The sequence below is a fragment of the Aythya fuligula genome, chromosome 6, assembly GCF_009819795.1.
Source record: "Aythya fuligula isolate bAytFul2 chromosome 6, bAytFul2.pri, whole genome shotgun sequence".
Classification (NCBI taxonomy): Eukaryota; Metazoa; Chordata; class Aves; order Anseriformes; family Anatidae; genus Aythya; species Aythya fuligula.
This window is the reverse complement of record NC_045564.1, coordinates 17,654,442-17,726,530: the sequence shown is the minus strand read 5'-3', so window position 1 is coordinate 17,726,530 and position 72,089 is coordinate 17,654,442. Positions and strand designations below refer to the sequence as shown.

The 72,089-nt window shown below is 39.8% G+C and overlaps 1 protein-coding gene across 3 annotated transcripts; it reads right to left on the bottom strand.

Annotated features, from left to right (window-relative positions):
* Positions 1-27,195: 27,195 nt before the first annotated feature.
* SP3 (Sp3 transcription factor) lies at positions 27,196-62,738 on the bottom strand. Of its 3 annotated transcripts, none has more exons than XM_032190070.1 (8): positions 62,484-62,738; positions 62,009-62,133; positions 61,689-61,799; positions 50,507-50,618; positions 49,256-50,422; positions 37,987-38,179; positions 30,987-31,183; positions 27,196-28,969 (listed from the first exon to the last, which is right to left on the bottom strand). In XM_032190070.1, the coding sequence occupies exons 1-8, from the start codon at positions 62,488-62,490 to the stop codon at positions 28,653-28,655; spliced, it is 2,229 nt and encodes a 742-aa protein (XP_032045961.1). In that variant the 5' UTR covers positions 62,491-62,738; the 3' UTR covers positions 27,196-28,652. The 3 variants fall into 3 exon arrangements, with proteins under 3 accessions (XP_032045961.1, XP_032045963.1, XP_032045960.1); XM_032190072.1 differs by having other exon boundaries at positions 50,528-50,618; XM_032190069.1 differs by having other exon boundaries at positions 49,256-50,618.
* Positions 62,739-72,089: the final 9,351 nt, after the last annotated feature.

Genomic DNA, 72,089 nt, shown 5'->3' with positions numbered 1-72,089 from the left:
GGCAATTTCCAAACAGTAACTTATTGAGAAAAGAGCTTTTACCCACTTCTGTTTGGATGAGATTTTATAAGGGTCATAAGCACCATAGTTGTGTAAAAGCAAAAGGAATGTGGGTGGTAATGGTCCTATGTTTCTTCTGAAGCTTCCCACTATGTGTAAAATCTTAAGTATCAGAAGTGAATTGGACCTTGAAACTGCATCACATATCAGATAAAGTCCTATGTTTCATTGTTCTTAATTTTATGTGACTAGTGAGTTATTTTGCCGAACTTACATGCTGGATAAAATACAACTAGCTTCTCCTTGTGCTGGTAAAACTCACGACCTTCTGAAAGTATGCTGATCACTTTCCTCAGAATCACCCTTCTAACATGAAGAGAGTGCTTCCCATGGTCCTGTCAGCCATATTCTATCATCAACTTTCTTCCTCAACCTCAGAACACCGTCCATTTTCTATGTGATTTTTTTCCCCACCACAGTTCCCCCTTTGTTCCATCTCTTCTGTGTCACATGTAGTATGTTTGTATGCGTATACAAACTCCTTCTCCTACCTCTTGATTTTATGATACATCTGCTTTTGTGTTTGTTGTACTTCTTGGGATGTATTTCTACAGTGTTGATGGTAAACCTGTTCTGTCTCAGCAGGAGGCTGCTCCTTACAGCAATTATACCTGATGACTTCCTTTCCATTTTCCCTTCAGCTTCTCATGAAATTGTATTTTCTGAAACCCTGTGAATTCCCCCTTACATAACTCAATGTATTCAACCACCTCTTTTCCATCCAACTTGTTTTCCATCATCTTTTTCATTTTGCTAGATAGTTGGCTCATTTACTCATGTATTATCTACTCTACTACTTTATATTTTTGCCCACTATTTTGACTGTCATTTCTTCAAGATTTCCAGGGTTTATTTGAGATCAAGGTACACAACTCCCACTGATTTTAATAACTCCCACTGACATTTATGTGAGTTTTGTGGCTAAATCCCTGGCAACTCAGAAAACACAGGGCCTGGTGGCTATCATTTATACTTTGTACTTCCAACAGGAATTTAGAATCACTTTTTTTTTTTTTTTTTTAAAAAAAAGAATAACCCTTTTAAAGCTTTTTTCTGGTTTTGTGATCTGACATTACTCTGACTTTTAATAGCTGAGGGACAAAAGAAGACATTTTCTTGGAAGTTAGTCTTTGAGTTCTGCACATCCACGTTCAGAACAAATTAAGAAAGATTAGTCGCTTCCCCTTGAGTCATGGCCAAATTTTACCCTTGCTTTTTATCATTGCAGTCTATGGTGGTCTTCTCATTTCTATGGCAGATGAGCACATGTCTTGAATAATGAATGACTCTGCCATCAAAAATATGCAAATTTTGTTCTTCATTTCAATATTTGGACATATCAATTTCAATTTCCTAAATCATCTCTTCTAACTTGAGCTATTAATGATGCTAAGACAATTATCAAAGTCTACCAGACTGCCTATTGTTCATTCTGCAGAAACTCCTATTTTTTCTGGAATGTCAAACTATTTCTGTAATTTTCACATATCAGTTCCTTATTCTTCCACAGAGTTTGTGTATCTAAGTAGTATCCTTGGTGTGTACAGATAAAGGACAAGGAGACTTTGTCTGAGAAAGCAGTATTTTCTAATAGATCATCTGATATAACTAAGAACAACAGGTGAGCCTTTAGGTTTAATCCCTTTATCTGTAGGTTAATGCTGTATTATTTCCATCAAGACTACAATCTACTAGCAGACTTTGGCCACCTAAAAATGTGGTTTTCTTCCACTTTATTCCTGCATCTCCAAAAGCAGTTTCTCCAAACCTGAGCATTTTTGTACCTATGTTTCTTTCCAGAAATCAAACCATTTCTCACATAGCGGCAAGTGCTAGTGTGATTGCAGACAACAGCATTTTGCTGCCCAGCAGTTTACAACATATGAACATTCGAAATACCTAGCACAAGTGGGAACTTGATGTCTTTATTCAAGGCCGCACTGTGATTATCCTTTATATGATTTCAACAGAAAAAAATAATGAAAGGATTTTAAATCATAGTATAGGATGCTGTAGAGCAAAAGACCAAGGTGTTGGCAGAGCCCTGAGTCACCTATCCAGGATCAGTGATGAAACTGGCCATGAAGAAAGAATTCAGATTCCAGAAAGTTCCAGGCACTTGGATGCACAAATGATTTTGCATCTCCTGTATCAGAGAGGTGACCCACACAGTTTCTCTCATTGTGAGCAAACAGAATTATATCCACTATCTACCATTGCTTCTTAGACAAAAAAACTATGATATTGGAGTCAGGGTCCCTATATATAAAGCAACTTTCAACCACAATGACTGATATAATACATGTCTTTAAAATACTGCAATATTGTTGTATAAACAGATTTTCAGCTATTCACATTGATTTTCATTGAGAATGAGGGGATATATCTCATTTAGTCCATATTCTGCTGTTTTTCTTTTACCACTTCACAATGTTCCTTCACTCCAAGAAATTTACTCGATGTGAAAGAAAGCTTTACTGTAAAAGTTGAGAATATTATGCAGCAGCAAAAGACTTGGGCACTGAAGAAGGAATATTAGCCAAAATTATGCATTTCCCAACATTTTATGTTCAATTCCATGAAGGCTAAAAGTTGCATATACACCAAATATAACAACAAACAAACAAAAGCTATACAGGTAGAAAAAAAAAAGGGGGGGGGAAAAAGAGAAAAAAAAATGCAGGACTGTAGGTGTGGAAAGATGTTGGCTGCAGCATAATTTATTTTCATTCTGCAACCCTTATTCATGTTATGTTGAATGTTAGCATCCAATCCTGAAAATTGCTCCAGGGAGCTAAGTTTTTATTGGAGGTTTGCCTGGAGCAGTTTTCAGAATCAGGGCCTGACTCATCAGGTGGTCCTACCAATATGAATTACATTAGTTCAAAGCACAATTCTAATACAAATTAATCACAGCATGTACTCAAATATTTATCAAATGTTTCTTAACCTAGTAATTAGGTTAGCAACTCTCAGACTATCAAATTTTAAGATACAAAATAGATTAAATGTTTTACCTTAAAATCGGATTCCTATCCTTCCGACTTCTGAAATGCAGGATTTAATATTGTTCCTAAGTGGTGATCATTCACCTGCCAAGTGAATCGCACGTAGAGAGATTCCCACATTACAAATGTATGGAAAGTTCTACCTCAGAATTCAATTAGAAATATCAATACTTGCTATTCAGAGCAACAGCTCCAAATTAAAGCTCTTTAATTTCAGATTATAATTGAAAGCGTAACCAAATTATTGCATACTCGGTCACTTTTGGCACCACTGACACATACAAGAACTAATCCTGTACCTGTTGCTCACATTAACACTAATGCATGTAATCCCATTCAAATTAAGGATGTGTAAATAAAGATTACTCACGTAAGTAAAAATTACAAGATAGGGTAGATAAATCTCCTGAAATTGAATGATACAATCCAATTAGTTTCTTTCTCTTAGGTATGTGGTTACACACGCCTGGCTGAAACTAAAAGTACAACTGAAAGTGTAAGACCCTAAATAACAGATACTGCATAAGGTGCAGTCAGCAGCCCTGATACCAGTTGCTGAGTGTATGAAAAAAGCAGTTCATGTTTTCTAACATGCTTATAGTGTTTAAGAGGCTCCTGACTGAAGCATAGGGCTCAACGTGCTTAACTATTACTTAAGCAGACAGACCCTACTACCATGAGCAGTTCCTTTACAGAGAGTGAGATAGAAATAAACATTTGCAGGATCACACCTAGAATTCTCTTCTCTATTATTCTGCCTCAGTTTTATATCTTCACCGCACCACTATTCAGTCACAGCCCAGATGACTTAACAAGAAAAGGCATTATAACCAAGAAACTAGCATATCACCATTCTTCTTACAAAAGGCTGAATAAATATGCTATGAATATAAACTAGCTAGATTCTGACTACATTTTTCCAACATGACCAGTACCTTCAAACATTTATGTGCTTAAAATTTTCTCATGCACAATTCCACAACTGGTACTGGTTCATTCTAACTACACTCCTGACATACAGCCACAAATGGAACTAGCATGGCTGAGCTGGTGAAGAGGGCAATTCACTTGTGCAGACTGAGAGTTTCTTCCCAGTGAACTTCCCATGATTTCTAGACACCCTGAGCCATAAGTCATGCCTTCACCTGCCTCGATGGCAGCTGGACTCTTTGCCAGCCCTCCTTACAGTCCAGTTCCTTGAAGTACACTCAGTCCTTCAAATGGCAATGTAAAGGCAATTTGTAAGGTTAATTGAAAAGTTTTGTGAATTGACTTTGTAATCCATGTCATCACTCTCAAAAGGGTAAGTATTTTTATACAATTTGTTTAAAAAATAAGCAAGCCATATCTAGATTGAGCATGTGTCTTCTGTACAAGAGTAATAACCACATTTCACCAAAAATTGAATATGTCTATCGTGTAAATGAAGGACTCCCTAAGCACACATTAGCAAGAGAGACTGTAGCAATCTATCATTTCAATGATTCCTGAACAACAGGATCTGTAAGTAATTTTGATAGAACAGACTGTGACAGCTTCATAGGAATTATTACAAGTTGCACAGACAAAAATCTACAGAAATCAAAATAGGCTGCAGGCTGTTGTGTCAGTTCACATATGATCAAGCATTGAAACTAGCCTTGCTAAAAATTAGTGAAAAGATTCTCTGGAACAAACAGATAAAGTGATGGTACAGGGATGACTCAGGTGTCACATATAAGTTAACCACATTGAGAAAACCAGTCTTGTTGTTACAAAAAGTATAAATAAAAACAAAATATTTCTTTTCATCTTTCAGAAAAAGCTAAGCAAAGCACTGTACTTCTAATCTTATAACTACTATTAAGAACGGTATGCACATGCATATATAAGCAAGCTTGAGTGACTCCAGACAGACAATCTGTATAAGAACAGAAAAGTCTGGATCTTTTACCCATCACTTCTGTCATTTGTCCTTGTATGTCACGTTACACTGAGATAGTCAGAAGAAATTTGCCAAATGGGACAATATTAGAAAACTGCACCAGTCGCCTTCTTGCGGAACAATTCTAGTTTTTGGAAAATATTTCTCCGTTTTACAAAACTCTCAAACAAGACACTTACAATGAAATACTTCAAAGATTGTTAAGAGCAGACAGTAAAATATGGCCGTCTCCCCTTAACTTCTCTGCAAAAGAACTAAGAAATTGCTGTCTGTGAAAATGAATTACTAGAATTTATCTGCCAATCCCTACTTGTGAATAGTCAGAGATGAAATAAATTAGAAATAAATTAGAATTGTTCAGAAGATCTTGTCCACAGTAGTATAAACTTTCATGTCAATATTTCTTTTACTACTGACATTAGTGCATCCTATAATGCTTTATCCTAAGAACTTTCTTTTCCTCAACATCATGTAAGATGTAGTAAATATTTACATCCTCACACTTCACTCTCCTCCCCTGTATAATGATATTCTGCCACACCTGAACTGTCTTCATCTAAAATCTGATTCATTAGTGACTTTAAGACACACTGAGAGGCTTACTTAGCAGAATACCAGAAACAGCTTTTGCAAAGAGCATCCTAAGTGAAGCGTTGTTATAATCAAATTCAACTTTTCCAGAAGGTACAATTACTTTGATATGTATTTCTTCTTAAACATTAGAAAGAATGACGCTGAAAGTTTTTAATCAGCAAAAAGGCACTGTTATCCACATTTAAGTACAGCAGGGATATTTAACAATGAGTCTATTTTTAACATCTGGTATTTGTGGTCTGGAAACCATGTATAAGGATAGGATTAAACTGATTCTTATCAGACAACAGAAAACTGAGGGTTAAAATCTGCATCTCTGCTTTGTTCCTGCTCTCATGTGCCAAGGTGCAACAAAGAGACCTAGCTCCAGGTGATTCCATTTGCCATATGCACTGCATTTCCTGCACATGCTAGGAGTTGAGAACAGCATTTCCAGGTTTGCAGCTAGTCTGATTTTCTTGCTTTTTGTCAGTTTAAGCCTGCCCCCTCCTGTTGTTTAGACATTTTATTTAATTTGTGTCTTTCAATATTTTTATGCCAAGGACAATTAAAAACATACCTCCAAAAAAGCACAGGAGGAATGGAATCATTCGCTGAGAGACTTACAGCCAAATTCAGCCCTTTGGAGAATCTGCTCATGGAAGCGTGAAATTTTCACAGATGTCTGTGTAGTGCAAGGGTAGCATGACTGACTTGTTCTGCTGCCCTTGCTATTCAAAATATTTTGGTGTATGGCTCTGGTTGTGGGGGGAGCTTCTTTTTCACAGTGTTTCAAAACATAAATCAGCATAGACATTTTCAAAAGGGGGAAATACTAAAAACGCTGACCCCATATGCTGAGCTTTAGCATTTTGGAGTGGTCCCACTGACTGAAGTCCCTTCTTCATTCAGATGTGAAAGGCACAGCATCTGGTATGGGCTCAATTTTATGGCTTGATTTTAGGAGGTACAGCTGAGCTTTTTTGAGGCAACTCAGACTGATGAACCTGTACTGAGCTCAGCCATGGAGGAACGACAATGAACACAGGAAGCAGAGGTGCTGCGGGGTCATACAGCAGCCAAGCTCTACAGAGCTTCAACACTAGTGATGCTTTCAGGGAAAGGAAAAGAACAGGGAAACAAGACCAGACTAAATTTCCATTGGGGATGCGCTCTTGGACAACAGCTATTATTGTAGCTACCATGTGGTATATCTTCCAGTACAAAAACATCCTACATGCAAAGGGCAGTTCCTCAAAGAGTAGTCAGACTTGTCACGGATCAAGCATTATTTACCCAGGTCTGCAGAGGCGAAGACGTGGATCACTGTCAGTAACTGTATTCCAGAGCCAGGATTTCCTCCTGGAATTTGACATGATGATGGTCTGAGCATTGCCATTAAAAAAAAAAAAAAAAGATAAATCCAATCACAGAATCACAGAATTTCTAGGTTGGAAGAGACCTCAAGATCATCGAGTCCAACCTCTGACCTAACGCTAGCAGTCCCCACTAATGCTACAGGCTAATCAATTCTCAGATTAATTTGGAAACTAAGAGCCTAAAAAAGCAACCAGCACTGGTAAATATTTTGTATCTATCTGTTACTAGTCACATGAAGAACATTTTCCCCTCTCCAAATGTCATTACTCAAATCTCCCCAAAACATCCAAAACATTTTTAACAAATTCCATGCATAGGCCTGCTTTTAGGAATCAAGTTACACATCTACAAAAACATGAATCAGGGTCAACAGTGCTTATCCAAAAAATATTGCTTCTCAAAAAAAAAAACCCACAAAACCTAACGTCACAATCCAAGTCTATTTCATTTCCACATTTGGTCAGTAAGACAGTTTTCTGACCACATTTGTGTAATTAAATAATATTGAATCTCATAAATACAAGAGTTCTCATCTCACAGGAATTGACAGCAAAGTTGCTAGCTGAAGTTTGGAATTGATCACACTTCTATTTATATCTAACACACACAACATGTTAAGGCTTCTTCCCCCCTTCTGTGTCATCTCCCCTCCCTATAGAAAAAGATCTGGCAAAGTACATCTGTTTCACAGTAAAAATAAGATATTAATACTACCCAGAAATTGAGCAGCTTCCCAGCCTTTGGGCAAACTTTGGTGAAGTACACTCTGGTTTACACTTGCTAATTCTGCCAGCTTCCTCTTACACAATTTACATGAGAATATGTTCATTTCCATGTAAGTTATGTTGTGAGGTGTTTTCCAAACAGCTTTCCTGAGTAATAAACATCATCCAATTGTAAAGCTATACCCTGCACTACAAATTAGGTTTTGAGTGTCTGTTTAACAAAGAAAGTACAGTAACCAAATGTTATAATTGAACAAAATGGAACCTGGATACAATTCCAGCAGGTTACACAGCATGCTGATCACTGGGAAAAAGAAAGTCTTTCAAATAGTGTATTAGTAACCCACTAACTGGAACGCTGGAAAAAATAATGAACTGTATACTGCTTTTCATACTGAACACACTGATGCCCAAAAGAAGAGGAAGAACTTTCCTGTTACAGAATTTAACTCTGGTGCAGGAAATACACCTTCTGGAATTCCAGCTGGAAGGCAGAAAATAAGTGGTATTTTCTCTTTTTCCTGGGAGAGCTCTTTAAATTATCAAGGTAGGGACTCCGTAGGATGCCATTTAACATAGAAGTTGTATCAATCATACCTGCTTTTGGAGTGAAATTGTCCTCAGCTGCCTTGATTTCAGCCACTCATGGCTCTCCTTTTACCACTTCCCAACCATTCTTTCAGATTATCAGCACAGTTCAAAAGATGAACACAGGCTGCATGCACAACTCCTGCAATTGAGAACAGGCTAAGCAAATGCAACATGTTTATACTGCCAGGGCACCAGACAAGGGCCTTTGTGTAAATGAAACACAGGTCTTGATGGCCTAAGGAAGACGTAAACAGTGCAAATGCCTTTGAGTTACCCTCCATGTGTATCATCAAACTACTGACCGAACTCCCAACATCTTGTCCCACCACTCACAGGATCCAGAGTTAACTCTGCCGCTGGCTGCCCGAGAGGACAGTTGTTCCAAACTCCTTGGCAAGAATCTGGAAGTGACTAACATAGAAACAGATCCCAAGAAACAAAGGTTCACTCTTCTAGCTGAATGGATGAAAATCGCTTCTCGAAACTAGGACCACGGGTAACATAAAACATTAATTGCCCAAAGAAAGAAAGAAAGAGCAGTGTTCTCCCTTAAGCATGGGAGTGCATACAATAGCAAACAAAAAGCAAAATATTATGTGAGGATATTCTGGGATACAGAGAGTTAATTGTTCAACAAGAAATTCTATCACTGTTCAGAAATGATCTACGTAGTTGAGGCTATAATGTAATATGCTGCTTTTAAAGGAAGTTGTCAGTGTCTGATGGGTTTTTATTACAATTGCTCACTATAAAACGCACTATTTAATTACTGGCATGAAAGTGATTCTAGCATAAAGGAAGAAGGGGAAATGAGACCTCTCCACCTTTTTAACAGTTAATGCACTTGTGAACATAAAAATACAATGCTTTTTCATGTGTATTTTTAATGATGCATTGCATTTTCTTAGATCTGTGGGATATATTTTCTATGTTGATCCCCTTAGATATGATGCCATATCTAAAGCAATATACAATGACAATATATAATTGAAATAAATCTAAAATTGTTAAGATACTGGTCAAGAAGAGATTAGTGATTTTGTGTGCAACTTAACAGTCCATTAAATGACATGGCTAAGTGCTCAGCTTCTAAAATACATTATCTTTCCTAAGACATTTCAAGTTGAACTCCTAAGATAAGACATCTATTTCCTAAATGATGAATTAATACTTCTGCAATACTGTGTATAATCTGGAACTTGACATTTTTTAACCAGCCAACCAAATTTCAAAACACCCATTCTGCAACAGTACACAGATACTGTAAATTAATTGTCAAAATAAACAAACTAACACAGAACATTATGACAGAAAATAAATAATTTTAAGTGTCAGTTTTTCAACAAAGCAGAGCATAAGCCAGAGTTGCTGACAAACAGTGTTTTTTGGTTTGCATCTTAAAATCTACAAACTGTAAGCATACATGGCTATTCAGTGTTTATATCCATTATCAAAGAAACAACTGAACATAACGTGGGTTGTCTTTACCCTGACTGCAAACTCTTGTACCAGGACAACCATATCTATTGGGAAAGCAGTATTATTTGGAAAGAGGCCAGATCAGACAGATGGCAGAGAAAAAGGGATCAGTGAAATATTCAGTGTTGAAAAGTTTCAGTAGCAATGTAACATTTAAAGGACAAAGACAAAGAAACTGGTCATTATCTTGAGCTTATGATATTGCTAAAGACAAAGAAAGGTATGGCATAAAAAAAAAAAAAATGTTTCTAGATTAAAACCAATAAATATAATCACCTGTGTTTCTGAGAAAAAGATCTGAAATATTTACTAGAAAAATGGAAAAATTATCTTAACGTATAATCAAAAATAATTTACTGTGTTTTCCAAATGAATATACGGTGGATAAAAAAATCATTCCTACCTTCCCTAATTTTTAACAAAAGTTTTTGAAATTGGGGTAACGTGATTCTTACTATTTTTATGATCTCCATGTCCTTCCATAGCTTTCAACTTTTTAACTATGATAAAAACGCGAATGATAGACTCAGTTCAGGTGTATGATCAACAGGCTACGCACTTCAAGTCCCTGCTCTTTATTTCATGTAATGCTGCTCACAAAAACCTGAGATAAGCAGACACTATCTGTTTTTTCATGTACTGAGCTTATGGACGTACAGTGAAACCCTAAAGTAAAGATTTAACCAGATTTAATCAAACTATCAAAAAGTAATTCAAGCAGATCTGCTTTTCTTTCCAACACCACACCGAAAGTTGATGTGACTATCATCTAGCCACTTTGACTCCCCACCCACGTGATTCAAGGAGATTGATGAATTTGAGAACGAAGCTCCTTGACTCATACAACTGCATCCGTAGCATTCAGGGACATAGGAGGCAGTTAATAATGCAACAAGCATCTGCTGAGACATTGGGGGAAATCCAGCTGAACTATAGAGAAAGCAATTATCTTTTGCAGACCCTCAGAACTGTTGAGATCCTTGGTATCAGGACTCCTGGAAACATTTCTGTATTAAACCTAAGTCATGTACATAATCTTTGTACTGGATCCTATCCAGCACAAACACATGGGTAATATGGATCCCACTGTGCCAATCATCATGCTACACAATTATTTTCATTTGTGCTGCCACAAATAAATAATTGAAGATAAAAGTGGTACTTCTGGTATGAAATCTAGCTTTTGGTGTTAAGATTATTTCTTTGTCCGGTGACATAAAAGTGATCTGTATACCACTATGTGGATAAAACAATTTAAAAGTTTCTCAGAACTAACTCTGTCATCTTGGACAGCAAAATTACTGTTGGAAGGAGCCACCCGAACATTTGTTTTCGTTATAACCAAATGCACCATCCTCATCAAGATGATAATTTGACAGGGGTTTTTTGTTCAACTCATGACAATTTATCCATGTCAGTGTTTATTATCTTACTGTCATGAAAGCTCCCATGCAGGCTGCCAGTTCATTATCTATACACAAGTTTAAAGCAGTGCTTTGCTTTATCGAAAACGCCAAGCAACTTATCATTTTGTATTTGCCAAAATTATCTTGTAATAGGTCACTGCTGTGGTGGGTTTTTGCATTCTAAAAGAAAAAAAAGAAAACAAACAATCCGTGCTGAATCGTTTCCTAAAATATTAGATATCTAGTGGATAAATATGGTTCTGTTAGAGTACAGTGCCATTGTTTCAGCGGAATGTATCCCAGAAGAAAAAAAACTTGGCTAGTTATAATGAAGACAAGTATCAATTCTTAACTGTGTTTTCTACTAATTTGTTTTATAAATTCTCAGGTGGTGGTTCTTTTGTTCCCTTACAAGAAAAGAAAGCTGATTAAATGTGGTTTTATTATCAACAAAATAAGGAGGCTTATAAATGCTGAGTCTCAGTACAAATCTGAACATTTTACACACTATTGTGGGCAAGTAACAAAGACAGAACAAAATATAACAATAGGAATACAGCCATGTAAAGAAATACAGAAGGCCACATGCAGTAGGACCCTGCTCTTCAGTTATGAGGGAATTGGATTTCTGGCTGCAGTGCATTCCTTCAAATTAAAAGATCTGTCTTGAAAAAAAACTTTCAATCTCTGTTGTTTTCCTACCACCTAACTCTAAACATATCCACCATCATATAATGCTGATAGATGGTTTCTGAAGTTGTTTTCATCTTTTCTGCCCACAACTTTTCTGAGGCTCAACAGCCACTGAGTTTCTCAGTCTGCCTCAACAATGTGCCTGTGGCCTCCAGCTTGGCAGCTCTTCAAGGTCTACCAGGTATTTTGTTTCCTTGTGCTCCCTTATCCACATATGAAATCTCCAATATTAAGCCTATGCTACAACTTCCTCGAGCCTTTGTCCTCGGGTAGTCTCTCCCTGCTCTAAGCAGTATCTCTCTTACCTTCAAACACAAATTCTTCCAGTGCACATGTGCAAACCCAAGAACTTCTTCAGTTTCCCAAGACTTGATTCTTTCTGTATGTATACCCTCACCCACTCTCTGACAGCTCCCTCTGGATCACAGAATGATAGAATCATAGAATCATTAAGATTGGAAAAGACCTCCATGATCATCTGGTCCAACCATTACCCTGCTACCAATGTCACCCACTAAACCATGTCCCTAAGCGCCAGGTCCATTTCCTTAAACACTCCCAGGCACAGTGACTCCATCACTTCTCTGGGCAAAAAAAATAACTAAATCCCAAGGCAATAGCTGATTGTCAGTATGGCTGAAATAGAGCTGTTACTCTCCCCACCCTTTTCTCACTCCGAGTTCATCTTGCATTAGATCTCCTGTCATAACCACAGTGGATAATATTGCCATCCTGCCCATCACTCAAACAGAACTGGGACATCATCTGTTCAGGGCCCTGCTATCTTCAAATTCTTCCTTCAAACTCTCTTTTAGCAGTGTGCCAATTAAGTGCACAGAAAACTGCTGTGCTACCTGACCAACACTGTCACTGGGTCATTCTGCTTCCCTATCTCGATGTCCATCTGTCACCTCTCATCTCACAACTACACTGCAAGGTCTTGGGACCAGGGATGGCCTCATGTGTTTGTACAGCACCAACCACAGCAAAGCCCGCTGCACCACTAGGATTTCTGCAGAGCAGAGAACAGTACTGCAGACCACAGCAAAGCATCACTGTGGTAAGAGCAGCTGCCTCTCTCAGCACAGCTATCCTTACTGCATCAGGGAGAAAAACCCCATCAGACCTTTCTTCCCATGTGTGTCTGCTTGCAGCTCCTCTTAACAAAACACTGTCTGCTTGACTTGGAGGCAGGTGCTTCAAGGGATACATCACTGTCTCACACTCTGTAGTCTGTCAAACACTCAACCCGCTCTTTTCCCTCATCAGAGAAATAATAAGGTAAACCTTTAAAAGATCCAGCAAACAAAAACAGTGTCAAAACAAGCATGGGCCAGATCCAGAGCCTTTTATATTTAAAGGAAATGCTAAATTTACTTTAATGGGCCTTGACAAAGGTCCGCTGTTATAAAGAAAAACAGGCTTTTGCTGAAATTGGTCGAGTCATCACAGTAAGAGGCAGAGCACTCTTCCAGTCCCACCACTGAGTTATTCAGCCATTCCCAGCCACCTGCTGGCAGTTCACACTCCCTCTCAGGGCTGCCTTCCTGTAAACCTAACATATTCCAGCTGTTCTGTGGTCCCAGGCCTTAACCCTTGCCTCCCCTTACAGAGCTAAAGGACTTACTGTCTTCCTCTGCACCGTCCCTTTTCCCCACGCAACTTCGTGTCATGCTTTTCTTGCAGCTCTGTGAGGAGGCCTAAAAGAAAGTTGATCTGTTTAGATTGCAAAGAAAAACAAACAGACTGTAAAGAAACAAATTATCTGTTCTGAATCTGAGTATTTTGCAATGATTTCATATTTTAATCCTAATTCTAACATGAAAAATGTGTCTTTAGCACTGTCTTCTCTAATTTATATCTTAGAGAACAATTAGTCTTTAAGTCCTAAAACACCAATTTTATTTATACATATATATATACACATTTCCCTAGCCTTGTTTGATAGGAAAATTGCACCTTGGTATATTTACAATATGATATTGTAGCAGATGCAACCTTAGTACTGTTGCCATTTGTTACTGGTCATCATGAGAACAAAGTCAAGAAAAAACTCTACAGTTTTTCGTCATGAAAAGAAGAAAAAGCTTCTTTTGATTTTACTAACCCAAACAAAAAAGTATCATGAGAATTTCATATGCATCTTCTTGTCAACTGCTTCTGACCCCAGACACCGTGGTTTATGCAGACTCTGTGAGTACTTACCCTTCAGCTCCGTCCATTGTTCCCACCTATAAGAGGAAGGATAAATCAGTACTTGCTGCCATGAACTTCTCAAGAAGTTTACTTTACAGCTTTGCAATATACTTTTTCACATCCTCAGACACTGCTTGTGGCCAGCCATCATAACTGTTTGGGCTGGAAAGAACATCAGTAGCATCTATCAATAAGTCATATGCAGGGAAATAATTGAGGTTCTCAAACGTGAAACTGAGAGCTGGCAGGGGGAGAATGCGCTTCCAGAAGGAATCTCTCACAATAAGAGGTCTACAATGAGCACACAGAGACCAAGATAACATGATAGCACACATTTAACACCCGCCTCACATTGCAACTGTTCACATTTGACAAGTTTGTTTATATTCTCTCTGTTCTGTCTGTTTTATGACAGGACACATGCAGTACATATTACAAAGTCATTAGCTGATATACCTTATTGCAAGACTGTCAAATTCCTACACACAGAAATACTGAGGGCTGAAAGTAAGATACTTCTGAATAAGTATGAATGGTGGTCACCAAACATACTAACAAGGAGTATAAAGCACAACTGGGACTAGGTGTGAAATTCATTCACATTTTGAATGTTACTTGTATAAAGTGATATATATCTATATTCTTGATCTTTACAAATAGTTTTTAAGTTTTACTACTTCAAAGGGCATCAGGAGCTGACAGCATAGAAAGTAATTAGAGCACAGCATATCCACAGAAGGCATTTTGATAGATAGATATAGAAAAACAGGCATATCATGGATTACCCTTAATGCAGGAATTGTTTCAAAGATAATTCAAAATTCTGCAAATGAATTTAGAAAGAAGCAATGAAAAATATGGGGAATCCTATGCCAATCACAAAACAATCCAGCGGATGATAAATATTCTCTACAGAGCCCAAATCCACAGGCTTTTCCCTGCCCATAATGAAGCTAATCAATGAGATATAGGATCTGATTTGGATATTTATTTTAAGATCAAGTATAAATTTATCCTGGGTTCCTTTTACCTTCTGTAATTTGGGATATTTAGATCCCGCCTCTTAAGCTTTCTATATTGTGAGACCCTTTGAAACTTTTCCCTACGATATGAGCACATTGTGAAAGGAAGGCTTGTACTGCCTACCAACCCAGATGATAACTGACATTCAAGACAGCTAAGATGGCAGTTGCATGGGTTTTTGGTATATGCTTTATTTGGAAAAAAAAATAATAATTGTCTATATGGAAGTTTGAGAAGTATTGATTTTAACCCTGGGTTACAAATCTCTCCATTTCATTTTTCCATTTGACTCTTTAGAGAGATCTATAGAAACACTGAAATCATGCACTTCCTACTCAAACTTCATCTTCTTACGGAACTCGGTATGCTAGTAAAGTAGCCTTCAGTTGCCAGATTCTTAAAATGGCTACAAGAAGTTGAAAGTATGGGGACTCAGGGCAAGAGGCATGACCATATCTACTATCTATCTTCTCTTTATCATTTTGAGCAACTGGTGCCCTTAGTATAAGCCTGGCTTGTAGTGATGATTATGCCCTTCTAATATACTGTATAGCATGTACAGTATATTAGTCATGGTTGGATCAGATGACCTTGGAGGTCTTTCCAACCTCAGTGATTCTGTGATTTTATGATTATATGAACAATGAAGTTTAACAGAGATGTTTCAGCAAGTTCGTAAAAAGCGGTATTTCAACTTAAAGCAGAATCTGTTTGGTCCATAAAAACATAGTGATTGCTATTACAAGTTCTACGTAAAGTATCTAGAAGTACTCAAAAGACCTCCTCTCTGGGTTAACTGGCATTTTTCTGAAGATATTTTCTAGTTTGTTTTCCTACTCAGATGGCTTCAAATTGTGATTCGGGCAGCTGGAACCTGAGGGCATATTTGCTTCATTACATATGTTATTTTGTCATCTGGAGCTGATTTTTTGTTAATATACAGATGGACACAGAAAACCTTCAAAGACCTTATAAATAGATTTTGTTTTAAATGTAAATACCACACTGGTATCATTAACAGCTAAGCTAGCTTGTTTCTCTTAGCATTCTACGCCTTATATACCAATAATCTCAGGGGTTTATTTTGCCTGATATAAATTTTCATTAAGCCTGAGGAGGGCTCTTTCTGTCTTTCCTGACTGATTCAGGTTTAATTGGCCTCTAAGGATAGTAAGCTGCTTGAGGGTTCTTTTAGGATCTGTGTTCCTCTGCTGCTTTGCCAAATATTTTTTTATTATTATTATTTCATTTAACAATTTGTTTCCATGAGCTTCTTTTCCCCATTTTCCTCATCAGAGACAAAGCGGTTACATTTTTTTTTTCCTCATTATATTCTATAAGCATCCCCCCAACAGTGTTCTCTGAAGAACCACTATTTTGCAGGTATCTCCACCTTTTCTCACCTTTTCTTTCCAAGTCTGTTCTGGTATGTCCTAAAAAACATTTAGTCAAAAGATTTTGTCTCCACTCCGATCTAGCTGAACCTCCATAGAAGATGTGTGGGCCAACCATGCTATTTAACCTCTTTTCAGCAAGGACGAACTGAGTGTAAGTTAGTCAGAACATAATTGAATCTGACATAGAGACAGTATGGAAAAAAACTCTTATACAAGGAACTGAAAATCAGTTCCTTGTATAAGGAGCTGAGGTAAAATCAGGGAAGACTGGGATTCTTCTGTGATTTCCTCTAAAGCGAATAAAGACTTCTGCTATCATAGTGCAATTTCCTGATTTTTTTAAATTTTCTTCTGTGTAGGTACAGAAGCCTCCACTTCAGCAATATATTATTTCCATGAGCAGTACTAAATCTATTATTTGCCTGCCGTACTTACAATTGTGCTTCCAGTGTTTCAGGAATAGTGCCATTCTGCCACAGTAATTAGCAGATTTCTAGGCTGGTAGCTCACAGGTTGCCCTTTGTAGCTAGTACTCTTCTATTCCTCTATGCAACTTATTTTTTATGTTTTATTTTTGTTGTTTTTTTTTTTTTTTTAATAATAAAAAAAAATCAACCATAAAGTTTGTGGCCATCATAGATGATCAAAACATTCAGATCAATGGCTATTTCATATGGCTGAGTACTCCAAGAGCCAAGCTCTGTCTGAAATAGATTCTGAACTCTCACAGGTAATATTCAGGTTTTCAGTAGTGTAAACTACAAACTTGGAATCTACTCTTGTAGGCTTTCATGGTCTTATCATTATTCTGACGTTCAAGAGCTTTTAAAAATGGAAACCACACCTCTCACAGGATCTGGTGAGGTTCAGGATAATAATAGCAGAAACTATCTCAAGAGGAGTGTAGCAAAAGTCAACAAATTATTGCACAACATTTGTAATGTCTGAGTACTAAAATGTGCACATAAAAGATAAAAATGTATACTTTGTACTTTACGTAACAGGGACAGGAGACAAAGGAATGGACTCCAGAGATAAAAAGAAAGAGAAAAAATTGGGAGGGGACAGATAAATAAAATGTTAAAATGGACAGAAAAATGAATGACTGTCTTCTGACCCAAGTCTGGCAGATGTTCCCTATTAAAGAAGCTGTCTCAAATTAACACATTGAATTAAATTCTGTATCCACTGAACATCAAGGAGGCTGAAACTCCTTGAAAAAAATCACAATCTTTAGGATAAAACCAAACAACTGGATAAGTGTTTAAGACTGCCATTAGAATAGTTTCTGTAGTCTTTCTTGAAATGGAGAGAGAGAAGCATGGAAGTAAGAAGTTAAATGCAACTTTAATTATTTCATGCAAATATGAAAGCTTACCTGGCTGAGGAGAAGAGGGTATGTTCTCCCAGCTCACTTGCTTGCTTATAACCAGTCTTGGACCCTTTCACTACCTTTGTCTTCCTAAGAACCTATAAAATTTTCATGTTCCAAGAAGTGGGAATCTAAGATAACAAGCAGTAATATTTCATTGCCTTTATAAGTTTGCATATACAAAGGCTATAAATCAAAGGATACAAGATCTCTTTCACAAACTCACATTACTCAATGAGCATCAAATGCTGTACCTATATCTCAGACTGTTTTTGAAGTCTTGGGCTGACAGGACCACATTTTGCTTGTCTGCTACACACAATCTGCATGCACTGAATTGACAGATCACAAACTGTGCTGACAAACATAGAAACAAAACAACAACAACAAAAAAACACACTAGAAAACTTTTGGTCTCTGTGGTCTTTTCCAGTCTTTGCTGCTTCAACTGTTTGTTAGATTAAGCGCAGGTTAAAGTATGCTCAAAAGGAAATGTCATTTTAAATTGCAGGGATCACTAATACATACCTAACAGTGCACTTGAAAAACAAATCACATTATGCATGCACACACCAGTCTTTAAGCATTCAAGCTACAAACTGTTTACGTTTGAAGTGTCAAATGTGCGTGGGTTTTTTATAATTCCATGATTTTATTATTATTTTTAAAATTTATTGTAATATTTTACACCTATTTACATGCTCTGACTCTGAAATCTATGATTTTTGCAGTATCCGGTGCTGAATTTCAAAACTAGCCTGTTTCTAAACTATGGAAAAAGTCATGAATGCTAGGAGACAACTTACAGCCCTTGCTCAAAATTATAAAGGTGTTTCACTTACTCATTTTATAGTGTAACACTGAACTGAGCTTTACCGTGGAAATCCATTACTATTGTTATAAATGTAGATGTAAACCTTACTTGTATCAGTCCAGGACAAAAGGTCAGATGTACCACCAGCGTAACAAGCTCATAGAGTTTCTAAAACTACATGTATTTCACAGAGATGGAAGAAAACATCTGATGGGGAAAAAAAAAAAAAAAAAGAAAAAAAAAAAAAAAAAAAAAATGAAGAAAAAGCAGCTTCCTGGGGAACATGGAGTCCATTTCGTCATGATAGAAAAACACCCTCAATAACCTGAGCCTCAAACTCCCTTGAGGAGCCAATTTCCATCCACCCTTCGCCAATCCTCACGCTTCCTATATAGCAAAGGTCAAATGATCCACACCTGGCAGATTTCACTTAACAAGGGTGGAACCAAGAGACCTTGTGGAACAGGCTCATCCACCTGGCTTCAATGTTTTAAGGCCAATTGTTCCTTATCACTAATAGAAATAACCTGACAAGGGGCTTAGTGGTTAGAGTTGACCTAATTAATTAACTACAAAAGGTGCAGAAGGGTCATATTTCTGTTAGTCATCCTGTGAGGAAAATTAGTACAGAGCCTGTCAAAATAAATACAAATAAACAAAACAAAATTAACAGCAAAATTGCTATCACTGATTTTCATCTGTCTAGTTACAACAGATAACAAATATAGCAATCAGAATTACTTTTCTTGACATTAATGTTATTTAAATTTGCTTCTCTGAGATCTCTTCTTTATGCAGGGCTTCTCAAAATCTAGCCCCAAAGACCTCTGACTACACTATTTACTTTGGCTGTGTATAAACTATCATGTATAAATACCAGGATCCAGATCCTCACTCACTATTCAGGTCAAGGACTGGGTTGAAAGTTTTGGCTTTGATTTGGTTACATGCCTACATTGCTTTTTTCTGGCAGGTCATGGGAAGAAGATTGGCTGGCTTGGGGGAGCTTATGTAGGCGTGGCTTTTAGGCTGCAACCAAAGTGTCTCTCTAGATCTGGAAGTTTGAAGGTGGTTGCAGTCTCCAAGCTCAGATACAACCACATATTAGCCTGGTGCAACTGATTTTTGTTTTCCTTGCAGTAGCTGTTCCTTCACCTTCTCTTCAGATAGAAGGACATGCGTCTGTTTCACGCTCCTTCATTAGTAAACAAACCAGGAGAGATTAAAGCCTCTTTCTTCAAGTCACTAAGATACCTGCCTTTGGTTTTAGTGAGAATTCAAGCCCTAACAACAGAAGAGAAAAGCGTATCTTTCTACTTTGTCAGCTACTGGCAGACATAGGGAAAAAAAAAAAAAAAAAAGAAAAAAAAAAGTTGTTAAAAAGTAATGTTTTTAGGACATTTCACCAAATATGTAATATTTAGTAGTAACCAGACAACAAATGAAATGGAAAATGAAACAGTAGAAGGTACTTGCATGGCCTTACTTTACATGGCAATTGACAACAACCACAATCTGCAATGATTTATAAGTGCCTTACACCATTCACCATTGAGACAGAAAAATGGGATTCCCATATTATCTAAAGGGAGTGCAATCCCTCTCAAAATAGGAGAGTCTAGGGTACATTACTGAGTACTGAAACTCTTAAGACTAGGCAACACCAAACTCAACTGAGAAGGGAGAATGAGTCTCTGGGTCTTCATGTAGCAGATCTGTTCACAGAAAGAATCCCCCAGGATCCTTCAAGAAAGGAAACTCAGATTTTAGCCCTAAGCAACTATTTTTAGAGACAGTCTGAGAACTGGTTCTTTTTAACCCAGGGCCCATTTCAACATCTTCAAAGCTAAAGGAATGGTTGACTGCTCTGTTGAATTGTGTTCCACGCAGAAAAACTCATGTTCCTATTAACATAAAGAGCTTACTGTCTTGCTTCTGTCCTAAAGATAAGTTTGGATTCAAATGTACCCTGTCCAGGATGAACACCTACCTTTACTTTGTGGGGCTCATAATCTGCGTAAGAGATTTGTAACTTCAACCTTCATAATGTCTCGTCTAGATGAAGGGAGGAGGTTGCAGATGTATAAAATGGCAAGACAATTTCCAAAAATATATTGCATTGCCCCAAAAGTACTTTAATGTATTCCTGCCAGTGCAAAAACTCCTTTGCAAACCACAGCAGATTAGACATTAGGGAAAAAGCGTGGAATGCATTGTTTAACATTTGTCTTCATACTTCCAACTTTGTGAGCCAGTCAAGCTGAGATGACAGCTTGAGATCCCAACCGTGGCTTAGGATATGCTGTGCACCATAGAACTTCCTCCTCATAAGACACCTTGTTTAGGAATTACATACTCTGGGGCCACCTGACTTTTAAAGTTCTTTGAAAATGTTCCTAGTGTTTTGTGTTAAGTCACACTGCCTTAATCCAGAACTTTTTCTGCCACTGTTACTCTCCCAACAGAGTGGTTCCAAAGAGTGTTTATCAATATGGAGATCTGGGACAGATCTTACCTCCTTAACAAAGGCAAAACACATTTTTGCAATCAATAAATTATTTATAAACATGCATATTTAATTACAATTTGTTAAAAAAAAAAAAAAAAAAAAACTGTTTGTATAGCCTTACTTGTATAAACTTATGTAGATTGGCTAATGCAGATTTTAAAATCTACGCAGTGACAGGACAAGACACAAATAGCTCTTCTACCTCAGTTAACATTCACAGAGGTGAAGGCTCCTCACAGTAACATCAGGCCGCAGTTAACTCCTTGCTCCTTCTTTATGTGTTCAGCATTCAAGAGCAGTGTCCTGTCTGTTTTTCACGCTGCATCACTTATACACAGGCCAGAACAAAGTTTTGACCATTTCTACCCATACACTTTTTGTCTACCACAGATAAACAAGATTTTGTACAGGAAACATCTGCTGCTCTTGCTCAAAAAGGCAGGAGGAGCGACGAGGCTTCTAAGAAATTTGGAGAGTTGTGGAAGTTGTTAAATGATGCTGAAAACAAAGGTAGTGAGAGGCTGGGACGTGACAGTTCACCTCCTGAAGCCAGAGCTCATCTAGGAATCCTCTGTATTTATGTTTTGTATCACGCACAGAGTTAAAACTGTAAAATACACCAGATCTGCCAGTCTTCCCGCACTAGAAATATTTCTCACAGCTACCTACTCCTTGCTCTGAGAGACTTCAGAGGAAGCTAGAAAACACACCTGTTCTGAAGCTCAGATGAGTAAGTATCTAATTGGACATTTTAAAAATCTAATTAGCACAACTGAAAATTGTACTATTTTAATTGATTTGGGATCCCACTTGGGGTGAGATTATGCTTTTCTTTCTTTCTTTTTTAAAGGAAGTGTAAGAGAAGTAATGGCACAACTAAATATTTATATAATTTTAAAAGGTGTGTTATTTACAGAAAATACCTGAGTAGCTCCTCAGGAAGCATTTCAAGCTGTTTAATAATTATGCATTTAGGACACATATTTAGTAAAAACATCTATGAGTTTACACAGCAAAATCACTACTAAATCCTGTTATCTCAGAAAGCAGCTTTGGCATGAATCACCACAAAATTATGGGCTTTTTTTTCCCCCTTGGATTTCAGCTAATAACAGACATGTATGGCATTGGCCTGCGTGTGACAGTGTTCACATTTGTAGCACTCCTCACTATCAGGGCTGAAACATCACCTCAAAACAAAGCTGGACGCCGCGTGCTCCCATCCCAACCCACAGCCCACCCTAACCCCCACTGCCCTCAGGCCCTGCTGGGCCCGCTTGCTGTTTCTCATTTCTACATACCATTTCTACACAGAGCTTGTGTGCCTTGGGAAGATGTAGGGGATGGTGAACAGGGTGCATAATGCCCTCCCAGCAGGTCTGTGAGGTCCCCACCACAGGAAGGCCTCACCTCACCCAGCCGCGGCGGCAGGACCCAGGCTGCCCTGAGGCGGCTGCTGGAGGAGCGGTTTGTGGTGGGTTCATCTCCAGAATAAATAAAAAGCCTAGATATGTGCTCTGCATGTGTGCATGCACCCATGGAGGCAGGCACAGCAGAGGTGTGGCTGGGGAGCCATGAGTCTGGGGGCAGGAAGCTTGCCCGCTCTGAGGTACTGCAGCCCGCACCACCATCACAGGCCAACTGCAGCCTTCTTGTGTGGAAACCAACTCTGACCACAGCAGGCAGACATGGCTAACGGGGGCCAAGGGGAGCTGAGAAATAACCTTCTCTCAGGCAATACGTAAAGGCAATATGCAAAAAAGAGACATGCAGGTAAAGAGGTAAACAAATTTTGCCACAGGACCAATCCTCTATCTGGTGCTTAATTTCTAATCCAGTTCCTAAACCCTGGTATCTCTACATTTAAAATGAAATGACAGGATTCAGCCAAGATACCTCTCAAGTAACAGTCTACAGTTGAGTCATTAATGCGTATATGTTTATTTCCATCGTAAATAGCCATCAGTATTGCATATTGCTGGATAAAAGCTTTATAAGTCCTCAACCAATAACGCATATAAATGTCTAGACCTCAGCCTAGCAAGCAGGGGAAGAACAGTACACAAAGGTGTGAAGAATCAAAAGGAAGTAAGGCCTGCTATGAAAGCATCATGAATATAGGAAAGATTTATACAAATTTACGCACAAATTTAGTGCTGTAATAGCCACACTGTTAGCCCTGCTCCAGCCACAGTAAAACAATAAATGCTTATTTATATAAGGCAGAGGTCCCAGGTGGGATCCAAGGCTTACACAGTAAGAGATACAGGCCATGTCAAATCAGCTTGTGCTGAACACTTCTGAAAGAGATGAACAATGTGACCCATGAACTGCAGAAACTTGGAGGAGCAGAAGGACTGGAGGAAGGCCCAAGAGCAGATCATGGCCACACTAACAATACAAGAAATGGCTTCTTACCATTCAGAAGCTGTAGTTTTCACTGATAAACCTTCCATTACCACCATTCACAGCACTAGAACCATACTCTAGTACTGGGGAAAAAAAGAATGGTTGATAGAATATATATATATATATAGAGAGAGAGGAGAGAGAGAGAAATAGGAAGGAAGGAAGGAAGGAAAGGAAGGAAAGGAAGGAAAGGAAGGAAAGGAAGGAAAGGAAGGAAAGGAAGGAAAGGAAGGAAAGGAAGGAAAGGAAGGAAAGGAAGGAAGACACCCACAGTGCATGAAAGCAATAGTTTTGTTTGTTTTTGTATTCAGCTATCTCCCCTACGTACTGTTAATGACTCATGCAGGGGCCTAGACAGAGAAAATAGAAATCAGGAATCAACTTATCCAGCAAACTTAGAAGCATCTTACCAGAAACATCATGATGCCTCACGATGGAGTGAACACATTCACAGAACCCGTCCTATCAGAAACATCATCATGTCTCACCCTGGGGTGAACACATGTGCAGAATCCCAGTGATTTTCCCTACAAACCTCTACGATACTGTCTTTTCTTAACACAGGAGGTGCTAATAGGTTTTCACTGGCAAGGATATTTCTGGTTTCTGGGTGAAAACAAAAAATCTTCAAATAACATTTTACCTGCTGCCCCACATATATACAAAGAGAAATGTGTGTAAAATGTACATACATTATATATTTTGTACCTAAAAAATAAATTACGTATGCGTTCTGTAAGTACTTATTTCCAAGCACAAAGGCTGAGACACTATCCAAAAATCATACAGCACAGTTCTAAGCAAAAGGACAGCTTACATTTTTGGACTGGTTGGACTGGGGGGGGGGAGGGGAATCATTGAAAACATTCAAGGTGTTTTTACTTATTTTTTTCCTGGCCTCCTGGCCATCTCAGGAATTGGAAGGATCATTATAGCTGGACTAGAGAGTTGGAAGGCTTCCACAGACCACTGTTTACTATCAGGAAGGTGTGGTCACAAATTTTTGTGATTAATTACTGATCCCATTTGGAGCAATTCTTGGGGATGCATAAAGCACTTACACATCTGACTAAGATTCTAGCAGACTACCTACAGACATGGATTATAGGAAAGATGTGCAAGAATAGTAATAATGAACAGCAATTCTGGAGCATCATAATGAGGTGGTCTTTTTATAAAAAATATCGTCTGCTATATAAGATCATGGTCAGCCACGTCAGTCTCTTCTGCCCTGTTCTGCAGTGCACACTGCGCTTCTGGTGGTGGTAAAAAGCTGGAGGAAAGAGAGCCTTACACTCATTAGTTCGTAAAGAAACGAAGAACCATTTGACAGGTGACTGACTATTAGGTCCCTTCACCTCATTCCCTGACACCCTGAACAACTTGTTAGAGAACATATCAGAGCTTTCCTGAAGCCATTGGGAAGGTTTATGTTACTGATTCCAGAATCTGAAAATACCTCAAACCAAAGCCTGTTATTTCTTGTTCAGACAAGCTGAAAGAGCTCAGCAAAGTCCCTTCCCAGAGGAAAATCTGCATGTTTGAAACCAGAAATCTTGCTCTTCACAAGTGTTTCTGTGATTGCATCATTCTCTTTACAATCATGTTGTCCCTTGGTTTTGTAAGCAGTAATGAAGAAAAGCTCTTCTCCTCTGCAAGAACTGGTACTAGTTTGTAACTTGCAAGAATCAAACCATGAGTTCAGTCAGGAATGAGACCAGGAATTTAGATTACAGCAAATGTACATCCCAGCCTTGTACTTACTGAAAATAAGTACCCTGAGTGTTGAAATTGAAAACATTGTCCTCTCAAGCTCATGCTCGCTTGCAGAACCAGTTTTAAGGTCTCCTTAATTACTGATTACACTAAGCTGCAACAGAGACAAATCATCCAATGATCTAAAGGCTACCATACCAAGAACGAATTCAAGTAAGAAAGCCTCATATGAAAATAAGTATGAAAAATTATAAAGATTGCACAAATAAGCAGCAAGACACACACCAAGCAAGCATCACCAGGAACCCATGAAGAACTGTGATTCACAGATAAGCTCTGAAAGCCTTCTATAGAGTGCACAACTTAGTCTTGGTATCATATGACTGCCTAATGCAGACACAGAAGAAAGCCATAATGTGGCAACAATCTTAGAATACACCAAAATTTTTATACCAAAGCTAGTGAACCTTTGTGCTAGGGGTGAGCAGAGATCTTTCAAAAAATCATTACCATGCAACATGTGAACACATGCAGTAGCATTCTCAAATACAAACACTATGGCTGCAAGCCATTAGACAGACAGCCCTTAGACTGTAGGCTTTCTATCAAACTCTTACCTACACATTTCCACTTACTTTCTTCCAAAACTTACACCTTCTGACATTTCCGAAGAAAATATCCTTTAAAAATTGTGCCAACTAAACATCAATTATATTAACCTGTTGATATACTGAGTATTGAAAGTTCTGAGAAATGAAACATGGTTTGCAGTAAGGAGGCATCAAAACCCTTGGCACTGAAACACTTTACTCTATGGACGTACATCAGTGAAAGTGTAATTCCATAAAAATTCTGCATTGAAGAGCAGTGTCATTAAGAAATTAACCCTCTTCCCTCCGTCTTAAGTAAAGCACTAATACAGCTACAAATAAAGGGAGAGATTAGAATGCATGTAAATCACACTAAAATGCTCTGTGAACTAAAACAGCTATTGGAAATCAAACCCATTCACCTGTCAAAATGAGGTGGATTCAGATTATGTTAAAATATTGACAGCATCCGTGGAATGGTTCAAGTTTAAGCAGAACTTCCTTTTCTCTTAAGCTGCTGCCTTTTAGCCCTCCCAACCAATTGCACTCTCTCATTTATTAACTAGATTAAACTGATAGTGAATTAACTCCATTTTCTTTTTACCTGTCGATTCCTGTTTCTCTGAATCTTGAAAGATTTGCATTAATTTTTTCTTCCATTTAACTGCAAATGCAGAAAATCTTCTTTTCATGACTTCTTCCAGTTCTCTCTCTTCTAAGCTGAGCCCTACCCGGTTTATCTTAAATTATCGTGGTCTGTCTTCTAGCTGTTTGATACTCCAAGACTTTAGGCTTCTTTTATCACAAATACATTTAGTACCAAATGCAACCATTAGCCTCTCTGATCTCAGTTCTCACTGGCCCTTCTTACACCATCTAAAATTTTCACCTCAATCTTCTAAACTCATTTTTCCCCCCTTGTCCTTATCATTTCTTCCTATGCTTTAAGCAAAAGGCTATTATAATTTTTAGACATAGTTCACTATCAAGTCTGTGTGTATTATGGCACTTAAGTGTAGGGGGATTTAAATGCAATTTTATTCTCATATTCAATAGGATAGGGCCTATGTTTTCTTCACGCTTTACTCAGCATAAGGTTAAAAACATTACTACAGCACCTCCACAGTATAGTACATGCATGCCTGGGCATACAGAGATTTTGGAACGGAGGGAGAAAAAGGTGCTATCTCACCGTCTCTGTGCCCACAAGGAAAGGAAACACTATTTCTGTTTCCCACCATCTAAAGAAAAATAAGAAAACATCTCAGGCAATTAATATATATTATGAAATTACGCCTTATTAGTTAACAAGAATTACAGTAAACTCAAGTCAAAAGAAAAAAAAAATAGTGTTTTATTAACTACCACACTGTTATAATACACTTTAAACGTACAATAAGGTAGCCTTTAAATTTGAGGTGGTTTTAAGAATAACAAATGAACAGATTTCCAAATGTTTGTAAATAGGTGAACTGCAGTAATTATTGTTGTACATTTTTGGAAAATGGTATAGCACTTACAGACTGGCTATATAACTTCATTTTGTACATTTTTCTATAATTGAAAATATAAACAGTAATTAAAAAATAAAAAGAAAATTCAGCATAATAAAAAACATATATGTTTATCAGTTAAATGTACTGGATACATACAATTTTTAAGGGAAGAAGCAAAAAAGGAAAGATGGCTGATATTTAAATGCAGATTGACTAACCAAAAACTAAACAACAAACAAATAAAAACCTCATAAAACCCCTAGTTCACTATGACTATATCCATATGTTTGGGAGTACTGTCAATATGGAAGTGATTTTTCTGTTGTATTTGCATATGTTATATTTTACTGGTAATTTACATGATGGCTTTTAAGGCCCTGGCAGACAGATGTTTTTGGAAAAAAGATTTGATAAAAATCACTGCTGCGACGCAATACACCTTATTTTTGGTCCTCCAATGTTCAAGAGAAGGGATATACTTCACTATAACATTTGCCTTACCACCCAAATGCCTCAACCTATACATATTTATTTTTTTATTCATTTTTTTTAACATTTTAAGTTTTTTAAACATTGGTTATATTGCCCACCTTGGTTATTGAAAGAATATTAACAAGACATCATTTTGGCAAATTAAATCTTAAACATGGCTTTTCAATAGGATTTAAAAGGTGACTATCCCTAGAGTTCCATGTTAAAATGTAGTTTTCAAAATCTTACAAGAGTAATGCTTAAAATATTGTACATAGTTAACCTAATTAAAATAATTAGCTTCAAAATGACAAGTTGATGAGCTAAGTAAAGCCTACACTATGTAACATTTGCTTGGAAACTTGATTTGTCAGTTATGCATAATAAAAATTCCAGTCATCAAGAAAATTACAAAATTTCTTTTATCATAACATGATTTCTTTTCACCCATCAACTTCTTTATCTTACAATAGATAAATACCAACATGTTCTCATTTTTTTTTACACTAAACCACACAGGATTGATGCATTTGGTTAGACTACCATTTCCATCGTTAAATTCTTTTTTTTTTAATATAACTTGGTAAAATTTCATCTCTTCTAGATTCCAAAAGTACCTACAAAACCCATGCAATTTTACCATTTTAATATACTATGGAATATCATACAAAGTAAGGCATTTCAGTGTCATGTATAACCAAGTTACTGTCAATCCAAAAATTTTTGCACATCAATAAAAAGATATCTAAGAACTTAGGAACAATATTCTTCTCACTACTGTATAAAAATAACCACAATTAATAGGTATCTTGTGTAATATTTACTCCATTGTCTCGTTTCCCGAAACTGTGACAAGCTGTAAAGGTATTTCAGTGTTGGTAAGAATATCTTGATTGCTGGTGCCAGATGTATTAACAGTTCCTATTCCTGAAACAGAACCTTGTTGAATATTTGCAAGGATAAGTGTTGTTCCTCCTGCAGTAATCAAAGTATCATCAGGCGTTGCTTCTACTGATGCCAGCACTGTACTGCTGGAGTGAATGCCTTTTTTATTCTGATGTGTTTTAATGTGTTTGGCAAGGTGGTCACTTCTCATAAAGCGTTTTGAACATTCTGGACAGACGAATTTCTTCTCACCTGTCATATAAGATAAGAAAAAAATGTTTTCAAGAACATTAGAAAAAATTCACATACACACCAAAAACTGAGATAACTTAGTGCTTCTAAGAGTCAGAATTCTAACAGCATCTTAAGAAAACTGCTATCCAAGATGATAAACTTAAATTGTCAATTAAATTCCTAGATATTCATACAAATCATTTAAAAGAACCAAATTATTTTTCTGTCTCTCACTGAGCTTAGGGAAATCTTTCAGGCAAGATAAAGAATATCACAGTCTGATATCCTCAGCTGCAGTTATTACCAATAAGTAACTTCTAAGAGGAGAACAAACCCTGCAGAACAATGGACAGGAAAGATAACATGAACTGCAGAATCCCACTTGAGACTGACAGGCAGGACCATAGGGCAATTCAGGTTGGAAGGGAACTCTGGAGGTCTCTAGACTGATCTCTCAGAACAGGGTCAGCAATGAGGTCCGTCCAGGTTGCTCAGAAATTTATCCAGCCTGGTCTTGAAAGCCTGTAAGGATGAAGACCACACAAGCTCTCTGGGCATCCTGCTCCAATGCCTAGCAGTCCTCACAAGGGAAATATTTTTCTTTGCATCTGGTATGAACATCTCGTTTAAACTTGTGTCTGCTGCCTCTTGTCCTCACACCAACACACCACCATGAAATGTCTGGCTTTTTCTTCTTAATGTTGCCCTTGCAGGTTCTACAAAGCTGCACTTGAATTGCCCACTCCCTGCCATTACTCTTTGCCTAGCTGAACAAGCTCAGTTCCTACAGCTCCCTGCTTCCCAGTCATCTTGGTTGCCCTCTGCTGAACTCGATCCTGTTGATTAATGTCTTTCTTATGCTGGGGGCTGAAATATTCTAGATGCAGTCTAACCAGTACCGAAAAGGTCATAAACACTCTCCTAAATCTAGCATCTGTGCTTCTGTTGACACAGCCCTGTCCATCTTGGCTGCTGGATCACATCGTTTATCAAGACTTCTCTAGATCCTTTTCAACAGAGATACTTCTCCAACCAGTCAGCACTTCACCTGCATTGATGCAATGGTTTATTTCATCCCAAGTGAAGGACATTTCATTTATGGCTAGGAACCATTAACCATTCCCTCTGAGCTGGATCATTTAACCAGCCTTTTTTTTAATTTTTAAACAAACGAAAAAAAGATCTGGCTGTCCAGCCAGCCAGACCATAACATCCCCGATTAGATTCAACCATCCAACATGTCGAACAAAAGCACACCATTGCATACAGAAGATGAAATAATTTTCATAGACACTGCAGTTTTGCAGTTTTCTAAGCAATGCATATGCAGAAGCACAAATTATCTACTGTCATTGGGTTTTTCAAACCATCTAATTTTAAAGGTAAGCATGCTGTAGTTTGAACATTCTAGAATATTATCATGGGTTCCGTTTGTAGGAAAATAGTAATACAGACAATAGACTTGAAACAAACCTCTTCTTAAAAAGATGGAGAGCTAAACTAATTTCTATTCCTTGTATTAGACAAAAGGAGAAGTGTGAACTTCGGGTGCCAGTATCTCTAACAAGTAGTCTAACCACAAAACTAGAAGATGTAGAATGATGCACCATCAAATGCTCTTCCTTGATTTTGTGAATGACATCTAATCCCTTGGACATCTAGCCCTCCACTTTTCTTTTTTCTTTTTTGCTTTTATAAAAAGGGAGAAAATTATTAAAGTTAAGATGTTTAAAAACAGTTCTAATCTGGTTCAAACAAATCAAACTCATCACTGAACTTGAATCAAAGTTTTCTGATTAAGCTAATTTAAATATTAATTTTAATGTCAGTTTTGACTCAGAAAGGTTGCGTTTTGTCCTCCTCAGATCTACTAAAGGAACTAAAACATACACATACCTTTAAATATTAGCTGATTTTAGAAAAGCCACAAAACAGTAAAATCAACCTAATACAAAAATGTTTTCCAAAGTTATTTATCCAAGCCCTCCCCATGTCACTCCTTTAGTAAAAGGCACCGGAATCAAAAATTGAAAACCTGTGTGTGTTCTTCGGTGTCGCTGAAGCTCATCGCTGCGAGTGAACCTTTTGCCACAGAACATCCAAGTACAAACAAATGGACGCTCTCCAGAGTGCCAGCGGAGATGAGCTCTCAAATGCGAAGTCTTCCCATATACTTTGCCACATCCCGGTATGTGACAAATGTGTTGCTTCTTTTTTCCCAAGTTTGAGCCTCTGTTAAATAAAAGTGAAGTTATTCATTGTAAAGCATTCCTCCTAAACAGTGGTCATACATAGAACTGGGGTTAAAATATACCAACAGGTCTATGAAAAAAAAAAATCTGAGCGGTTGCCCATTTTTGTTTCAAATATATTCAGAGCCTGGTACACTCTGCAAAAAGCTGGAAATAAAAACTATAATGGTATCTCAATTCTGCAGCAAATTATAAATTCAAAAGCATGTGAAATTTAAATGACAGAAGTATAATCTTTAGCAAACACACATGTATATAAAATTAGAAATACAATAATTACAGCAGTATTATTTTGATATTGATGTGCCCGTATCTTAAATTTCTCCCAATTTCAGTTTTGGCATAATAGCCAAAGACAGTTTTGGCAAAGAAACACAAATCGTTACAACTGCCAATAGAGAAACTAGAGATTTTGGCAACTGGGAAGATAACAGATGGGACTTTTGGCATCTTGGGGAAACTTGAGAAACAGTTTCAGGTTGGAGGATAAGCATACTAACCTGCAGATTTCCACTAAAATGAATGACAGTGAAATAGCTGATCTTGCTGACATTTCAATTAATTCCTTGGTATTTCAGAAATAAAATTCATCAAATATGAACACATAATTCCTAGGAAGTATAATCTAGACACTTGAGCTTGATGCCTATTTTCAAGATGCTACCTCACTGAAATAGTAATTGATTACATTCAGTGTAAGCACCTAACACAAAAAGCATAGCTTTTTTTTTTTTTTTTTTTTAATTTAAAAAGTAAACAAACAAAAACCACCACAGAGATAAGAACTTGTGAGTACTCAAAGAAAGATCGGTCTGGGCAGTGCACAGCTGATGCTGTTATGTCAGTGCAGTTATATGAACAGTACAAAGTAGGAGACTGAAAAATGCAGCCAAGCATCAGGACACCTTATACAACAGCAACGTTAACTTAGAGAAGCTTCAGTAGATTCTGAAATCACAGTCTTCAGCACTCCGTCCTTGATGACTAGGTAGAGAATTTTTAGTTGCCTCATCAGGACAATTTTTTTTTCCTTAAATTAGGGTTCTCCACTTCCTCTCAACAGTCCAGTGAATGATTTTCCAAACAACTATTAAACCTAGATTCTCATCCCTGCATTCAGAACATCGCTTTTTCACATTCGATGTAATCTAAAGGTGACAGAAGAGATTCTGCTCGTCGAATTTTTTTGTTGTTACTGCTACCCCTCAAATCCATAGCCTCATGGAAAGTTCATCTGTCTTTTCCAGCTCGTCTATAAATTCCTTGCAAAGAGTACCCTAACATCTGACCTGACACCTTGAACTCTTTCATAATTATCAGTACTGGCAAAAATATTTTTGACTTTTTTTTTTCCAGTGTCCCAAAAGTAGATTGTTTCTTTGGCCCAGATGAATACCGACTTATTTTTTAAACATCCCCCCCAACTGAAATGCCCTTTGCTGCATCTGAACTGTCATGTTCACACTTGTACATGGCCTCCCCTCAAGCCAATATTAAAAGACAAAAATAAAATCTAATTTTTATCTTTGTACTGTGCCACTTACAAAAAAAATCTCAATATTCACAAGTTTTGAACATTCAGCCAATCACAAAGGTATTTAGGAAAATGTCTTCAGAGCGCCCCCTTTCTTTTCTAATTACTCAGCATCCACAAAAAGCTAGGCCAAAGAAATCTCTGTAACACAATTCAGTCTACCACTAACAGGTTCAGTAGCATTCATCCATCAGCCCTGAACACCCAATTCTCAAGACTCCAAGGAATAAATTTTCTTCGTTTCCCCTTTTGTCTCACTGCAACCAGTTCCCCAGTTCTCAGGCTCAGTTCACCTTCACCTAATGTTTCAGTTCTAGGCACTCAGAATCATAGAATATCCCGAGTTGGAAGGGACCCATAAGGATCATTGAGTCCAACCCCCAGCACCACACAGCTCTGCCCAACAATCCAGACCATATGACTAAGAGCACAGCCCAAACACTTCTTTAACTCCAAGAGGCTTGGTGCTGTGACCACGTCCCTGGGGCTCCTGTTCCAGTGCACAACCACCCTCTCGGTGAAGAACCTCTTCCTGACAGCCAGCCTGAACCTCCCCTGTTGCAGCCTGACACCATTCCCTCGGGTCCTGTCATTGGGCATTAAAGAGAACAGATCGGCACCTGCCCCTCCACTCCCCCTCGTGAGGAAGCTGTAGGCCTCCATGAGGTCTCCCCTCAGCCTCCTCTTCTCCAGGCTGAACAGGCCCAGTGCCCTCAGCCACTCCTCATACGTCTTCCCCTCTCGGCCCTTCACCATCTAGAGGGGAAAAAGTCCTTCAGGTCTTCTTGTTTGGTAGCTCAAGGCATCCAACAATTGTGCTGACAGCTTTATTGGTAATACAGACAAAGGAACACCCACGTCTCTTCCGCATTATACAGTCTTGGTAACCAACGGGATTCCCCATTAGGATTCTGCTATCCTGTATCCTTAATTGCCTGTCCTACTCCATGTAACCCTACGAAGTTCTCAATCTATGCTTATAACAAAATATATTTCCGCATTTCAAAATCTGTATACATTTTTGTATACATATTTTTTTTTTATTATTTGGTATTTCATCCTCATATGGTCTCCAAATATGCTACGATCTCCCCCCCCTCCCCGCAATAACCAGTCCAAATACTCTGGAACTTTGCATGACACAGTACACAAGTGTGACACAAATCACATGAAATCACATCCAATTTTGTTAAAGTAACTAAGATTCCTCAGTCAATCATTTGGAGTTGCTTAACTGCACCTTTAGTCTAGACTGAAGGAAGTCATGGTTCAATTCACGGTCAGCATATTGTGCTTCAGAGGTAGTGTACATAATCCTGAGCACATCACCTGATTGCCGAGGGAATTCCTCAGTGGACTCCGCAGTCCAAAGAGAAGAGAAAGTTAGGAATTCGCAGAATGAGATCTGCAGGACTACTGTGAATGAGTAACTGAGTGTATTTACTGTACACAGCTTCATACAGGCATCTGCACGTTTGCTTCATGCGTGCTCTAAAGTAACTGGATATGAGCCAAATTCTGTCTGGACGCTTTGCAGCTGTGACAGACTGGCACTGCGCCCTAACACGTCATGCTAGGAGGCCTTTCTTGCTGCACTGGCCAATAACCATTGCCACTGAGTAAAAGGATATGACTCACACCTCAACTGGAGTCTTCAAATCAATTAATACATTAAGTATTTTCATAGCACATTTGAGCTTTATAAAGACAGGAAGCCACACTTCTCAGTAGCCATACAGAGTACAATGGTTTCAACATGAGATACCTTCATCTACAAAGAAACCAGACTTTCAGTCCGGCAGTACTTCCAGGAAAAACATTAATTATTTCAGGGGTAAAACAAAAGCTTTTTAGTTATTTTAAGAATGTATATTTTAGTGTTAAGTATCTGAAGTGGTACTCAGCAACACTGTTCCTCTGTAGATCCAGAGGGTAGTAGTTACATCCCAATATAATTGCAGATATAATCGAGAGGACAGTGAAACTTTCCCCTAACTTCTGACACCCTAACAGTAACCTTAATACTATCCAGTTGGGATCAGAGTCATCCTCTGAGGCACATATCTCTCTTCTCTTTTATTCACCATTTACCATGTAAGCTTGAGGCTATAAGGCTTTAATTTACACATCTAGTACTCTCTCCCTACTTCACAGAACTGTTAAAAATATAAATTCTTTGAAGACTGCAATGTGTCCTAATTCTGCATTGAGAATCAAAAAACAAACAAACAACAAGAAAACCAACCCTCAGCTCTCCTTTGCCCCCTCAAAAAAGAGGATACAAAAGAAATGCCAAAATTAAGACTACATAAAAGATGAAATTATGATGAAGTCCGCATAGGTGAGGCCATATATACTATATTTTCCTACCTCATTTAGCACACAGGAGGGGTAGCATTCATTGAGTAAACTACCATTCAGCTTTCTCATATTGATTTATTGTGTTTTCCTAATCTTACTAGTTACATATTAGTTAAATACTATCTTAACAGAATTATTAATTTCCTATGTGTTTTGTCCTCATCAAGAACATTCACATCAGCGTCTAAGCTTTTCAGAAAAAAAGAGTTTATCATCGTGCAACATACTTATGTATTAAGCTTGAACTAATACAATCATTTCATACATCCAAACTTGAGGCAGAAAATGATTGAAATTGTCAAACAACCATCAATCAAGGGAATCAAGCTCAATGTAGCAAAAGCTTGATTTTTTTATTATGATTTTTTAAATACTGTAGACGTTCATAGTTCAGCTCAATTGACTCTTTACAGCAATGAACTCAGTACTACTGCAGTGAAAAAAGTGGGGCAGATAGTACTAATACCTCCAAAACTTCAGAGACCCTTTACTCCAATCTCCTATTTAAGTCCCTGTATGCCTTCCAATTTCTGCAGTAAGCAAAGCAGGTGTCAACCATTATACTGTCCTGACTCAAACCCTGAGCATCACCCATCCCATCCACTGAATAGTACTGGGGTTGTATGATGTTTTTTTAAATGCACAATAAAAAGAATTTAGAATAAATAAAAATTTAGAATAAATAAAAATTTAGAACAATTATATAAATTTAGAATAATGTATATATTTGGAATAAATTAAATTTATTAATAAATTTATAAATTTAATTTATGAACGTAAGTGATTGTAAATTCTAATAAATTAGAATGACCAAATTAGAATTTGGTTTCTATTTTTTAGAAACAAAATCATAATGCATATGTGCAATTAATGTCACAAAGGATATCTTAACTTTAGCACTTTCCAACTTTCAATTTTTCAGTTTTGTAACCTTAACATTTAAAAAATTCTGATTGCTATATGAAGAAATTTATGGAAGCAAATGTCCTATTGACTGAAAGTTAAAGTCATCAGCAGAGTTGAAAGACAAAATAAAACTCTGCATTACAGCACTAGAGCCAATGGAACAGCTACAGAACGTTATCCATGTGTATCAGAGTGAGAAGGAAAACATTCCTATGGTGGGTTTATTGCTTTTTGCTAGACTCTGAAGGAATTTTACATTCTGGTGGAAACGTTGCTCTAGCAACTGTAGGCACTTTCACTCTTTTTCAGTTTCACTACCATTCCTACCATTGTCTCCTTCGCTATCCTGTTTCTATTCCAGTCCTAATTCTCACATCCTGACTTCCTGTCCTACTTTTCTCCTTGCTTTTCATGTTTGATGTATCCCAGTCCTTCCGTTAACTGTGGAGTTCAGATTCACACCCATCTCACCTCTACCCTAGCTCTGACCTCAACTCCTTCCCCAGTTCCAAACAGAGTTTCAGTCAGACTATGTACACCGTTCTCCACACTTTCTCAAAACCGTCACTCAGTAAGACTCTCTTTCTTGGGCTTCAACCTTACGATTTGGTGTTATAGCAACTTCACTGAGGAGTAAGAGTAAAGTTTAAAGTAAAGATGTCTTTAAGTTAAAGCCACTGCAGGCTGGAATAGAGCACGAAGAAGAGGAACTTTATAAGAGTACAGTCATTGCCTGTAACATTGTAAGAGTTTTCTCCTAGACTGAAGCAAATCTCAATCCAGGCTGTCCTTTGGGCAAATCATGGCACAGCCAAGGCTCACCGAGCCAGGTTTTCAGTGGACTACATGTAGGAATTTAAGAAAAAGCTGACTTAAAAAGATGCTATATGATTGTAACAGATATTATCAATAGCTTCATTTGTGATGAAAACACATGAAGTGTTTTTTTGTCTTAGAAAAAAAAAAAAAAAAAAAAAAGCTTTTATTTGCCTAAGCAGACCAAAATATTATCTCCTTGTGCTTACAAAGAAGGTATCTGGAACTTAGAGCAAAAAAAGCTCAAAAGGCTGGACAATATATGTATTTAGCCAGTACATGTTTACAACTCTTAAAGCCGTGGAACACCGACAGGTTCTTGAAACAGAACTCAGTAATTTACACTATAGTTCCCACATACATAAGACTTCCACTTCAGAGAACAAAGTATTATCAAAATGGGCAAATTTCTGTGTAATAAAATAAAGTCTTTGTGTAGTTATATCAACACAAAGTTAGGCTGCCTTTTGCAAGTGAAAATATTCAGTCTATTATCCCCATTTTCTCTCTTCTATCATTTCAAAATATCACAATTACAGAAGTGTTTTAGAATAGAATAAAATCTTTGTATGCAGCCCTGAAGTCTTATACGAATAGAAACTTAGTATCTTTGCATTTGCCATATTTACACTAAATTTGACTAAAACAATCAGTCAATTAAAAAATTTAAATTTAGGGTTATTATACAAACCTTGTTTTTCTTAGGAACCTAGCAAAAAAGAAAACCAGGATAACTGTATTTTTAGAACACTCCAAAGCAATCAAACTGGAAAAAAAAGCTCAATCAGTGAGGAAATGCAGGAATACAGCATTTAATCAAGTCCTTGACATGTGATAGGAAGCCAATCACAGATGCGCATATTCCAAAATATTTAATTTTCATATTATTTAGAGCAATGTACTCCCTTCACTTGTACTAGGTGGCATCTAACTCCAGATTTTTCCAATTAATCTTAATGGAGTAACTCACAGAGGATGGAATAATTTCCCCTTCCATCTGCAAACCCAGAAATAAAGGTGGCTGTCCTTTAGCACATAAGCTCTTTTGCATAAGCCCATAGTTTTCTCTTTTTATAGCCAACTGTTATTAACTAAGGCTCCTTTTTTCCTCACTCATTATTTGCTTTCATTATTACATGCATTATATGACACTGAAAGTTACATACCTTCCACCACCTTCTTTGCAGTTGGGACATGTACAAGCTACTCGTCGCAGTCTTTTTCCTTCTTGATGTGGTTGGTCCCCTTCCTCATCTACCACCTGTACTCTCAAATGTGTTAGATCATTGGTATTCAGTGTAGAATCACCACTGAGCTGCCACTCTTCTGGATCAGGCTCCTCTTCTTTAATCCTAATATCTGAGGAAAAGAACAAAGACAGATCCATAAATAGCCCATTAAATACAGAGAAGGAAACCATTATGATCAAATCTTTTTTTACTGTTGAGAGCACTATGTCAGTCAAAAGTCAACATACTTTAGTGCATACTGACATTGCTTCTGTGCCCTTATAACCTGTATGGTATTTAAAAAGTTTATCTTACTACACAATTCAAAGTTGAAGACATGCTGTAACAAAGTATTAAACTTCAAGTTTGAACCATTCTTGGTAGTGAATGCTGTCACCTGGAAGATTTTGGCTGCTTGAAAGATAGGAAAAAATGAGGAACAAGAGGTTGAAAAAAAAGAAAATGTAAACACATGTTTCAAATGATCCTGAGTATCCATTTATATTCCCAGAGGGTTTCTCAATTAATGTGACACATAGTAGAAACATCCTTTCTAGATGATCTTCAGGATTTTTTCAGTATGCACAATAACGAATGAAATAATATAATAAATTAAAGGTTTCAACCTAAGACAGACTAAGAAATACAATAAAAAAACCTCACTCCTTTGTTCCCTCTTCCCCTTCTCATCTCAAATTTGTCTTTTTTTTTTTTCCCTTAAACTATTCAGAGAGAAGAAAAAATTCAGGGAAGAATGTTCAGTATTAGAAAGAAGTAAACAAAACCCAAACTACTTTAAGGTTATTTTGAGCTGGTAGTCAAAACAGGTCTTTGCACTTTCATGAAAGCAGAATAAACGTCTCAAGTCTCAACTCACAGGATACGCATTCACAAGTACGTGTACTCTACCTCCCTTTCCAAAGAAGCGTCTACATGCCCCTTAAATAGTACACGTTTTAGGAAGAAGATGGAATCCTCTACCACTCTTTCATCTCACCTAAAGCACACGTTGAAAAGCAAAGTCCAAACCCCAAACCTATTAGGCAAAACTTAGTGTCCAGTGTGAACATTCAGTGCTAAGCATCTGTTGGAGGTACTACCTCCAACTAAAAGGTAGAGGACTACCCTCAAGTAAAAGCTCTATTTTCTACCATCACTGTCCTCATAAACTGAACATAAACATCACACAACTTTTAAAACAGTCATGTGAAAATAAGCAGTTAGACCAAACTCAGAGAATAAGTGCTGCATATTACACACAATACCACCAGCAGGTAATGAGCATCTATCAGCTGTTGCTTTGAGCGCTCTTTCTGGGCAGCCACACAAAGCTACACAACATTCATTCAGTCTAATCCAAGAACCAACAATAGTATCACAGTACACTGTGAGACAACTATTTCAACAACTTTACATTTTAACGGGAATATTTTTTCCCTCCAGACACTACTCTGAATTCCCCATGAATTGGAAGTCTGAAAATCAATATTTATAAAAAAGACAGTTTCTGTACAGCATTTTAGAAAGCTGAACCCCAGCTCCCTCTTAGATTCAGCACTCTAGTTTGGATTTTTTTCTTCAGAGAAAATGATTAGCCACTAGCACAAACTAATAAACAAGCCATCAAAAGTGTTGTTGTTGGGTTTTTTTGTTTGTTTGTTTTTTCTTTCCTTGAAACTTCAAAGTAAAAACTGTGTCCCTCCTGGATGCGTTTAGCGACAGATTTCTCTGCGTAATTGACTCTCTGAACATGTAGGTTTTCATCCTCAGCACAACCTCCACCCAAACCCCAAAACCTTAAGTGAGCACTGTGGCAATTCTAAATTCTTTTAAGGAGTCAGTGCATCAGCTACTACCTCTATAATGAAGAGGAAGCTAAACAAATTGCATAGCAAAACATATGAAAAACTCTACTGGGCCAGATCATAATTGGCAACTTCTCCCAGTAAAGATCAGGAAATAAATTAATGGTAAAACATGTAAAGAGTAATAATTACCTGGTCTACCTTCCAAATGATGCCCAGCATGCGTTTAGAGACAAAGGATGCAGCCACACTAAAAATCTCTTGGTGCTAATAAGGTGTCAGTCCACTCTTTCCCAACACCATAGCCTGCCTTCCTTTTGGCTACATCTATAACCACTCGTGGGATTGTCCTGTAAATTACATTGCTGACATAACTTGAGAATTATTTAACTTGAGGAAATCACTCCTTTTGGGATACAATTACAGGTCAGAACCAAGGAAGTCTAGATTACTAACTGTTTTAGATGCAAAAGGCAATGCTAGAAACTAGACTGAAGGAAAAAAAAAAGCCAATCTGAGCTGTGGGAATCCAAAAACTAGCACGCTTACTTTTGCTGATTCTATGCATATAGTAACATCAGCAGAAGTACTGCAGTAAGCTTTTGCACTGTCCAAAGTCACCTGCACACTAATTGAGCTCTACTGCTACAGTAAGAAGCTCAAAATTTCAGACAGCGACCTAAGCGCCTTTCACATGAAAGGTATAAATTTTGCTATTAAATGAACAGAAAAAAATAAAGACCTGCCTATACGTACCTCAGAAACATCACATTTTTTCAGGGCTCCAACTACCAGAAGAAGAAAGAAGATATACTATTAAGCATATCAATATATTCACTTACAGCATCTTTAGGAAAAGGCAAAAGCCTCATTGACTCTTATGCAACTGGGCACTCAATAGGAATTCAAACACAGCAAAGCGATAAGGTTGCCAGCACAGGACAATTCAGCCTTGTGTAGATGTGCCACAAAAAAAAAAAAAAAAATCAAAATAAATAAGATCTCCAAGCAGTTCTTTAGGGCTGGCTATGGTAGGTACCACGGTTAAAATTCTTTGACTGATCAAATGTTCCACAAGGTTTTCATCTAAAGTAAGAGTTGAAGTAATGCTAATCAAATAAAGCATTGTTTTAAGAAGGTAATTTCATCATCATCTTATTAACATTAGATATAAAAGTCAGTAATTTAATTCAGCTAGCACCGCATACACGTACTTATAAAGAGATACCAACATGGCCCAGTGAAGTAGAAAGGATCACATCAGGGATGGAATTGTGCTAACACCACTACTGAAGACAGACATTCCATGTAACACAATTTCCATTTCCCCATACCCACATTATATGGGCAAATCACATCTGCAATAACCAGTGACAAAGAAGACAACTGTCTGTGCATTCTCCTTCTAGCTATGGGCCTCACTTCTAACAACTTTGGGGGCATCTGAACATGCGCACCAATATTCTAGATAAAAAGATGATCAAAACACTAGATGCTCCAAACCTAGTGCACAGGTGGTATGGTCAAGCTCGGAATAAACTTTGAACATCCCGAAGCCTGTCAGTTCTCCATTACATATGCAACATGGAACTGCTCTGCTGCTGAGTGAGGTACCTGTCTGGACAGTGGACAACTGTAGACAGAGCTGGACAAGAACTGAGGAGGTACACAGACTTCACAATCCCTTCATAACCCACTTTGTTTCCATCAGTATCACTCTATTCCCAATTCCCATTTAAACGTGTAGTCTAGGTGAGAGTGGATCTCATCAAATCCCACAGTGAATCAGACAGCCTTAATACAATCCTTAGCAGCAATGAGGCTGCTGCTCTCTGAGCAGATTCCACATTATTGCAAGAGGTAAGGGTAAATCCCATCACTATTTTGTGGGAGAAGGGGGTGTAATTTAGACATTGGAATGAAATGAAGAGGTAGAAGGGAGAAAGCATGGGGAAGAGCAAAAGTTAAGAGTCTTCTCAAATGCAATGCAACTGCAGATTACGCAAATTCATATAGATAGCAATGACACCATGTTTCTCCCTTGGTGTTCCTCTGGATGCGTTCCATTCTAATTCAGTACTACGTTTCACACATGCTCTGCAAAAAATTGGGACTAAAACCTTTTTTTTTTTTTTCTTTTTAACATAATCCCGAATGCCATGACAAGCACTGATAAATTTGAGGCAACTTTCATTCTCTACCAATTAAACACAGGCAAAATGAAGGTCACATTTGCTTTAGTACTATTTTATTTCCGTGCTTTCAAGTTTCTGTATGTCCTTACTTCTTCACTACATTCAAGACCCAGTCCTAAGTATGAAAGAGAAATTCAAAGCTACTATTTCAAATGAATTCTTGCTATCTTAATGAGCTAGATTTGGTTTAGCATTTCCTTTTCTCAAAAGGATGCAAACTGGTATCCTGGTGCATAATTGTTCCAAAGCGACCATTCCCTAATCAGAGAAATACCAGAGCTGGCTTCAACATAGACCAAGTTTAAGTGTATTTGGTGAATAAAAGTAATAACTAGAAGATTCATTTTCAGTGCTTCAGAGAAGTTTAACTGATAGGATGAAACTATGCAGGTAAAAATGCAGCTGAACTGTTCTTGAATGTATTTCAGCTACAATTTAGTGTGGAAAGAATTACCACTGCCCACTGATACAGCCAGGTCACTTACTCACCTCATCAGGTATCAGATGAATGCAGTACTTAAACTGAATCAAAACAGTAAAGAAAAACTTCATATTCTATCTTGGCCTGTTTCAAGTGGGACTTTAAGAAAATACCATTTTGTTCATCTCTGAGAAAAGTTATTGGTTTACCCAATAGTCATAAAAACAGATATAAAACAAGAAGGGGTGAAGATGCAGTGCAAAACCTCTTCATTTGTATACTTCACCACCACCACCGTAATTTTGGGATCTATCTGCAGACTGTCACAGCAAGGTCCTCTTGGAATTACTTGTAACTGACTCCAAACCGTGGGCATCCAGTTTAGCTTCTTTTCCTAGATGCTGAAAACCACCCTGCCATTTAACTCAACTAAGATTTACAAGTTCCTGATCTGAGAAGCAGGAATATGGTTGTTCAACTGAAAACAGATTTGTATCAGCGTTGCACATACCTTCACACCAATTTCCTCACAGCATCACAAATTGTCTGTCTATAGTTTCAATGTCTTGTAATCAGTCATGCCTATTCATTTATTTTTCCACATAGATACTTCCTTTCCCACCCCTCCTCTCAAGAAAAGAAAACACATGTGAATTCCCATTTTCTTTCCATCTTGTTCATTTGCCTTTCACTGTTCTCTCTACAGAGCAACCACCATTCATGCCCTCAACGTCTTGATTTATCTTGCTTTCATCTGTGGATGTGAGGAAGCTTCAATAAAGATTTCTTAGATACTGCCTTTGTTCATTCCCATCCAAACTAACCTTCTTCTAGCCTAATTCCTATCTAAATTAAACCCTATCAAATTGGACAGCTGTCCAAGTCATTCAGACAGGAAATTCAACGAGGTGAATGATTTCTATTTTGATTTGCCCCTCAAAAGTTGTTTGAATTTAAGCTATGTCATAACTTAAAAGGAGAATAGAAAACACATTGTGAAATGTCATCTTGAAATACTAGTGAAGCTCAGCTCAGAAGAAAGACTGTCATCTAGTTTCAACAGAGCAAAATCACACTTTAAGCTTCTAAGGAAAACAACTTGTGTACAAGTTGTATACAAGTCTAAGAGCAGGACCTCACAGTACTGAATATTGAAGCAGTACCAGCAAAATGATTAAAAACAGAGCTACAGATCTCTTGCAAGAAATTCAACATAGCGTATGTATTTCCAAGTGATCCCATGCATTATTCTACACCAACTTATACCAGTGCTATCATAGCACAAATTATGCATCAAAGAACGCTTACTTACCCTACAGCAACTTCAGTTCTTCAAAGATACACTGTCTACAGTGTCTCAAGATTTTGGGTTTGTTCTGAAGGGTAGTATCTGCTATAGCATGCCCCTATTTTTTTTCCTTATTTTCTGTTGAAAATTTAAGAGGGAATTGCTACAAAGGGGGAAGAAGAGTTCACCATACTCAGTACCGAAACCAGGAACTGCACAAATAGGTAAGGAAAGCAGGAGGACACTGAATTCTGGGTCAAATATTCCTAACTAAGTGTACTAGAATGCTACTAGAATCAAGTGACAAAACTGTCATCAGCAATTCAGAAAGGCAAAACTGTACAATTTCTGTTACATATTTGGCTTTAAAGTGAAATAATAGTTCTGTCACTAGATGAGAATGAAATGCTTTCCACTGACAATAAATCAGGAAAATGTAAAAAAACTACTAAAATAAATACCCAGTAACAGATCAAAAGATCTTAATCAACAGATTAAGATAATTTTCATTCAGTAATGAGTGCTCTTGGTGAGCACTCCTGGCATTACAAAAAGACTGGCAGTGTCCTTCCTAGAAACTTCAGATGCTTTTTATGAGCCAGATGCACTAACGAGTTAGCTTGAGAGATCAGAACCAAAGTATGCAATCCTGTGAAGAAGGTCAGAAGGCAACAAAGCCATACAGAACCTGAAGCAAGGGACTTACAGTCATGAGATTGCACAAAAACAGAAAATGGGTTGCCAGCCTTCTTTTTAAGTTAAAGCAGTACTGAAAATAAAATCCCTTGCCTCTGATTTCACGGATACTTCCTATGCATCCATCCCTACAGGTGTGAGGGAGTTCTCCTCTTGCTTCATGTGAGAAGGATCTTTGAAAAACAAGTGAGGAACGGGTACCTGAAACCGGGTAACTATTATTTTATGAACATCCTCAGGATGGCTGAGCCTAAAGTAACTCAGATTGACCTCCTTAAATTTGCATCACCAGACACTCAACCTACATGACAAAATATTCACTTAAGGGCAACATACATGCACCTTGCCACCGTGGGCTGCACGGAAGTGAATTAGGCTGTGAGCTGTTTTAGAATACAGAGAGCAGAGAAGTGCATCAACCACAGACATTGAGGATGCATATTAAGATTCAATCTTTTCTAGAATTCAAAGAAAAAAAATGCAATTTTTTATACCACAGCAGCAGATACTGCATTAAAAAAGACTAATTAAAGTTATACAAACTTTCTTACACTTGAAGTGAGTTAATTTGCTATATGCTGTTATAAGCAAGATTGTGAAACACAACTATGATCATCTAATTCTTCCACAATTTATTAATTTCCTTTGAAAATGATGAGAAAATAGGGAATGTAATTCTTGCATGCTGAAAGCAAACTGTTTACATAAGATTGCTACATAAATAGCTCTAATTCCTGCACTAACTTAAATCTGTCAGTTTCCAATTTGAGTTTTTCATATCAAAAATAGAACAGTGGAAGTACCGTTTTAAACTACATTGATTTTACAACATATAAACTAAACGCCTCAAATTTAAGTGGGATAGCCCAAAACAGATGTCAGATGAAAATAATTATTTAACATCATAGCTTCAGCTTACTTGATGGATTTCCTAAGACTTGTTTTTTTAATTATCAGATTTAATTTCATACGAATACCATGCCCTTCTTGCAAAAGCTTGGAAGAAAGGATGTCTTAGAAAGACAAACTGCAAAACCAAAATTAAAATTAGTAAAATTTTGAACTGGAACTTGAAAAGAAAAAACTAAGCTGTGTAACAGTGAAAACTAGCCAAAACCTTTTATAAAGTTCTAGATGCCAGAAGAAAGCTATGCTTTAAGTAGCATTCTGCAGTACTTCACCAGAAGCATTAGAACACTGAAACAACCACTCCAGCAAATACAACTGTAAATATTCCATTTTTAATTATCGGGGTGGGGGAGTTAAACTGTTTTACCTAATGGATGTCAGACATCAGCCTCACAAGACACCAGCAGATGAGCAAGAAATTGTTACTTAGGCAAGTATTTACCTAGAAAATTGCCCTTTTTTTCTGGCCAAATTTAGAATAGGTCAATTACTTCAGCACGATAGAGACTTCAGGTTCTGGCAGGAATGGAATGAAGTCCCCACCACAAATAGCCAACCACTCCCACTCTCTATCAACTGGAGTAAGTTGATCAACAGGCATGATTGTAAGCTTCAGTGGCAGCAGGCAGATGAGTCCCTAAATAGCTGTACATACTCCTGCAATGGAGGAGCTGGGAAGAAAGATGCTGAAACGAAGACCTTGAAGTCAACTCTTGAAAGGGACCCCTCCGACTTCATTTCAACTATAGACCAAATGGAAAACTGTGGGGTTTTATTTTTAAATAAATTAATCTTCCAGCTGAGCGTGCCTGGGTTGATAAGCAACAAAGCCCCTTCTTAAGCCAGTGCTACTTCTTCTCAGGTCACTCACTAGTTTCTTCAGATGCCGCTGGAACAGTCAAAAGGATTATTAAAAAACATTCAATCCAGCTTTACAAAAGGTGAAGTAACCTAGATCAGACCCAGTAAAGTTATCTTTTTTCAGGTAACAACCAGTCCAAACCCATGATTCAGTATATTAATAACTTAACTTAGACACTATTACTATTTATTACTGTACTCTGAAAGGAAAGTTACTTCATATAAAATATTTGAAGAAGAAACCAATGAAGAAACAAATACCTTCCTTGAACAGGTACCTTGCTAAAAAGCAATGTGAACGGTGTGCCTAATGCCTCTTCTTGTTACAGACAATGCAGTATTTTATTACCAAGTGCCAATAAAAGGAGTAGGCTACTAAAGAGTTTTCTCAGGCTTAGCTTCCTCTCAAGACCAAAGGACTGAAGCTAGAACACCTGTGAAAAGGTGTTCTCTCTCTGCCACTGGTAACACACTGATAGCATTTGATACCACCTCTTTGTTCTGAAAAGCATTGCTAAAGAAGGTTTCAGATATGACAAACCAACACCTTTCCCTGCTCTACCTCGTGACACGCTGAATCCACTGGACTTGTTGGACAGAATCCACTCATTTAACTTAGGAAAAGTGAACTTTGAAAGAGCCAACAACCAGTGCTGGAACCACCCAGCATTTATGCCAGCTTCAGCATGTGAGCTCAGCTTTCTATTTCTACTTGTGCATTTATTCTTCAAAGTGAAGAAAGGGTGCCGTACCATACTGCGGGGTGTTATAAAAAAAAAAAAAAAAAAAAGAAAATCACTGAACAAGATTATCTTAGACAACCTCGATATAGACAAAATGAGAGATTCATATGGAAAAGGGAGTGAAGGTCAGTCAAGATAATTCCTTTTGAACGCTAGATTGATCATTACTTTGGAAAAGTCAGTTTCCTGTGATATAAAGGAGGGACCAATTAAATTCTCCCCAAATTTAGGGGATGGCAGTTTTAATGCCTTCCAGTCCATATATCACTCCTAGACAAGTAGGAAAAATGTCACCATAAATCTCTGCCCTATCTTTAATATAACCAGGTGTTTATAGCTAGTCACTTCAGGCAATAGTTTCTACTCTTCCCTGGCTGAATCTGCCTGTTTAATCACATTTCTTATATCCCATTTATTCACTTCCATTCACATGTGAAATTCCTTACAGCAGAACACTTCAGGAATGCTTGATGGAATTCCCTTGCATTTGATTATGAACTGGCATCAGAACACTCTCAAAGAGTGTCAATGGACAAGCTAACATACACACAGCTGGTTCAACTTCTTTTTCACATGCCTTTTATTTTGGTTCTTCTCTGCTTTATTTTATTTATTTATTTATTTATTTAATATTTGCTCTCAAATGTATGCTACGTTAACCCATAAGCAATAACCACCATCTACATGATCCTGCCCATATAAACCTCAGAAATAAAGACATTCTCATCTTTCTTGTACTTCAAGTTAGCCGTAAGGCTCTTTTTCCAATGGTTGGAAAGACACCATCAGACACATCACATGCTTTTTGTTATTGCTGTCTCAACCCACTGCCCTCATAGGTAATAAGGTGTGACAGAGACAAACCAAGACATTCTGTTTTCACTGGAAATAGAAAATCTAAGAAAGAAGATTACCCATCAGAGCAAATGCTGTTGGCAGCACACCCATTTATTTGCTGCTGTTGCCTACAAGCCAATGAAAAGCAGGTTTATCTAGGTCTGGGTAACTTCTCCTTAGTAAATCCATAATATAAAAGGCATTTCCAAAACACAAAGAACTAGAAAATCATCCCACTTACTATTTTAAATTCAAATTTTGGGATCACAAAGGAAAAGTAAGCTTATGACATACAAGATATCAACAGCAGCAACTATGCAAGTATTATAATCTGTAGGCCTTAACTAAGCAGCTCCTCTAGGCACTTTTACTTAATATTGCGTCCTGCTCACGTGTTTAAATAGGCATACAATACAAAACATTTATGCCTTGCATTACACATGTATGCTTCAGTATCTTAATGAAGCAGAGCCTTGGTTCATGTGATTACAGTAAAATAGCAATTCCCAAGCTACTTTGTGCAGCATTTCCCTCCCAAATTATCTCTACTACCCACTCTGCCCCTCGTAACTAGCCTGAGCACAACGCCAAAATGATTAGATTAAATGGCTTCTGGCACAACAAAACATCTTGAGGCTCTCTTATTGTTGAACCTCTCCTATTCTTTCTTTCAAGTAGCTAAACCCTAAAATTGGGAATGCAGTGTATCAAATCTACCAAAAATAAACGGGCGTGTGTATTTTCCTCACATTAAGAAATTCCTATTTTAAGAAAATCACATTTCTTTTCTGCTTATAGAGATAAAACATGCTGTGATGCTCATCATTAAAAATTGTACATTCTGAAACATAATGCAAATATGTACTACTGGAAACTCATCTCATACGTGTTGTTAAGCACAGCCTCCATTTTGATATTCAGATGCTCGTTTCACTTCTGCTTATATGGGTGTTGTACATCCTAGTAACACTGACATTACATCAGCAGGAAATTAATTTAAAAAAACATTGGGTCAATAACAGCATCTCAGAGGATCCACAGATTTTCAAGAAAAACAATGGTAAACATATATTTGGATTTTCCACAAAAAATTCACCTATTCGTTACAGGTAATGCTAATGACACTGCTTTATTGCGAGCATAGTTGCTTGTCAGGTTTCTGTAAGACTTGTAAGTACTGACAAACATTGTATTAGAAGTGCAATTAACTGATATGACCAGTTGAGAGTTACAGGAGTTTATAATAACACAAGTGGGGTAGGACCATGTTCTACCATTACAGTTGTTTCTTATGCAACAGTACTTTCAAATGAAATCTATCATTACTTTAACCCACTGTATTTTGAAGGCTTCTGCAGCAAAAACAATAGCGTTATGATTATCATCATTCAAACCAAGTACATACAATAATAATAAAAAACAAATTTATGCAAAAAGAATAAAGTAAATACCTGCAGGACTGCCAGCATTTTCTCCTTGATGCAGCTGAATACCAGCAGAATCTATAGAGTTTACTGTAACTGTCTGTAGATTTGGCAATTGAGCAGTGCTTAGACTAACTGGAGTTGACGTCAACGCCCCACCTGCTGCAACTTGACCAAGAGTGAGAGTCTGCACAGGGGTTAGAGTTATTTGTTGACCAGGTGCATTCTGAATTTGCAAGTTCTGCAAATTCTGAACTCCTTGCACTTGAAATGTCTGCCAGGTTATCTGCCCAGAAGGGGTCACTGTTTGTGCCTGAATTAAAAAAGTTCCGGGGTTCAGCTGCAGTTGAAGGTTCTGAAGAGCCTGTTGAGATATACTTTGACTTGCTTGCACACCGTGGATTGTCTGTTGCGCAATACCTTGTACAATCTGGGCTTGACTGGTTGGCTGCTGAGACTCTTGAAGCTGTATGTGTTGTACAATTGGCTGTGCTGTGGAGACCTGAATATTCTGAGCCTGTGTATCATCAGAGACTGATGTCTGAATGTAATTTCCCTGAAGATCAGAACTGTGAACCTGACCACTGGTTGTGGTCAAGTTGTTTGCATTTTGTTCCAATATACTTGAACTGTCTATGGTAACGGGCAATTGTGATGAAGATGATGTTGGCACAAACAAGTCATTATCAGTGGCAGTTTCTGTAATTTCAGGAGAAACTTGCTCACCAGTCCTTTCAGAAGTATCTGAACTATCCATGGCCTGTCCAGTATTTATCAAGTGCCCATCTGCATTAATGCCTGCTGTCATGGTTTGAGAACCACTGCCAAGTCCCAGAGAATCTAGATCAACACTATTGATGGGTACAAAAGTAATATTTCCTGGCAGTCCAAGAGGGACGTTAGCAACCACTTGTGCTTGGCCAGGAAAAGACGAACCACCAATTGCAACTCCCTGAACCTGGACTTGACCAGACTGTGATAAGATATTCTGAATATTAGTTGAAGGTGTTCCAGAGGCAATGATGGTTTGATTAGAGCCAGGAATGATCTGAATTTGACCGGTTTCTTGATTTATACTGCTATTATCAGAAGAGGCTGCAAAGCCAAGTTGAACTTGCTGACCATCCGCTGTCTGGATCTGGGGTATTACTTGGTATTGTACGTTAGACACTGTACCATTCGACGAATCTGATCCTGGTGCAACAGAAAAGATTTGTTGATTTTGCAAACTCTGAATAGGAAGGACATACTGCCCACTTGAAGTTACTGTGGCAGCACCTGGAATCTGTACTATATTACCAGCTTCATCCTTTATAGTGGCAGGAGCTGCAGACAAGACCTCCCATCTATTTGGAGTTCCTGTTAATTGCACAGAAGCCAAATCCCCTGTCTGAATAAAAAGAAGAAAAGAAAAGAAAAAATTAAAACAAGAGACATACAGATCACACGCTAGAACAGTCATGCAATTCAACACTAGAGATCAATACACTACTGAAAAACATGCAGTGCAGCCCACGTAAACAACAGCAACTGAATTAGAACTACAAAGTACAGATTTTTGTTAAGTGAGCTAATGCTTAAGTCAGGGTAACCAACCTGTGGTTCGTGAGCTGCATGTGGCTCACAAGCAGATCAAATGCAGCTCCTGTGCCATGGCTACATCAGGTGACCAGCAGCAGAGTTATTCTGGTGGGATGCTGCTGGGTAATCCAAACCCCTGGCTGTGGGAAGAAGGGAGCTGGCACGGGCTGATGAAGTTGCCATCACCAGGTTACCCTGGGACTCAGCTACATGCCTTACCGAGCCTTGCACCTACTGCACAGCAACGGAGGAATTCCTGTGAAGCCAGCATCGCCTCCATCTCCTAGAGTTCCACTTTTGACTGTGTTATATATGGTATATACGTGCATATGGTGACTCTCAACAACACGGAGAGCGTTCAGAGGTAACTTAGTCATCGGGTCGGAAAGCCCAGATAGCCTCAGTTTGAGTTACACATAATACAAAGTCCTAGTATTTATAAGCTTATAGGAGTTACTGTTTCACTAGGCAAAAACGCCTCTAGAACTAAGGATTTTTACACTGAGATCACGGTTGGATTAGTCATATGCATCTGTTTGGGAAAAAAAAAAAATCTATCTGCATTAAGTTGGAACAATAGAAAAGGTCAGTGTTTCAGAACAGACCCCCAGAAGGTTAAACATTAAAGAACTTAAGGATTGATGTAGTATGCTTTTGTTTCTTATTCAGTAAAGAAAAGGTAAATTGCACTTACCTTTCTTTACCAAAGCAAGCTTTTTCAGAATAGAGTATTAAGAATTAGATTTAACATCCTGCAATGCTTAGATGTGTGTAGTCAATCAACTTGGTAATGTAAACGACCATCACTTTTAAAAAGATATACATAGGTTTCTCCTCATCTGTTTTATGGCACTACGGTAAACCAATGGAACAATTTAATATTTAGCAAAAAGTAAGTAACTTGCCTTACAATTCATTAAACTTTAATTGTGAAACAAATTTTGTCTCTTTGGCAGAGTCCACAGTAGGTAGAAAGAAAAGCTCTGGCTTGTCCTTCTGCACTGATCCCATGACTGCTCCTGTTACACAAGTTACCGGAGCATATCGCAGCTTCCTTCTAATGCTGCATGCCAACTTCCTTTAGAATAAAACCTGGATATGCAAAATATAGCACCCAGCTTATTCTCTTCTAGCATGGCATTGAGATTTAGCCAGCATGAATGAATTCTGTGGCACGCATCAGAGTGAATTTAGTCTACGACGTAGGCTGGGACGTCTCTAGTTTCAGTTTCTTATCCTATTCTGAGCAGCAACACCAAAACGTTTACATATTAAAAAACACTCAAGCTTAAGAAGTATTTTCCTTTTATAATAGTTTTACTGCTCTTGGTAAGCTTCTTTTCCAATAAGGAAACCCACATCTCGATTCTACATTCCTCTCAAGAGCTGTACAAATAAAAACTTTCAATAAAGAAAAAAATGCAAGCCTTCCTTTTACCCTTATAGATACAGAATCCTTCAAGTAATTTGTTAGTAAATAGACACAGCATCACCAAAACAAAACTAATTTTATGGCCTTAATGCTTCCAGGAGCAGAAAGAGAAAAAGGGGTCTTGATAATCCATCCTACTATTTCCTTTTCCTTATACTGATTACACTTCGCCTTAAAGAACAGTTTTAAATCCTTTAGTCTTATAAGCTTGTAATTTACGTGATTACAAAAATGTTTGTCAATATTCCAAACTACACCTTCCTATCTAGAAAAAGGCAAAAAAAAGTCCATTTTCCTCTACTACCACTTCAGCTTTATATTCTTGTGTTTAATTATTACTTACAAATAGGTACTGGTTGCTGAAATACTGCTAAGAAAGTTCCTAACTACTCAATCTGCTAATATAGAAACATTTGTTAACTGGAAGTTTTATGAAGTATCAAAAGAACAATAAAAGTCATAGGTAAACAGCATTCAGAAAATACCAGAAGCAAAAATATGATCATTATATGTTTAATGCATGCTATCATAAAATAAACGTGGAATGCAACATGCTGATAGTGACTGTTAGAACAAGAGAGAAAGGAAGATTAATGGAAACCACTGCAAATACTACTCCTTTCTGATTTAAGATTATGTAACCTAAACATGTGATGTTTGGTTCTACAACTAGACTGACTTCATGAGCAACAGCATGTATGTACATAAGAGCATCCCCTACAGAAACTGTTCAAAGGGAACCTGCCTCCTTCACGGTAGAGAGATGACCTACCATGTTCTTCCACTCCTCCCTAAATGTACATTGATTTCCACATCCCATTCAATGACCTTTGGTCTTTTTACCTTGGGCACACACCTCTCCTCACCTATTTGTGACACAGTGAAATCTTCCCCCAAATCCTGCTCCGTTAGGGTTTTAGCTCAGTACAGGCACTCTCTTAACAGATGCACTTGCCAGTTCACGGAAAAGTTTAGGAGGGTCATGCATGTGGATACAAAGCTATCGCTATGTATAATAGGTGAAACGCCAGTTGATCACACATTGCCCTTACAGCTGGCTATATCAGAGAATACCAGATGAATCATGAGGAGGGAGGGGCAAAAAGAGGGCGAGGTTTTCAAGAAGCTATCTGCCAGCTACCAAAATTACTAGTATTAAAGCATGAACAAAAACTTTGTATGATGGTAGAGTGTTTGAGGATGATTTCTAACCTCAACTGGTCATCATCCTGTCGTAACAAGCTTGACTGCTATACCCTTTCTCAAAGACTCTGGAGATAGCAGGACACTTACTGGACTCCTTTTCCTGCTAAAAGGAGTAGTCATCTTTCACTGCATCCTCAGCAATTAGGAATTATTTTAGTAACTCAAATTTCTACCACTGATGCATAAGCAGCAACATCTACAGCCCACTCACTCATCTTTACAGTGCAGTCCTAAATAAAATACTTTGTTTGCTGTGTCTCGGCCATCCGTGAAAAACACTTCGAGAGTATAGATAAAGCAACAGTTCTTCTCCTTATTGACTGATACGCAGGCAGCAGTTCTGTGGAAGCTGCTCCTTTAAGGGCAGGCTGGACAGTTGCAATCCCAACTGTGTGTCAAGAGGAAGGGACAAAGATCTGAGGAAAGCTCAGCACCAGCACCGCTTAGCCAAGGAGGAGGGAACAGGAAGCAACTGGGAGCTTGCTGGAAGCAGCAGTAGGAAGCAAGAGAAAGAGGCAGCAACAGAGCAAAGAGAGTAGCTGGAGCAGGGCACAGGAAGAATTAAAATCAAGTGGTATGTCCACCTGAAGGAAGGTCAAGTGCCACTGAAGAGTGGGAGCAACAACTGCTATTCAGCCTGTCTGTTGGTTCAACAAGCCTTGTGTAAGTTCCTGGCGGTAAAATAAAGAGATGTCTCTGAGCCAAGACTCTCATGCCTGAAGAATGAGGGGTCATGATAAATAGAAATGCAGTCATGGTCTTGTTTGTTTTTTAAGAGAATATCAAAGCAACATTAAGTTGAATGTGGAAGGAGAAAAGAAACACACAAGGTAGATAAAATACCCTTACAAAGTGCTCTAAAGCATGTTGAGGGATGGGAGTTGAGTTGGGGAAAATAAAAGGCCTTCAATCAAAGTAAAACCATCCCTGTGGTAACTGCTACATGGTGTAGGCATCTGCATTTCTACAAGCCAAACGTGGTCAGCTGGACATAAGTCATTAACCATGAGTTCTCTGCTCCTAAAGAACTCCAGAAGTTTCTCTGCACCAGTCTACGGTGGCTTGTCTTTGGCTGCACTTCTCAGAAGCTCAATTTTCCCCCCTTCAGTCCTGGAGTAAAAGCATCAGCAAACAAGCAAGCAGAGGTGGACAGATGAGTCAGGAGCTCCTAAACACTTAAAAATCACATACCTAATGAACAAGATTGGCCAGTGCCTCATCCAAATTGTTGTTTTATGAAAGACTTAGGGCGCTAATGCAGGAGTTTAATACCATGTGTTTACCAAGCTACAATAAACTATCTGTGCATTCTTGGGTTATTACAAATATAAGATAAAATGCACCTGCTTCAACTCCCTCATTAAGGTATGAGCTAACACATTCTATCTTGTATTTGCCACAGGTTAAAAACGTGCTTAACAGTAGTCACTGTGGTTCAGATGACACAAAGCTTGTTAAGGCAAATTAATTCTGATGCATGTTTCAGAAGCACTCAATTCAGAGAAATACATTTTTCCAAAGCAAAATTTTAGAAAATAAAAGAGTGTTTCAGGGAAGAGGTATTAACCACGGGCTGCTTAAAATATTATTTTAAAAAACAATCCCAATCTGGCAAAACACATTTAACATTAATTCCATCTCATTTAAGGAGGGTCCACATCATTTTGCTCAGAATGGACAATTGGGCCCAAAACTCTAATAAATTCTTTTTAATCACCAGAAGTCCAGAACCTGTCTATATTAGGACAATACAACGGCCTTGACATAAGTAAAAACTAGAAAGCTGCAGTAGGCGTTTTTAACCAGACTGCATGTAACTTCATTTATTAATTATTAACCTCTATATATGTATTAAATGCTATGTAACTGCATGCCAAACTAAAATTTTGAACAATTTCATGCAAACTTCTACGCATTTTCCTCATGCCTTCACAACTAGGTGCTGAAAGCTCTACCAGATCATCAAAATGGTTAAGAAAGAGGACCTGGGGCCAGTCAGCCTCAACTTGACCTCTGGGAAGGCAATGGAGCAAATTGAAAACCGCTTCCAAACACATAAAGAACAAGAAGGTCATCAGAAGCAGTCAGCCTGGACTTGCAACGGGGAAATGATGCTTAATTAACTAACCTGACAGACTTCTACGGCAAGATGACTGGCTTGGTAGATGAGGTTTCAAGTGGATATCCTTTACAGCTATCATAGCTAGACTTTTGACACAGCCTCCTGCCGTGACACCAAACTGATGAAGTACAGCCTTGACAACCATACAGCGGGGTGCACTGAAAATTTGCTGCATTGCCAGGCTCAAAAGGTTGCAGGCAGCAGCACAAAGTCCAGCTGGGGGCCAGTCACTGTACCCCAGTGGGTCCATACTGGGGCCAAGGCTGTTTAACTTCTTCACCAGTCAGTTACCTAGGTGATCAGACAGAGTGCACCTTCGGCAAGCTGGCAGTTAATACCAAACCGATCAGGTGGTTGATACATCTGATGGTTCTGCTGCTACTCAGTGGGACCTCAACAGGATGGAAAATTGGGCTGGCAGGAACCTGACATTTCAACATACAGAAATGTGAAGTCCTGCACCTGGGGAGGAATAACTTACACGCACACCAGGACAGGCTGTGGGCCAAATGGCTGAAAAGCAGCTTTGCAGGAAAAGACATGGGGATTCTGGTGGGCACGTTCATCACGAGGCAGCAACGTACCTTTGCAGCAAAGAAGGCCAAGATCACCTTCATTAGAAAGCACAGGCCAGCAGGCTGTGGGAGGTAATCTGTCAACACTGTTGAGGCCACATCTGGAGTGCTGTGTCCAGTTCTTTACTCCCCAGTGCAAGAAAGGAATGGACATACTGGAACCAGTCCGGCCAAGGGGCCTAAGGATGATTTAGAGACTGGAGTATCTGACGTACGAAGAGACTGATGTACAAAGACTGGATGAGAGAGCTGAGGCTCTTTGTGTTTCCAAGAGAACACTTTGGGGAGGGGTCTTAGCAATGTTTATAAATATCTGATGGGAGGCTCCAAAAAAGATGAGAGCCACGTTCTTCTCAGTGACACCCAGTGGCAGGACAAGAGGTGACAGGTGAAATTGGAATGCAAGGAAATCTGTGTAAATATGAGAAGACTTTTTTTTTTTTTTTTAACACTAAGGGTGATTTAAACACTATCAGAGGTTGCCCAGAGAGGTTGTGGAGTCTCCATCCTTGGAGACATTCAAAAGCTATTGGACACAGTCCTGAGCAACCTGCTCTCATTGACCTGGTTTAAGCAAGGGGGTGGACTAGACAGTCTCCAGAAGTCCTTTCTAGCCTCAATTGTTCTATGAAATATTTCTGTGAAATCTCACTCTTCCTGCATTAGTCTAAGGGTCAGAACTTTTTGTTTCATTTTGTTTTTAAAAATTATTTATTTTTTTAAGTCAAATTATACTTTCTCTAATACCACAGGGAAGAATAAAACCAAATTTACAAACATCCTCAAAGCACTAGAAGAGAAACCCCTACACTTGGCTCCGACCGAGGACTAGGAAGACTTAACTGGAAGAGGAAGATTAAAGAACATTTTAAAGGATGAGCTCCCAGGCAGCAGCAAGGGGGAAAAAACGGTTAGGGCCAAAACGATTAGGCACTCTTTCTACCTGAAACTTCTCTGTTTTGCAAAAATATAAAACAGAAGCTGGACAATCCCAGATAGATTGTGAATAAATACATTCTAGTGCATCTGTTCACCTCTAGAAACACAGCTTCAGGAAGCTGTATTATCACCCATAAAAGAGAAAATGGACGTCAAGATAACTTGGAGCTTCCTCAAAACCATGATACTGGCCAGAGAACTGAGAGGTATGGATAACATGCATGCTGCTCATCTGTATTTTTGACTACTACAAAACACAAAATTTGCAAGACCCTCGTATTTCTCTGTCCTACCAGCACTATAACTATTTCCATCTAGAACGAGATTCTAGAAGCCAGTTGCTTCTCAAATGGTTAAAGTAATGTTCTGAGGCATCAATAAACTGGACTTGAACATTTTCATTAAATTCTGTGAATCACAGATACTCAATTCTCAAGCTGAAGATACACCAAAGCAGTCTTCTAACACTCTAACCTTTATTTGTAAAATATGCAAACAAATGTTTTGTCTACAGCCCAGAAATGACACTCATCTTCCCCACATTGCTAATTATTAACCTCTACAAATGTTTTTAACATCTTGTTGGTAAGCAACAATACATACTAATCACTCCGCAGCCTTTTTTCTTTTTAAAACTGAGGAGTAAGTGCAGCCTGCAACGCACTGTTTGCAACTACCTACCGCAACTGGGGCAGTCAACTCTGACAGCTCCCATCTTTTGGCAGCTGTCAGAGTCAACAGCTTTCTCAGCCAGCCTGCCACGGTTCTTAATTCTTGGGCCTTCCAGCCCTCCCACCCCACGCTCCCATCGGTCTTGGGCTCTATCCTCACCTATCCCAGCCATGCCTGGCACAACCATAACAATGACCCCTGGGAGCCTGGTAGCTGAAAGGAGTAGTTTGTGCTTTGCGTTGCAATGAAATTAGAGCGCACACACACCTGGTTACCATACAGCTTTGCAGGTGACCAAGACTTTGTTAGACTGCAATTTTAGAATGTTTCCTCTTTCGTTTTCTCCTCTATGCACGGCTCTGCTGTCTTCCACGTTGCTTCTCCTTTTCCCCTAATGCTAAAATCTTTGCAGATGTTTAAACTGGAATGAAACTAGATTCTTTTTCGTTTAGCTATAAATAATCCTAAATATGAACATTTAAGTAGAATTATTAGTCAACGATAAATAGTGAAAAAGCAAATTAAAGCTTCTCAGACTTCAAATTCCCAAGGGAAAGAGAGGCATCCACAGAGGTCAGGATACATGAGCTGTCACTCTGGGTCAGGCAGCAGGGCGCACCATCCCAGCAAGACTTTCGTACGCACCAGTGGTCAGCAGTATTTGAGCGGAAGTTTCCATGGCGAGCGTTTGAACAAACCATGGATACAGCAGTATGCAATGGAGGAAGTGATTCTCAGGTAAGCAGGCCACAAACTCAAGGCCATCTACATTTAAATGAAAACCAAGCAGGCAAAACACAAAGCACCGGGGTCAGATGGTTGTACGCAGGACCAATCACAGCAGCAAAGCCTAAGTTGAAAGACTGCAGTCCCCATCAACACACAATGGCAGGATCAACAGTAATGCTAGCTAATATTTTGCCATCCAAAAGCAAATATAGCCCTAATCAGAATCCTAGGCCAAGCCGAAAACCTTGTGGACTAGAGACAGCCTTTGCAGTTAGTTCCCTGCCAGAGGGATGGAAGGTAGGCAACGGAGCTAAGCCCTCTCCTATCTTCTTCACTTGCTTTCCATACCAAGCAGTTGCCACTTTCGGTAAGTCTTTGTATTTCCACGCTAATCCTTTCAGTGCTATAAAAGTGTTGTCTGCTCCAACAGCAGGCCTGGATTCAGACACAGACAGAGAATAATTTCGGTTGGAGAGGACCTCTGAAGGTCATCTGGTCCAACCCCCAGGCTCAAGGCAGGGCCAACTAGATCACAGCAAACACGACCACATTTGCTCCGGCTCTTTCCCAAATCCCAGACACACGATATTCCCCACATTCCTATGGGAGTTCTGTTGTTGCTGTTGCTTTTAAATCATTCTCCTGGTCTCTTGGGGAGCAGCTGCAGCATACCATTTCAGCCAGGAAAGCAGCATGCAATAACTGGCTAGTCCAGCATACTGGCTCCAGCCCTGCCATTTCCTACCAAGCGAATGTCAGTAAAGCATTAACAAAACAACCCTAAAACACAGCACTGCTATCCTCATACATAAAAGCTCTTTGAGTGCCTCTAAAAGCAAATGCCTACTTGCTTATCTTCAACTATCCATTTACATGGCTTGAGAATCCTACCAGACCTTCAGCAGTCTGGACCACAATCCAGGTGTGGAAAACTTTGGGAAAGGATCACCTCCCAGTTGCTAAACTAGGCACCACCACCCATATGCACGTATCAAACCGATCCATCTGTAAGCCTGGGAAAGGGAGGAACACCAGAAACCCCATGAAGACAATAAGCCTGCGTCCCCGCATATAGACTTCATTTTCCCTATGACTTACAAGGCATCTACAATTCAAGCGTTTTTAGCTCCTCCTTCCTTCTCCCACTCCCCAGCAAGATGCATTCCAGGGATCAGAAAAAATCTGTATTTCATCAAAACTCTTTTGTCATTCTTTTTCACGAGGAACACATCTCAGGGACTTCCCTCCCTCCCCTCCCTTAATCAAGGTCATCTTAATTAACTCCAGTGTCTGGTTCAGCTACCATAGACATCTCCTCCAATTTATATTTAGATTCCATCCAAAATATTCTGAATCATTCAAGAGCAATGTTACAGCAGAAAAAAATTACCAGAATTGTATAACCTAACTCATGGCAGATATGTTGGAGAGGCCTACATGCACGTATGCAGACTAGTGAGTAAACCTCTATTAGTATATCGTTGTAACTAAGGTTTTGGCCTCTCATAAATTGTTTCTGCCTTGCCCTGAAGAGCCCCTCATACATCAACCTAAGAGAAGTGAAAAAGTGACATTTCAAAACCTATTTTCCTGTTTTGAACTATTAGGAACTATTTGTCTTGTCCTGTACTAGCACTCCAGCACCGCTGCTCATGCTGAACAGTCAACCCACTCAAGACGCACATTTCTAGCTTTATAATGAGAACCACCTTGAGGTGGATATAGGAAAGCAAACCATCATTTAAGCATCGTTCATTTTTTGATGTGTGTGTTTATGCAAGAGACAGATCCGACATCCCACTTTTCAGCACCATATGCATCTGGTATTATGAAACAAGTTTTAGAGGCAGTAGACACTTAACAACATCTACAAAGGCCTTCAAAAGACTACAGCTTAAGAACATGAACAGGCTCGGCAGAAAGTGCATTTGAAAGGGGGGGAAGAATTTTAATATGTTTTCAAGTTCTGTTCTTAGGCTGCAATATGCCACATGACCTCAGACAACTATTTTTACATTCTTCCTTTACCTGAAGGGAAAAGGAAGCTGAAACATACAGATGAATATACAGTATGTTGAAGTTTAGCACTTGAGCGTTTAGTAAGCTTAACGTTACCACTAACGTTTTGACATGCGTAACAAAAAGGTCTGGCAGTGCCAATCTGCCATGCAGATTTTTTCGCCAATTTCCAGAACCATGAAAACGTAGGCTTTCGTACAGCAATTAAAAAATAAAAATAAAAAAAAAATAAAAACAGACTTGCTTAAAAAAAATGAAAAAAGAGAGCTTTGTTTCTTGTCTTAAAGCCCTGTTTGTTCAGAAGAGGTAGTATACGTGATTTCCCAAGTAGTAAGGCCAAAAAGACCTTGTCACGTCATTTTTAAAGGCATTCTGGATCCGCCCTTTCCATATACCCATATTTTTAGATACCATTTATTTTTAAACGCCCCATCTCTGCTGGCTTTACGAGCGTAAGCCAGAAGGAGAGATTAGGTCAACCGATCGAGGCAGATAGGAGGCTTTTGTTATGGAGATGGTTAAACTAGCCTCCACGGGAATAAATTTCTGGCGCGCGAGATCCATCTCGTCACGCGAGGTCCCAAGGTCATCGGGGCTCCTTTCGGAGCAGACGGCACCCGCGAGATAAGGGCAGAAACTCAGCCCGCGGTAGGCGAGACCGCGTGGCGACTGCGTCTGGAAAGCGCAGCGTCGACACAGGAAGCAGCTTTCCGCCGCCGCGCTGGTTGTCTAACAGCCATTTTACTTCGCCCTACATCCTCCTCGGCGAGGCAGCCTTCATTTTGTGCTCCCGCCCGGCCGCGCCGTCCCGGGCCGCCGGCCGCCGGGGGTGCGCCCAGGTGGAGGTGAGGCGCCTCCGGCCCCGCCGGGCGAGCCGCTGCGGTGCCAGGGCCGGGGGAGGGCGACTTTCCCGCCTGCCCCCGGTTTTGAAAGTAAACGGAGGCGCCGCCGCCGCCGGCGGGGGAGGGGGGAGCCAGGCTCCCGCCTCCTCCCGGGAGCCCGGCTCCTCCTGGAGAGGCAGGGGAGCCCGGGGACCCCTCTCCTGGCAGGTCGGCCCTGCTATCGTCCCTCCCCCCGGGCGGGCAGTGCCGTGTGTCCCGTCCCTCCCCCCGGGCGGGCGGGCTGGCTGGCTGTGCTGTCTCTCCCCCCGGCAGGCCGTGCGAGAGCGGCGGGGCGGGCACTCACCGCTCCGGCAGAGTGAGAGGCGGCGGCGGCGGCCTCATCCTCCTCCGGCGACGGCGGGCCGATCTTGCTGCAGGTGGCCGCCAGCAGAGCGAGCGGTGACGGCTGAGCGTCCTACCCACAAGGGGCGGGTTCAGGGAGAGAAAGTGGGTGGCGGTTAGTGCGGGACGGCGGCCGGGCTCCTCGCAGGCGCGCACACAGGAAGCGGCGGCGGCGGCACCGGCTCCCGCACCCGCTCCCGACGTGTCACCGGGGCGGGGGGGGGAGCCGGGGGCCGGGAGGGGGGGGGGGCGGGCGGGCGGCCCGGCCGGGCCTGCGCTTACCTGGGGGGCGGCCGCGGCGGCGGAGGCCGAGGCGGCGCCGTTGCCGTGCTGGAGATACTCGCCGTGGCTGCTGCTGTCCACGTCCAAGGCAGCCATTTCCTCTTGTTTCACGGGCTTCTCGGGAGCTGCGGGCGCAGCGGGGAGGGGGAGGGGAGAGTCACTGACGGGAGCGATCACCCCCTCCCTCCCTCCCTCCTCTCCCTCCCTCCTCTCCTTCCCTCCCTCCCTCCCTCCTCTCCCCCCCCCTAACCCCAGCGCTCCCCCCGCCCTCCCGCACGGAGCCCTCCTCCTCCTCCTCCTCCTCCTCCCCGTGCTGCTGCCCCTGCCCCTCTTCTCCCTCCTCCCCCTGCTCCTCCTGCTGCCGCTCTCAGTGCCGCTCTCGCCTCGCCACCGCACGGACGGCTCCGGGGCCGGAGCGGGGGACGCGCAGGGCCGGAGCAGCAGCGGGGAGCCCCGCGGGGCGGCGCGTACGTACCGGTCATGGTGCGGGAGCGAGCGGCCGGCTGGCTGGCGGGCGGCGCGGGAGGGAGGCGGGCGGGCTGGCTGGCTCGCACGCAGGCCCCGCCGGCCGGGGCTAGGCGGCCGCCGCCGGGGACATGCTTATTGTGCTCGCGGGCTGAAGCGGCGGCGGCGGCCCGAGCCTTACTCCGGGCTTTTTTTTCCTATTTTGATTGACGGTGCGGGAAAGCCGAAAGGTGGGGCTTGCAGCGGGAGAGGGGGCCCGGCCGACACCGCCGCCCGCCCGCCCGCCTGCCAGCCCGGAACTCCCGCCTACGCCCGGCCGCGCGCGCTCATTGGCTGCGCCCCGCCGCCGCCGCCGCTCGCACCGGCCGCCCGGGCTGCCACTCACCCGCCGGGGGCGGGGGGGGCGCCGCGCGCCGAGGCGGCTTCCTGTTTGCCGCGGCTCGGCCGAGGAACAATGAGCGGCGCCCGCCGCCCCGCGCCGCCGACGGGCCCCGGCCGCCCAGCGCCGCGCTGCAGCCGGACCTGGCCCGAGCCCGGGCGGGCGGCGCGGGGCCACGGGCGGCAGCGGCGGGGGGCCCCTCGCGGCCGCCCGGCCCGGCCCGGCCCTAAGATGTCGGCGCCGCGTCCCCGGGGAGCCTGGCGGGGGGCCCCCGGGGCAGCGGCAGCCCGGGGCCGCGGCCGAGCCGCCGCCGTTGCGTCAGGCGCTGGCCGCGGAGGGCCGAGGCCCCGCAGCCGCTTGGGGTCAGGCCGCCAGCCACGGCCCCTGGCAGCAGCACCGAGTGCTCGGGCGGACGGGCCCTTTTTAGGCGGGCCGGCCCTTTTTAGGCATTTTAAGGGGAATGGAAGAGATTCCCCTCGGCAGCAGCAGTTGGCGGCTCGTGTTACACAACAGAGAGGAAGCTCGTAACCCGGGTTGCTAAACTATGGCAGGAAATAAGTTCAAAGTGTACGGTGATGCAGGGATGACGATGGTTCGCGGGGCCTGTTTGTTACACCACAGCCCGCGAAGGCTTCCTGTGAAGCTGAGCAGCCCCAGCGTGGCCTTGCTGCGTGTCCAGGTGCAGCATGATGCAGCACCGTGCGGGCTGTGCTGCAGGCGGGACCCCAAGCTTTTAGACACCTCCAACAAATGAGCTCAGCCTTTCACATAAACTCCTAGGGAAGCTGTGAATGAGGTTGAAAAGCATCAGACTGAGGAACTCAAGCCTTAAAAAAATGTGATTATCCCTGAGAATCACCTAGAAGATGCAGTGAGCATATTCTCATCTGTCCGTATTTGTGCTTTGTAGCTGAAGCTAGAGGCTACCCAGAAAGGCCTGCTGACAGTAACTACGGAACCCAGAAGCATGGTCAGGATTTTCAGCGTGTTCTCTGAACAGAGAATAAACATTGCTTCTTAACCAGTCCATCACTATGACCTTGCAGTAACCGCCCAGCCTTACTTAGCCCAGAAACTGTCATAGAGCAGGAAAAAGGCACTGTGAAAAATGTGAATTTAATATTAGGAAGTTAGAATGGAGGAAGACTGCAGCATCTGCCCTGTCAGCATAACATTGTTCTTTCTGTGCAGTCTGATTTTTGGCATATGTATTTTGCAAGTAAATTGCAAGTGCCATCAGATGACTTTTAATAGTAAATTGCAAATCAATCCCAAAACTGTTTGTCAAACTCCTTTTTTTTTTCCAGGGTATTAAAAAAAAAAAAAAACTCCATTTTGAAATGTCTGTGTTTACATAGTCTTTGTGAGTCTACTTCAGAATCAGTTCTTAGTGAGTTAAATAGCACATCCATAAAAGAGAGGAAGCTTTTTGCAATTCGTAATTTTTATTTTAATATCAGAACTCCAAGAATGAAAAGCTTTAACTAAGAACACAATCACATTTATTTTGACGTAATATAATGTCAGAAATAACTTCTAGCCAGTAAAAGCTAGAATCCACAACCTTTAAGGACAAGTCACTGTATACACATGAGCAAGTTAGGGCATGATGAAAATGGAAGATTACACGCTGCATAAGACCACTGTAGTATCTAAAAATTCCTGTTTGTATCAGACATTGTTAGTGATACCCCGTCATTCTGGAACAAAAACTATTACAGATGGCTTTGGACTTTTGATAACCTAGGAAATAGTTCATTTCAAGTTTGATATGTAAGAGAAGTAATTTCCTGCTTATATGCTGGAAATGATATTAAAAAACTGGGCCTTGCTAAGTAGCAGGGTATTGCTGAATGTTAGCATGGCGTTTTGCTTTAGAAAGAGTATGTTGTCTAGGACGTAGATTTCAATTTCTACTGCAGGTGGATGTCCGTGGAGAGCTCTGCAACTTCTTCCATGAGACGTTGCTGATCTAGCAATTCAGCTGTATGGATCTGATTGCAGACCTGTGGCATAATTGCAGTGCTTTAGGACAGAAGAATTTGAAATACCTGTATTGCGGTTGTTTCTATTTATTAAGAGGGGTTTTTAGCACAATAAAACTCAGATGTAAATAGGCTTCACAACACCAGTTGAAGACCAATGTTTTCTAGTCCAGTACCTAAAATTAGGGGGACATGGTCATGCTATTACTAAATGCAGATTAAAATAACACTGAAACAGAATAGTTATAAGCATTAAAAAGAGATAAATCACAATACATTTGAAAAAAAACAACTAACAAGGTATGTTATTACAAAAGAAAAGTAGGTACACTATTACAAAAAGGAGCAGAAATGTTAAATGAAGAATGATAAAAGTTTTAATTTACAACTTTACAGTGGAGATAACACAAGCAAAAAAAAAAAAAGGAAAAAAGGATGCAAGAGTCATTATTTGCAGCTTTGTGTTTATCAATGTACAAGAATCAAAACATTTACAAGGAAAATCCTGGATGTATCAGGGAGCTGATCATATCCATAGTGTGTGGAACCTCTGTTAGGTGGTGGTCTTGCCGAATTAGTACTGACCTGGTATCCCCACAGAGACTGAGCTCCATGCCCAATTAGAGGTGCCATTGTTTCTTCTTCCTTGAGATTACCCACCAGATGTACTGTATCAGTATGTGATCTGAATAAACTAACCATGACCAGTTTATTATTAAAGAGCCTTGCCTCTTCAAGCCCTCACCACCTCTTTCTAGGCTGCTAGTGATAAACTACAGACCCTGTGATGAATTCCCAATCTATTTGCTGAAAAGGAATGTTGTACTTTGAGCCATGTAGATCCAGAGAAAGCAACACTGGCCTATATGAAATGAGAATAACCAACAGGTTCAAAAATGCAGCTGTTTCAGAACTGAGATGCAGCCCTATCAGTAAGTAGCAGCAGAGTTCAGGAGAGGAACGATGCCCACCTGATTCTGATGAAACCTCAGGGAAGGTTTTGAAAGATCAAGTAGGATGCAAATTGGAAAGAACTCTAACACCTCTCCTGTCATTCACCTGTAAGCTCAGTGTTGCATATGACCACGTAATTAGATCTCGTTGGTTGAAATCTTTGAGTTGTACAAATTCAGAAGGAAGTGCACCACCTAACACAACTTCCACCAAGTGGAAATGTCTTTTCTGTTTGTACACTCCTTTGAAACTGCTGAGTTACAGTACATTATTTCTGGGTTTAGTAGTCCCTTCTATCAGTGACCCTGCATTTTTTTGAAGGAGCATATTATCTAACAATTGCTGGTATGTGGTCAAGATCAGTTTTCACATCCGTGTTGCTCTGTTCCTCTGTAAAGTGGTGTTTTTGTCATACTGAAGCCTAGAATGCAATTGGACAAGATGTGCAGGAATGCATGGTGGTGTGGTGTATTCTGCACCACTGGGAAAACTGGGGCTCAGGTTGTTTTAGTTTGAAAGCCTGGGATTTAAAATGAGGTTGAGTAATCATTAGGGATTCTGTTCAAAAAAACAAGGCTGCTACTGAAGGGGTAACAAGCAGAATATCTAAATTGCATGCCTGAAAAAGCAACTGTGACACACACAAAAAAAAACAATGAATCAGAGGAGGTATCCTTTGAATGTGAGGTACCTTCTTCAAATTCAGTCACTTGGGTAAAAAGGGTAAAAATTGCAGCAGAATCTGTAGAACCACGTTTTGCTTTTTAAACCACATGTTTATGTGGTACTCCAGAGAAAAAAAAAAAAAAAGGCAAAATACTGACAAGGTTCTGACTCACTCATTAAATTTTCTAGAATCCAACTTCATCCAGAATTTTGGCTTTCCTCTTCAAAAAAAAAAAATTTTTTTTGAAGTCTTATCAACCCAGAAGAAAGATTTAGCTACTATTCCTAGCCATTGCCCCAAATTTCTGTCACATATGGGTCCATTTGCTTAAGAAGATTGGGAGATCTTTACCTAAGGCAGCAGGAAGGACTGGCAGGTTGACCTGAGAGGTTTCTTGAGTCAGCATGTGGTAGTTGGAGGTAGTTGCATGACTGAGTTCAGCCCTTCAGATACCAACAGAGAAATGATTCCTTGTGTGGTGTAAAATCAGCAAGGAGGCAGCAATGGTCAGCGAAAGGTGGTGGCTGGGATTGTATCATCAGCCCCCAGAAAGCACCTCCCTATCCTGGGATGAGTGGCTGTAAGAGCACAGATTTTGCAAAGCCGGAGCAGGCTTGAGCAGTAGGTGTGGTTTGACCAGAAGAAACTGAGCCAACCTAACAGCTCACTGACCTCACCATAATTTAATCAATTTACAGATAGGCCACAAAAATCAACCCTGCAAAAATACTGCTTCCCACATTGCAAGCTACATTGAGTCAAACTACAGTGGCCAGGGCTCCATGGGGTGGGAGCAAATGAGTAGAGGTAGGACTCTTCAGCAGCAAAAAACAGATTAGTTCAGGGTGTCAAGCTTGCCAGACTGCTGAGAAACTTGCTTTTGGCTATGTTTGTATGAAGTGTCTGTCAGTAGCCCAGGATTTCTAGCCCCTAGAGGAGGAGCACAAACAGTACTCAAGAGCACTTGAAAAGCCCTATGGTTCTGTATGGCTGCCATGAATATCAAAGGCTGTGTAGTCCCTGTGCAAGTGTGATAGTATCCAGCTGTAACCATATAAAGGACAAATAATAATCATTAAAGATGGAACTGGATTTTAGACGAGCAATTTTGCTGTTTAAAATTGTGAAGACAAGTCTAAAAATATTAGTTTCTGCCTGAATGTCTCCATTAAGCAACTCCATTTAAAAACGGTGAAAGAAATCTCCAGTACTTGGGGTCCAGCAGGGGAGACATTAGATTCTGCTGATCTGCTCACATCCAGCGGGAGTAGTTCATGGGACAAAGAAAGGCCTAGTCGACTAGTGAACAGTGCAGTTCACAGCACTAATACACCAGGCCCAGACTTTCTGCAGTGGACTGCAGGTCTGAGACATACAGCCTAGCCACAGAAGAGGAAGAACCTGTGAATAAGTAGCCTAACAACCAGTCCACACACAAATCTGAAGGCCGTGACTCTTCACCAACACCGATGACAGATCTTCAAAGAATGGGGCCAACAGAAAGTCTGTCCAAGCTCTACACATGCCAGTGTATGAGGACAGTCATCAAGTACATTGTTTCTAGCCTAGTCATTTTATTTACAAATTTTTTTAAGCAATTAGGATGAAAAAAGCCATGTTGCCTTTTAGTCAGAAATTCTTCCTCCTTCATTATAGCTGTAACTCACTGGTGATACTATTTTTGTACATTCTCCCAGTTGTCAAATGCCATGAGGATATCTTATAATATTTGACCAGTAAACAGGATCTGTCCTTAATAAGATGCTAGCGAAAACTAATCCTGCCTTTTTTAATTTCTAGTGTTAAACTGTGTGACTAAGACAGGAGAAGAATTCCAATGTGTTATGCATGTGGTGGTGTTTTTTCCTCATTAATTGTATTGTCTTGTTTTTATTTGTGTGTACCTGTAAATAAAGAGTATGTTAGTTGTATCTCCTCTGTAAAATTTGGGTGGTTTTTATTCAATTGGCAATTTAGTCCATCTAAGTAAGTACATTTTTAACAAAATTGGTTTCTTTCAAAGAGGAAACAAATTCATCTGCCCATTTGAAGAGAGGTGGCAGGAAAAAGCAGATAGGCACACAATGCTGAAAACTTGTCATTTAGCAGGTAATGTCACTGGAGAGAGGAAAGAACTCTCTTAACTTCACCTCACTTAAATGAGAAACATGTATCTAATTTTTCAAGTTTCCTAAAACTTACTACACTTGGGCCCTGCCATTATCCTGTTTGTTTGTGCATAATTGCTATCCTCCAAGGTCATCACAACAGACGTAATTGAATTAAATAAATAATTAAATTAAATAAATAAATACATAGGATCCTTTAGGTAAGGTTAGAGAAACTGTTCAGAGGAAAATTCCATAACCATGACTTGCAGAATTGGTAATATGGTGTCTAAGGATCTTTTTCCATAGCCTGTCACAAGGTTGGAACAGAAATAAATAAGTAGATACATAGATGAAAAGGAAAAAAAAATTCTTTCACCTGAAAGAAAAAAATGTATTATGTACTTCTTGTCTAGCATAATTCTGTCTGTCTTCCAATTTGGCATTTTACTTTTAATAATACTGATAGCAGAAAATTAGGCCATTGTGGAAACGAAAGAGACTGGCAAATTATATATATGCACATATGTTTACTGAAAATTTGAAAACTTAATAGCAGGAATTATGTGCTCTGAAAGGAAATATTTTTAGAAGGATGAAGTGACATTTTTAGGAATCTCAATCTGAATTCTAGTTGCCAGAGCAAGATCAGGCAGGACTCTGTGGCTCCCCCTAGGAGAAAGAAGCTTGGGGCTCCAGTCCCAGCCACATCCTGGCTCACGCTGGCAAGTGGCAGGTCTCAGGGCTGTTGGAGAGTAGCCCCTGGCTCCAGCAGCCTCAAGGCCAGGGGGTTAAAGGTGTTCTGAACAGTGACTGCAAATTTTTTATGCAAAGGGGATTGATAAACCTGGGTACCAGCTCTAAACACTTTCATAGTTTTCAATGAGGGAGGGATTGTTTTTGGTTTCTTAAAAAACAACAACAACAAAACAATAACAACAAAACTGGATCTTTGAAAGAAAAGTTGCAGGCAGCTATTTCCAGAAGAGGACTCAGGGCCAGTGTGACAGGAAAACCTTCTCCAGGAAGGGTCCGGAGCAGGAATGACCTGAACACCCAGCAGTTCCCAGCATTTTGTTCTAGCTGGTGCTGGGAGACTGCGTGCAGCCCATGCCATCACCAGACTGCTTGGCTTGGATGCTCCCCGTGGTGCCTGATCTGCTCTCACTCATCTGTGAGGAACCCCCTCCCCCGCCCCCCCCAGGTTTAGTTTTCTTTCTGGCCTGTCCACAGTGGCATATAAAACCTTTGTGGTTTTTGCTACAAGCGTAATTTCATTAAAAGTAGACCTAAGCATCAAGAGTAATGGAACAAATTAGTTTTGTGCCTTTAACTTAATAACTTCTAAAGAGTAGGTGGAAAGTTTCAAGGTTCGCTGCAGGTTTTTCTGTTTTTACACTGCAGCAAAGTCAATATTTAAAAGTTGGACAAGACACTGTTAACAGTTATGTTCACCCTTTTTTCCCCACAATACCACAGACAAGGAGAATCACAACACAAATAGCAAGGTAGAGAAACCTGGGTGAGATTTGAAAATCCAGTTCCAGTCAGAAGAAACTTTTCAGGAAAAAAATACTTACTAAAATTTGTCCAAGAACTGCCATAGTAAAAGAACTGTCAATATTTCAGTGTAAGTCTGAAAGAGAGACATTTGAGATTGAAAACGATAATTAACAGACTGATGGTGCTGACATAAAACATTGTATATATTTTTGACTGCTAATTAACCACCAGCTTCTATAGGCATCTTAAAAAACGTGCATCTTCACTGCCTTCTTTGCAGCTCACTAACAATCACATACTCCACACAACTTCTCAGACCACGCTGCAAATCACTGTTGGTCCTACTTGACCCATTTTTGTTTCAGAATTACTACACAGCCTTCCCTATCTAATGACACCCGCTAACGTCTGTGCTTTGCTGCAGGTGTCCTTCCTACTTCTAAAAATTAATTAACAAAAGTTAATTATTTTTACTGTATTGTTTCTCTCTCGTGTGTCAATTAATATTTGAATTATTGAAGTGGATCATTGCTATTAGTTTGTTTTCACAAAGTTGGAAAATTCAGAAACTCCACTATCATCTTAATTACTTACAAGGGTAAAATGCCTTCCTTCCATGGCAAAACTCCAAAAGATTTAACAGAGACAGGATTGCACTGCAAGCGTAAGTTCCCTATGCATTCCTCCAGTCTCAGCAGGACCACTCAAGCACTGAAGGCTAAGTCTGCGTGTCCTGCATAAACATCAGCGTGCAATTCCAGGACAAGAATTCCAGTACATCTTTTACTTTGCTACAGTAGGGCCAGATTTTCAGCAGTGCACACAATTTAAACAGAGAGGTAATTGAATATTTTATCTGCCGCCAAAAAACAACAAACCACCTTCCTGCTTTTCTTCTCTCAAAGAAAAAAAATATTACAGCACTTTTTTTTTTTTTTTTTTTTCCCCCTCCTAGCCTGGATTACTACAGAAATTAAAAGTTTTTTGGAGATTATTATCTCTTCACAGCTTTAATAAATCTCTGTGTGTGCGCCTGCGTGCACACATACGTGCGTGTACATACTTGCAGGTTATGCAAGAGAAAGAGGGGGAACAAGAACAAACAGTAGCCAATTTTAACCACATCTGACAGAGCAATAAAAGGCTCTAAAATGGCACATTCTTATGCATTTCGTGAAAACAGGCTGCTAAGTAAAGGAGACAAGACCCACTGCAGCTTGAGTTAAACCCTTATTAAACACCAGGAAAGCTGCAAAGATGAAAGATGTAATGAATACCCACCCACAGGAAAAAGCTGCAAGCGGAGCTTCTAGCCTGCTAGACCTAAGATAATCCAAGTAACAGATCACCCAAGGGAAGCCAAGCCCCATCAGATCTGTAGCTCACAGGACTACTGGCTTATGTTGGATTTCTAATCCATTGTTGTCCAGCTCTGAAGATGACATACACATTTCTGCTCAAACTTTAGGGAAGAATATATCTTTTTATCATACCAATTCCTGAAATCTGATTAAATGAATCACAAGATGAAAGGACCACATTTTCTTTTCTAAGATATCATGGGATGTTCTCACCAGAGCCTCAGTGATCTGCATGCAGCACGCTAGACAAAGACAAAACAATATCTTCAGGTTCTTAGACCCTGGAGACTCTAGAAAAGCTCCAAGCCCTGGCATCCAGGACTTCGGTCTTAAGTCAGCAAGAGCCAATGCTGTTAAAACGCCTTTATCCCATATTTTAACCTGTCTCATCACTGATGTCCCACTGTCTAACCACTCTCAAAAGTTTGTCTGAGGGATACATGGCTCAAGTCTTGCGACTTTTCCCATTTTTCTGTAGTGCAGCTGTGGTGTCTGTGGAAGAGCCACAGTTGGAGAAAAGTCAGGCTTCCCTGGACTGCTGTCTCCTGCCAGTGCAGCACAGTGCCCTCGTCTGGGCTGTGCTGCAGGAGGTGAGGATGCCAGCACCGTTATTTAAGTGAAGTGCAGGGACTTGCTCTTGCATTCCTGGAGTCCAGGGC

What these genes read in the sequence shown, in the direction of transcription:
- SP3 (XM_032190069.1), bottom strand. An exon ending in CCTCTCACTCTGCCGGAGCG is followed by an intron (nt 50,619 to 61,688) that starts GTGAGTGCCCGC and finishes CTTTTTATTCAG; the next exon opens with ACAGGGGATTTGGCTTCTGT. An exon ending in ACACCGAAGAACACACACAG is followed by an intron (nt 28,970 to 30,986) that starts GTTTTCAATTTT and finishes CTTATATGACAG; the next exon opens with GTGAGAAGAAATTCGTCTGT.